Source organism: Chiloscyllium plagiosum, unplaced genomic scaffold (assembly GCF_037043375.1).
Source record: "Chiloscyllium plagiosum isolate Xiang-an unplaced genomic scaffold, Cpla_swu_hap1 HiC_scaffold_8, whole genome shotgun sequence".
Classification (NCBI taxonomy): Eukaryota; Metazoa; Chordata; class Chondrichthyes; order Orectolobiformes; family Hemiscylliidae; genus Chiloscyllium; species Chiloscyllium plagiosum.
In genome coordinates this window covers 9,649,082-9,721,170 of record NW_028270146.1, presented here as the reverse complement: position 1 = coordinate 9,721,170, position 72,089 = coordinate 9,649,082, and the positions used below count along the sequence as shown (strand labels likewise).

Below are 72,089 nucleotides of genomic sequence, written 5' to 3'. Positions count from 1 at the left end.
AGAACCTACAAAACGCCTCTTCAAGCCTTTGAGTCTGTGCTGCTCAGAAGCGACTCTGTTCCTGACCTAATCCCACTTCCAACCCTTGGCCCATCACCTTGCATACTTTGGAATCACAATTGCACACCTCAAACCTTCTTCTGCCCCTCCGTCCCTTACGTGAGATTCAGATTCCGACCAGCCTGTGGGTGAGAAAGCTTTTTCTCACATCCCATCGAAACGCCTGCCCCTTCCCTTAAATCTATGTCCCTGGTCATTGAGCTACCTTTGTGTTTATGATAGGTTTATGGTTTGCATTTGTCCAAGAGAGGGCAGCTTTTCAAATATTTCAGAAGATGTTTCCCGGTAAGCGATTAGATTTGAAAGTATACTTCCTGGCCTTCTTGCTGTCTTGTCCTTGCAAGGTAGCTGTTGTAAGGTTGGGGTAGATCTGCCTGTGAGCTTAACTTCATCTGTAACTCATGATCTTCCTTCCCCTGCGCCTGGACAAAGAAGAAAGAACAAAGAAAATTTACAGCTCAGGAACAGGCCCTTCGGCCCCCAGCCTGAGCCGATCCAAATCCACTGTCTAAACCTGTTGGTCAATCCCTCAGTATCTGTATCCCTCTGCTCCCCACCTACTCACGCATCTGTCCAGACGCATCTTAAATGAATCGACCGTGCCTGCCTCTACCACCTCTGCTGGCCACGCATTCCAAATGCCCACCCCCTCTGTGTGAAGTACTTGCCGCGTTTATCCTTTTTCACCTCTCACCTTGAAAGTGTGACCTCTCGTTATTGAATCCTTCACCCTGGGAAAAAGCTTGTCTCTATTCACCCTGTCTATACCCTTCATAATTTTGTAGACTTCAATCAGGTCCCCCCTCAATCTCCTTTTTTCTAATGAAAACAATCCTAACCTACTCAACCTCGCTTCATAGCTAGCACCTTCCATACCAGGCAACATCCTCTTAAACCTTCTCTGCACCCTCTCCACAGCGTCCACATCCTTTTGGTAATGTGGCAACCAGAACTGTACACAGTATTCTAAATGCACCTGAACCAACATCGTGTACAATTTTAACATGACCTGCCAGCTCTTATACTCAATACCCCGTCCGATGAAGGCAAGCATACCAAATGCCTTCTTGACTACTCTATCCACCCATAGAGTACAATGGACCTGCACTCCCAAATCTCTCTGCTCATCAACTTTTCCCAAGGCTCCCCTGTTTACAGTATAGTTGGCTCTAGAATTAGACTTCCCAAAATGCATCACCTCACATTTGTCTGGATTGAAAACCATCTGCCACTTTCCGCCCAACTCTCCAGTCTATTTATATCCTCCTGTATTCTCTGACAGTCCCCTTATACTTTCTGCTACTCCACCAATCTTTGTGTCATCTGCAAACTTGCTGATCATACCAACAGTGCCCTCTTCCAGATCATTTATGTATATTACAAACAACAGTGACCCCAACACTGACCCCTGTGGAATACCACTGGTCACCTTTCTCCATTTCGAGAAACTCCCTTCAACTACTACTCTCTGTCTCCTGTTGTTCAAGTAGTTCTTTATCCACCTGGCTAGAACACCCTGCACACCATGTGACTTTACTTTCTCCATTAGTCTACCATGGGGAACCTTATCAAACACCTTACTAAAGTCCATGTATATGACATCAACAGCCCTTCCTTCATCTAACAACTTGGTCACTTCCTCAAAGACTCTATTAAGTTGGTAAGGCATGATCTCCCCTGTACAAAACCATGTTGCCTATCACTGATGCACCTATTATTTTCCAAATACAAATAGATTTTATCCCTCAGTACCATCTCCAGGTACTGGACAACTTCTATTTCCACACATATCTAACCTTTGACATGCTTGCAAGATTTTGCATTTATTCTGACCTCATTCTCACTCTCTCTCTCTCTCTCTCTATTTTGTAAAGAGTTGGAATCTCACAGCACAGAAGACTATGCCTGTTCGGCTGCTATAACAGCTCAAAATGATTTAGCTCCACACCTTAGAATGATTCTAATAGCCCATCAAATCTGTTTTTGGCAACCACTTTTGTCAGTATTGCAGCAACCCGATTCCACCACATGTGTTTTGTTCCAGTAGCGATTGGGACGAGGTGGAACTTGTTAACTATGAGGTCATTGTTAATCTCCGCCAATCAGGAAAGCCCTGGTCGACCAATATAACCAGGTAGAAGGTGGGTAGGCCGTCCTGACTGCTGTCACCCTGGGCGGGTACCAGGGCGGGCTGTCCTAGAGGTGGTCGAAAGGTGTGTCAGGGCGGACCGAGAACTGGAAGGGGCATGGGGTGGACCGAGAACCGGAAGGTGGGTAGGGGCGGGCTGCCTTAGAGCGGTCGGAAGGTGGGAGGGGCGGGGGCTTGCTGGGTCTGTATTGTCTGCACTTTTGTATGTAACGGTATTGTCTAATGTATAAATGTCATTGTCATTGTCTTGTCACACGTGGAACTGGGATTTGAGGTTTGTCCTCCTCCCTGTAAAATGGTTGAACGGTAGGGTTCGGGGCCTAGCTTTGCTGCTCCCCTCCCTTGTAAAACTGCTGTCTTTCGTGTACAGCTGTCAATGTTTTTTGTACATTGTTTTGTAACTTGTTTAATAAAATAAAAAAGACAGGAAAAAAAAAAAAAATATATAACCAGGTAGAGTATTGTTTAATAACATTTTTAAAATGTTACCAGGAAAAAATACATACAACCAGGTGGGATGGCTGGTAGCATTGGTGAGTGGTGGAAGGTATTGGTTTCAGGTTCCAGTCTGAAAGAAGGAGTGGGTTCAAACCCTTCTGCGGCCACTTGTGTGGATTGTGCTGTGTCAAAGTTCACTGCAACAAACCGGATATATAACCTGGGGGGGATGGGGGGTCTAGGGCTTGGCTTTGCCACTCCTGTCCCGTATAAATTGTTGTTTCTCTGTATACAGCTGTTCATGCTAATTGTTTGTGAGCTGTACTGTTTAATAAAGAAAAACTTTTAAAAATATAACCAGGTGGGTACCCGCGCACACATGATATGGATGCTGGGGAAAAATAAGCACTATTGCTAGGCAGTCATGTGTTATAGAGTCACAGAGTCATGGAGATGTACAGCACGGAAACAGACCCTTCAGTCCAACCCATCCATGCCGACCAGATATCCCAACTCAATCTAGTCCCACCTGCCAGCACCCGGCCCATATCCCTCCAAACCCTTCCTATTCATATACCCATCCAAATGCCTCTTAAATGTTGCAATTGTACCAGCCTCCACCACATCCTCTGGCAGCTAATTCCATACACATACCACCCTCTGCGTGAAAAAGGTGCCCCTTAGGTCTCTTTTATATCTTTCCCCTCTCAACCTAAACCTATGCCCTCTAGTTCTGGACTCACCGACCCTGGGGAAAAGACTTTGCCTATTTACCCTATCCATGCCCCTCATAATTTTGTAAACCTCTATAGGGTCACCCGTCAGCCTCCGACGCTCCAGGGAAAACAGCCCCAGCCTGTTCAGCCTCTCCCTGTAGCTCAGATCCTCCAACCCTGGCAACATCCTTGTAAATCTTTTCTGAACCCTTTCAAATTTCACAACATCTTTCCAATAGGAAGGAGACCAGAATTGCATGCAATATTCCAACAGTGGCCTAACCAATGTCCTGTACAGCTGCAACATGACCTCTCAACTCCTGTACTCAATACTCTGACCAATAAAGGAAAACAGACCAAACGCCTTCTTCACTATCCTATCGACCTGCGACTCCACTTTCAAGGAGCTATGAACCTGCACTCCATGGTCTCTTTGTTCAGCAACACTCCCTAGGACCTTACCATTAAGTGTATAAATCCTGCTAAGATTTGCTTTCCCAAAATGCAGCACCTCACATTTATCTGAATTAAACTCCATCTGCCACTTCTCAGCCCATTGGTCCATCTGGTCAAGATCCTGTTGTAATCTGAGGTAACCCTCTTCGCTGTCCACTACACCTCCAATTTTGGTGTCATCTGCAAAATTACTAACTGTACCTCTTATGCTCGCATCCAAATCATTTATGTAAATGACAAAAGGTAGAGGACCCAGCACCGATCCTTGTGGCACTCCACTAGTCACAGGCCTCCAGTCTGAAAAACAACCCTCCACCACCGCCCTCTGTCTTCTACCTTTGAGCCAGTTCTGTATCTAAATGACTACTTCTCCCTGTATTCCATGAGATCTAACCTTGCTAACCAGTCTCCCATGGGGAACCTTGTCGAACGCCTTTCTGAAGCCCATATAGATCACATCTACCACTCTGCCCTCATCAATCCTCTCTGTTCCTTCCTCAAAAAAACTCAATCAAGTTTGTGAGACATGATTTCCCACGCACAAAGCCATGTTGACTATCCCGAATCAGTCCTTGCCTTTCCAAATACATGAGAGAAAGTGAGGGCTGCAGATGCTGGAGATCAGAGCTGAAAATGTGTTGCTGGAAAAGCGCAGCAGGTCAGGCAGCATCCAAGGAACAGGAGAATCGACGTTTCGGGCATAAGCCCTTTGAGGGGCCCTATTCTCTGCCCAGGTACCCTTTTGTCCTTAATATATTTGTAAAAACCCTTTGGATTCTCCTTAATTCTATTTGCCAAAGATATCTCAAGTCCCCTTTTTGCCCTCTTGATTTCTCTCTTAAGTATACTCCTCCTGCCTTTATTTCCAAATACATGTACATTCTGTCCCTCAGGATTCCCTCCAACAACTTGCCCACCACCGAGGTCAGGCTCACCGATCTATAATTCCCTGGCTTGCCTTTACCGCCCTTCTTAAACGTTGGTACCACATTTGCCAACCTCCAGTCTTCCAGCACCTCACCTGTGACTATCGATGATACAAATATCTCAGCAAGAGGCCCAGCAATCACTTCTCTAGCTTCCCTCAGAGTTCTCGGGTACACTTGATCAGGTCCTGGGGATTTATCCACTTTTATGTGTTTCAAGACATTTTACAAGATGTCACCATCTATTTCCCTACAGTCTATATCTTCCATATCCTTTTCCACAGTAAATACTGATGCAAAATACTTATTTAGTATCTCCCCCATTTTCTGCGGCTCCGCAGAAAGGCCGCCTTGCTGATCTTTGAGGGGCCCTATTCTCTGCCTAGGTACCCTTTTGACCTTAATATATTTGTAAAAACCCTTTGGATTCTCCTTAATTCTATTTGCCAAAGATATCTCAAGTCCCCTTTTTGCCCTCCTGATTTCTCTCTTAAGTATACTCCTCCTGCCTTTATACTCTTCCAAGGATTCACTCGATCTATCCTGTCTGTACCTTACATATGCTTCCTTCTTTTTCTTAACCAAACCATCAATTTCTTTAGTCATCCAGCATTCCCTATACCCACCAGCCTTCCCTTTCACCCTGACAGGAATATACTTTCTCTGGATTCTCGTTATCTCATTTCTGAAGGCTTCCCATTTTCCAGCCGTCCCTTTACCTGTGAACATCTGCCCCAATCAGCTTTCGAAAGTTCTTGCCTAATACCGTCAAAATTGGCCTTTCTCCAATTTAGAACTTCAACTTTAAGATCTGATCTACCCTTTTCCATCACTATCTTAAAACGAATAGAATTATGGTCACTGGCCCCAAAGTGCTCCCCCACTGACACCTCATTCACCTGCCCTGCCTTATTTCCCAAGCGTAGGTCAAGTTTTGCACCTTCTCTAGTAGGTACATCCACATACTGAATCAGAAAATTATCTTGTATGCACTTAACAAATTCCTCTCCATCTGAACCCTTAGCACTATGGCAGTCCCAGTCTATGTTTGGAAAGTTAAAATTCCCTTGGGGGGGGGGGGGGGGGAAATAAAGAAAAAAGAGAAAGAGAAAAAGGGAGGCAAAAAACAGGTAGGCTCCCTGTTACGTTTCGATCACACAGCATTGGCCATTGTTGAGAAGGGCACTGCTTGTCACTGGCCAATCGGGTGCTTCCTTCTTCACTGTGTCCAACAACAGCATACACACCACATGCGTGCTGGGGGTAGGGTGGGGAATACGCACTCCCACTGTTTGGTGATAGCATGAGGGTAAGAAACAAGAACAGTATAGCCAGGAGCAATCTCCTCAGTTGGCTGGGCCACAGACAGTGTGTTGCAGCTGGAAAAGTTTCCCTTGACTAAGGAGATATTTCCCTTCTATGTTTTTGTGTTTTTGGTTGGTTTTCTTTACTAAAAAGAAAGAAAATATAACCAGGTGGGAGCAGTGCAGCGGCAGATGTTTGGTTTGTAGCCAACGCCATTCGACATCTTAAATCGGGGGTGGTGCTCAGCAATGAGGTAGTGCACCAGTTGGAGGATGCTCAGGTGTGCGGTGGAATCCCATCTGCGCTCACCCCTGCCCGGACGGAATTTCACATTGTGGGATACGGGACACGGGAGCCTGTAACCCATAACCTGAGCTGTGTCTGGAGTTTTAGCTTTGCCCCTTTTAGGGACATAAAATGGCGGGCCCTTGTACAGACTGCTGCTGCACACCGTCCACCTCTTCTCCCTCATCCACAATCCGGACACACCTTGGCGTGCCCATTTGCCACCGGGCGGTGGGGATCCCCAGTGGAGGGCTCTCTGCGTGGGAGTCCTCCCCCTTTCTCTCGGGGATCTGGGGTGGAGGGTGCTGCACACAGCGGTCCCCTGCAATCGCAGGTTGCGGTGGTTCATGGACTCCCAGCCTAACTGCTTGTTCTGTGGCGCTGTGGAGTCCGTGGACCACGTATATATTGGGTGTGGGCGTTTGCACTCCCTTTTTAGTTTTCTAGAGGACCTTCTCCTCTGTTTTTGGCTGCACTTCAGTCCCACGCTCCTGATCTTTGGGCACCCGGTACGGAGGAAGGAGGGCAGGTCTGAAGACCTCCTCGTGGGTCTGCTCCTGGGCCTGGCCAAACTGGCCATAAACAAGTCCAGGCAGCGGGCCGTGGAGGGGGTCGTTATGGCTGATTGCCTGCTCCTCTTCCATCGCTATTTCAGAGCCCGGGTGTCTCTGGAGAAGGAGCATGCAGTGTCCACCAACATCCTCGAGATTTTCTGGGAAAGGTGGGCACTGTAGAACGCGGAGTGTTTTATTTTCCCCTCCAACTCTGTTTTGATTTAACCCCTGCCCCCTGTTATGGACCAGACCCGACCCCTCCAAACCTTTCCAGAGGGTAGCCCAGTTCCTAACTTTACTGTTTGATTTTCAGCAACTGTCCAGTGGATATTCCAGGAGAGAATCAGCTGGTCAAGCTACTTAGTTTTAAACCAAACAGAATTTATTTTCAACATTACTGAATGAAACACAAAGAACAGAAAATAGAATACTGAATAACTTAGCCTATCTGAAAACCTAACAAACTACCCCAACTTAATGATGCTGTTCCAAAATACTTGCAACAATCCCCATAAACAGCCTTTGGCACAGAAGGAATAATCAGACAAGGTCTGACGGCTTGAAGTCAGAGAGATAGAGGGTCCAACCTGAGTTTGCTTCCAGCAGCAACTGTTCCATTAAACCCATTAAACCCAAAACCAAAATGAACAGCTGCTAGAACTGGCCGCTCCCCTTTCATTTCAAAACTTGAAAGCCTTTTGCCTGAGACAATATCTGTTAGCTGTAAGCAATTGGCCCTAAAACCCATTCAAACTCAAACTGATCAGAACCTTGTGTCGTTTACAACCTCTCTGAAAAGCACCAAGGACAGCCTAACCTTAAAGGAACAGGCAGGTCACACCTCCGCCCCCTTCAAAACAAAAGAACCATCAATATCCAAAGATCGCTTCATTTTAAAACCCCTTTAAAAAAAAATCGGTGACTGCTCGAAAACACACAGATGCAAATACTGACTATAAACATGCAAAACACACACAACTATATTCCATTTCAGTCTGTGGTAATCCTTTTCTCATTCTAGTCTTGACAATATGTTGGCAATCATGTTTTCTCATCCTGCCACAGGCACAACTTTCAAACGGAATGGCTGTAACAACAAGCTCCATCTAAACAGGCTGGCATTTTTGTCCTTAAAATCTCTCCACAAACTTCAGTGGGTTACGATCGTCTCAGATGCATGACTGGCAACATAAACGTTGTAACACCAACACTAAGCTCAAGGTCTCCTTCTCAACTGTCGCATATTTCTGCTGATGAGTGTTCACCGCCCTGGTGAAATTCCCGATAGGTCTTTCCATCTTCTTGATGACTTCTTGCAAGAGCACAGCACCGACACCCACATCACTTGCATGAGCAGCCACCTTGAATGGCTTTGTGCAATCCGGTGTGGCCAATACTGGGGGAGTGGGTAACACAGCTTTAAGGCTGTCACCTGCCTTCTGACAGTTCGTTGTCCACTGAAACGTCTTGCTTTTTGTCAGCAATTCAGTGAGTGGGGCAACCACGCTGCTAAAATATGGTACATATTTTCAATAAAATCCACTCAATCCCAGGAACTGTAAAACTGCTCTTCTTGTCGATGGTATGGAAAACTCCCCAATTAACTTTGTTTTGCTTCCAGTGGGGCTATTTGTCCGTGTCCAATAACACAACCCAGGAAGGTAACAAGGGCTTTGACAAATTCACTTTTAGGCAGCTTTATCATGAATCTTGCCTTCCGAAGTCGATTGAACAAGTCTGATAAAGTTGTAAATGTTCCTTCCATGGGTGACTAATAGTCAGCAGGTCATCTATATAAACAAGACAGTTGGGTAATCCGGAAATGACCTTATTGGTTACTGTCTGAAATGTGGCTGGTGCATCTTTCATGCTAAATGGCATGTCTTTAAACCTATACAGTCCATTCAGCATTATGAAAGCTGAAGTTGCCTTTGCTTTTTCTGACAAAGGTACCTGCCAGTATCTCTGAGCAAAACCAACTCAGAAATATAAGTTGATTATCCACCTTCTCAGCACAGTCTTCCATATTTGTAACTGCATTGACTGCGAAAGTCCACACATCACTTTTGGGTACCATCTGGTTTTGGCACCATTACTATGGGAGAGCTCCAGTCACTGTACCTCACTTCAATGATGTCATCTTGGAGCATGCTTTCACTCTCCTTCTGAACCTCTGCCAACTTTAGAGGGTTATGCCTATAAGGATGTTGCTAAATCGGAACAGTATCTCCTATATCTACATCATGCACAATTAGGTTAGTACTTCCCAGCTTATTTCTACATATCTCCCCATGTGATAGTAATAACTCTTTCAGGTCAGTTTAATTTTCATCTGGAAGGTAGCTCAATAATTTACCTCAATTTTTGACAACTTCCTCATTGCCCAATTTGATGTGAGGAATGTCTAAATTAGAATGCTCTGAACAGTTCTTCCTTCTGTGCTGTAATCATTAACACCTTCTCCTCTTGCTTTCCTTCCCTATCAAAATACCTTTTGAGCATATTTATATGACACACTCTGTGGGATTTCTTCCTGTCTGGAGTCCTTAACAATTAGTTCACCTCACTCAATTTCCTCTCAATTTGATAAGGTCCACTAAACCTTGCTTTTAATGGTTTACCTATCACTGGAAGTAACCCGATAGCAAAATTACTAATTTTTGATTTCTTGTCTGCTTCCTGTTTCCTTTTAAATGCTGGCTAGCTAACTCCCCAGCTCTATTTAATCATTCCCTAAAATTTGATACATAGCCCAAATGGGTGGTCTCTTAATTCTGACTCACCAATTTCTCCTGAATCAGTTTTAATGGTCCTCTCAGCTCATGCCCAAAAACCAATTAAAATGGGCTGAAATTGGTCGGTTCATTTGGTGCATCTCTGATCACAAAAAACACAAATGGAACTCCCTTATCCCAATCATCTGGATAATCCTGACGGTGAGCTCTCAACATGATCTGATGCCACCTTTATATCGTTCCCTCTGATTCTGGATGGCACACAGTAGATTTGAATTGTTTTATTCCTAAACTGTCTATAACTTCCTTGAATCATTTTAATGTGAAGTTTGACCCTTGATCTGATTGTATCTCTGTCAGTAGTCCACATCTAGTGAAAAATTTGTGTAATTCCTCTACAATTCTTTTAGCTATGACATTGCGGACTGGAACAGCCTCTGGAAATCGAGTCGATACATCCATTATTGTGAACAAATCCTGATTCCCAATGTTTTTTTTGAGGTAGGGGACCTACGCAATCAATCAAGACTCTTGTGAAAGGATCCTCAAATGCAGGGATCGGTATTAAAGGTGCAGGCTTTATTGCTGCCTGTGGTTTTCCGACTACATGACATGTATGACACGTCTGGCAAAATCCAACTACAGCCTTGTGATGTCCAGGCCAGTAAAATTGTTTTTGCATTTTAGCTTGGGTTTTCCTCACTCCAAAATGAGCTGTAAGTGGTAGCTTATGCGCAGCTTGCAGCACCTCCTTCCTATACCCCACTGGCTATACGATTTGATACATTTCTGCCCCATTTCTCATCTGCCTGAATATGTGAAAGTCTCCAATTCCTCATTCAGACATTATGTTTAAGGTAATAACATTCAGGGATACATTTGGATTCCTTCTCTGTGTATGCCTTTTGGTAGAACTGTTTTAAATTTTCATGGTGGCGTGGTGGCTCAGTGGTTAGCACTGCTGCCTCCCTGTGCCTGGGACCTGGGTTCGATTCCAGCCTCAGGTGACTGTCTGTGTAAAATTTGCATGTTCTCTATTTGGGTTTCCTCCGGGTGCTCTGGTTTCTTCCCACAGTCCAAAGATGTGTAGGTTAGGTGAATTGGCCATGCTAAATTGCCCATAGTGTTAGGTGCATTAGTCAGGGAGACTGGGTCTGGATGGGTTACTTTTTGGAGGGTCAGTGTGGACTAGTTGGGCCAAAGGGCCTGTTTCCACACTGTAAGGAATCTAATCTTTCTGCCGTAACTCAGTTAATTTATCTGAGCTAAAGATTTTTTCATTGCTATCTATCTGCTCCTGGTTTGTCTCAACTATCTGACCAAACAGGATCTCTGCTAATTCCACTTCAACTTTCTTATCTGTAGTCTTTGATCTCTCCTGTTTCAACTGGTGACTTTGTGACCTCGTTACCACCCAGTCAAGAAAAAATTCCAGGATGTGTGTCCTGTGATTGTTCAGTTGCCTGAGTTTCCACTGGCTTTTCAACCACAGTAGGCAGCACTCCTGCTATATCATTAGCAAGGTCAAATTGTATTCCTGGAGCTGAGAGTTTGTCCTACCACAAATTCTCCACTCTTCCCTTGACACTCTAACCTCACTTTATGTAACTGAGCACTTTTTGTCTCACCGTGAATTCCTGTTACCAGTACCTTTCCTGGCAATAGTCCCTCAGGAGCACATATCTCCTCTTCCTTCAGCATCACAGACTGAGAGGATCCTGTATCCCTTAATACCTGCTACTCCTGGCCTATGTGAGTAAGTTTTACATTCGCAGGTATATTTTTTAACCAGATCTGGCACTTCCTCCTTAACCAAGCAGGTTGTACATTCCGGCGCAGCTTTTTATAATCCACTGTGCTTTCTATTACCATTCCAACAAAATTCCCTGGCTTATCCTGTTTTCCTAAATCTGGCTTCTCCTAACCCACACTGTGATTTCGTGTGGCCCACTTTATTACAATGAAGTGCTATAACTTCTTTGTCCCCCTCAAGGGTTTCTTTTTCACCCTGTGGTAAGTTCTCCTTATGATCTTCACTGAGATCTACCTTTCCCTTTCCACGTGAGGGTATCTCTTTGCCCCAGTTTCTATCCCTCATGGACTGAAATTGATTCTGGAAGCCAAACCGTGTTTTATGGACCAGCTCATAACCATCAGCCACTCCAGCTGCTAACCTCGCTGTTTTAACTCTCTGCTCTTCACGCGTTCTCATTACCTCAGGCAGTGAAATTTTGAACTCCTCCAACTAACTGACTCTCTAAGAGTGTCGTAGGTTTGTTCTATTTTTAACACTCTTATCTATCTGTCTAAATTACTTTGTTTGATCCTTTCAAACTCAGTGTAGGTTTGACCAGGTTCCTTTCTTGGATTCCTGAAACATTGTCTGTAGGCTTCTGGTACAAGCTCAAAGGCAGTTAAAATGGTTTTCATCATTTCGCCATACTATCCAGATACCTCCTCTGATAGGGATGCAAATACCACTCTAGCCCTACCTACAAGTTTCGTTTGGATCAACAAAACCCACATGGTCACGGCATTTGTGTAGCCACTTGTTCAAATGAGACGATAAAGGCTTCCACATCCTTGGCATCACATTTAGGCAATGCATGAATATATTCAAATAGATCCCCACCAGGGCTTTGGCTCCCATGGGTTTGCTCATCCTCACTCTCTTCCTCAATAAGCTTACTTTCATCTCCATCCTTTTAAGCTGACTTTCCTGACTAACTGCCAATTTCCGAAGTTCAAATGCGCTCTCTTTCCTGCTAAAGGCATTCGTTCTTTTTCTCTTTCCTCTGCTTTTAATCGTAATTCAAACAGTTTCATTACTTTTGCCCTCTCCTTATCTTTTGCCTCTCACTCACGCTGCTTCATTTTCAATTGAATTTTAGCCATCTCTAAAGATTCTGCTGAGCTGCTGCTGTAATAATCTCTCCTTTCCTCACAGAAGGAGGCAGTTCCAACTCCAGTTTGTCTGCTAATTACATTAGATTAGATTAGATTACAGTGTGGAAACAGGCCCTTCAGCCCAACAAGTCCACACCGACCCGCCGAAGCGAAACCCACCCATACCCCTACATTTACCCCTTACCTAACACTACGGGCAATTTAGTATGGCCAATTCACCTGACCTGCACATCTTTGGACTGTGGGAGGAAACCGGAGCACCCGGAGGAAACCCACGCAGACACAGGGAGAACGTGCAAACTCCACACAGTCAGTCGCCTGAGGCGGGAATTGAACCCGGGTCTCTGGCGCTGTGAGGCAGCAGTGCTAACCACTGTGCCACCGTGCCGCCACTAATTCTCGCAGTTTGGCATTAACCACCTTCTGTAAAACCCTCAAAGTCGCTTCTTCCACCCCCAGAAAACTCTTGGTGACTGCAAGAGCCATTACTGTCCCCAGCATTGTTTAAGCGAACCCGGAACAAAAGACACTAACACCTACCATTCGCTGCCTTCCAGTCCAGCAACTCTAACCCCACATTTGGAACTATAGAACAAATCCCACAAAGAGCCTCCAATCTGTTATGGACTAGGCCCGACCCCTCCAAACATTTCCAGAGGGTAGCCCAGATCCTACCTTTGCTGCTTGATTTAAGCAAGTGTCCAGTGGATATTCCAGGAGAGAATCAGCTGGTCAAATTATTTAGTTTTAAACAAAATGACATTCATTTACAAGATTCCTGAATGAAACACAAAGAGCAGAAAACAGAATACTGAATAACGTATCCTATCCAAAAACCTAACAGACTATCCCAACTTAATTGTACTGTTTCAAAATTCCTGCAACAATCCCCAGAAACTCCCCCTTGGCACAAAAGAAAAAATCAAACAAGGTCTGACAGGCTTGAAGTCAGACAGAGAGAGACGGGGTTCAGCCTGAGCTTGTGTCCAGCAGCCACTGCTACATTAAACCTAAAACCAAAATGAAAGGCCACTCCCCTTTCACTATGCAAGTTTCTTTCAAAACTTGAAAGCCTTCTGCCTGAGGCAGTATCTGTTTGCTGTAAGCAAATTGGCCGTAAAACCCATCCAAACTCAAACTGGTCAGAACCTTTGTGTCATTTACAACCTCTCTGAAAAACACCAAGGACACCCTAACCTTAAAGGAACAGGACGTCACACCTTCCCTCCACTTTTTTGATCATGCAGCATTGCCCTTTTTTGTGAAGGGCTCTGCTTGTCACTGGCCACTTGGGTGTTTCCTTTCTTCCTGGTGGTGAAATATGAATAAAGATTTCTACACGCGTTGTTCTTCACTGTGCCCTACACCTGCGCACTCACGACATGGGTGCTGGGGGAGAATAAGCACTACCACAGTTTGACAGTAGTGTGGGGAGGGGTTAGGAAAAAGAAATATCTAGCTGAGCACCAGGGGGGTGGAGTGTTTTATTTCCCTCTACGATTCTATTTTGATTTAGTCCCTACCCTCTCCTTCGCCTTTTCCACATAGGCATTGCTTGCTCTGGGCTTTGCTTGTCATTGGGCACATGGATGTCTTTCCTGGTGGTGGAATGTTAATAAAGTCATTTGCACTTGCACCTACATACACACAACCATGGGAATGGAGGAATAGAAGCAAAAAAATAGACGAACAAAATTACTAGGAGATGAGAATCTCCTCAGTTAAGGACTAATTTCTGAGCTGGCTGGCTACAGTCAGTGTGCACTATGGCATTCTGGTGAGCGGAAGGATGACTTGGTGAAGTGACCTGGCTGTGCTGCTGTTGGATCATGGACTGAGCCTTCATGGGTAAGACTGATCCTCAATATGTAGACTGTGCCTCCATGATTGCCGTCTGGCTCTGTGAGTAGACTTTATCCATGTGTGTGCACTTGATTTCGTGTGTGGCTTTACCTTCGAAAGCGGACTTTGCTCCACCAACCCCAACCCCCACCCCTACCCCCACCAACCCCACCGGGAGTGAATGCTGCCAGTGTGTGTGAACTCTGCCTTCAGGCATGCACTTTTGTTCCAGTGTGTGGGCTCTGACATTGCCTGTGTGCTCTGTCGCTGTGTGTACTCCTGTCTCTGTCGGTGGTTTGTTGTTTGTTTGCGTTTCTCTCTCTGTGTATGTGTGTGTCTGTGTTTGTGTGTATGTGGTGTATGTGGGTTAATGTGTGTGCGTGTGTGTCTGTGTGTGTGGTGTGTTAGTGTTAGTGTTAGTGTGTATGTGTGTGTCTGTGTGTGTTAGTGTGTATGTGTGTGGTGTGTGTGTGGTGTGTTAGTGTTAGTGTGTATGTGTGTGTCTGTGTGTGTGTGTGTTTGTGGTGTGTGTGTTAGTGTATGTGTGCGCCTGTACATGTGGAGGAGCTGGTGTTGGAATGAGGTGTACAATGTTAAAAATCGCACATCACCAGGGTATAGTCCAGCAGGTTTATTTGGAAGCACTAGCTTTCGGAGCGCTGCTCCTTCAGCAGGTGGCTGTGGAGTATAACATCATAAAACACAAAATCTACAACAAAGGTTGACTTTGCCCACCACAGTCCAACACGGGCTCCTCCAAATCAGGTAAATACAACATCATTTAGGAATGGGATACTGGTCTCTGTGCAGCTGCTTCAAATCGTTTTGGTGCCCATCTCACTTTCCTCTCACTCATTCAGTTCTCCAACTCCTCATATTCAAGCCGCCTGCTACTCCTCCCACTGCCAAAGGGAATCAAAAAGGTCAAAGACATAAAGGTCATGGTATAAATGACTAAGATGTAAAGGTCGGGGTTAAAATGACGGAGTGGTAAAAGTCGCGGTATGAATGTCAGAGATGCAAAGGTCGCGGTATGAATGACAGAGACGTATAGGTCACGGGATAAATGTCAGAGACGTATAGGTCACGGTATGAATGTCAGAGACGTATAGGTCACGGGATAAATGTCAGAGACGTATAGGTCACGGTATGAATGACAGAAACGTAAAGGTCACGGTATAAATGTCAGAGACGTATAGGTCACGGGATAACTGACAGAGACGTAAAGGTCACGGTATGAATGTCAGAGACGTAAAGGTCATGGTATGAATGACAGAGACGTAAAGGTCACGGTATAAATGTCAGAGACGTAAAGGTCACGGTATAAATGTCAGAGACATATAGGTCATGGGATAACTGACAGAGACGTAAAGGTCACGGTATGAATAACAGAGATGTAAAGGTCACGGTATAAATGTCAGAGACGTATAGGTCACGGGATAACTGACAGAGACGTAAAGGTCACGGTATGAATGACAGAGACATAAAGGTCACGGTATAAATGTCAGAGACGTATAGGTCACGGGATAACTGACAGAGACGTAAAGGTCATGGTATAAACAGCAGAGACGTAAAGGTCACGGTATAAATGACCTGGGTCTTTCAAATTCATTAGCTGCTGTAGGTTGTTAAAGATGAAGTGTGTGGTAAGGCACACCGAACACCACTAACTTCAACGGCAAGGACAGTATCATCAAGCAAGTGGACCTGTGCCTTATCACACACTTGACCCTTGGCACAAACCCACCAACACACTGAAACAGCAGCTAAGGAACTTGAAAGACCCTATACACACAAGAAGCAAAACTAATGTCATTTACAAAATACCGTGCAAGAACTGTAACAAACACTACATTGGACAACAGGGAGAAAACTAGCCACCAGGATACACGAACATCAATTAGCCACAAAACGACGTGACCCACTCTCACTAGTATCCTTACATACAGATGAGGAAGGACACCACTTCGACTGGGACAACACATCCATCCCAGGAGAAGCCAAACAGAGACACACATGAGAATTCCTAGAAGCAAGGCATTCCAACCAGAATTCTAGCGACAAACACATTGAGTTAGACCCCATCTACCACCCCCTAAGAAAAAGAACAGGAAGTGACATCACCACAGGAAATGACATCACCACAGGAAATTATATCACCAATCCAAAGAAACCCAAACATATAAATAGAAAGCAGGAATCATGAACAGTGCTTCGCCTGGAGGCCCACTGAAGATGTTAACTAGTATGGTGACGAAACATCTGGAAGTGAACCTTCCAATTCAGCGAGCAAACCTAAAAGTCACAGTATAACTGACAGAGCTTAAAGGCCATGGTATAAATGACAGAGACCTAAAGGTCACGGTTAAAATTTCAGAGACATAAAAGTGACAGTTTAAATAACAGAGATGGAAAGGTCGGGATATAAATGATGGAAACACAGAGTATAGAGGTCACGGTATGAATGACCGAGAGGTAAAGGTCACGGTACAAATGACAGAGACGTAAGGGTCATGGTATAAATGACAGAGACATAAAGGTCACGGGAATGAACAGAGATGTTAAGGTCAGGGCATAAAAGACAGAGACGTAAAGTTAATGGTAGTAACGATAGAAATGTGAAGGTCACGGTAGAAATGACAGAGACGTAAGGGTCACGGTATAAATGTCAGAGATGTAAAGGTCATGGTATCAATGACAGAGACGTAAGGGTCACGGTATAAATGTCAGAGATGTAAAGGTCATGGTATCAATGACAGAGACGTAAAGGTCGGGGTATAAATGATAGAGACATAGAGGTCACAGTATAAATATCAGAGATGTAAAGGTCACGGTATAATGACGGAGACATAAAGGTCACGGTATAAATGACAGAGACGTAGAGGTCACGGTATAAATGACAGAGATGTAAAGGTCGGGGTATAATTGATGGGGACTTGGTGACCAGACCCCATCTCTATGCAGATATTTCAGTGTCTTAACAAGTTCCTTTGCGAAAAGAAATTCTTAATTTATATTCTTCATTGTGAAGCTTAGTTAATTATCACTATCTGGAAATTAGCTCCCACCTGCTCGTTCACAATTTTAATAACCGTGATGTGGCCTCCCTCAGGCTGGACTACTGCAACTCCGATTTCTTCATACAGCATGCTTGGCCAAGGACTTGTTAGGGGACACACTGATGTCTTTAGGTATGTTAACTCATTCAGACCTGGCATTCCCACACAGTTCACATTCAAGGCAGCTTCTTCGTCCAGCGAAGTTCACCCTGAGAGATCTTCCTTTGAAGAACTGATCTTCCTCCAGTGGAGGTTTACAGAGAGAGAGGAACTAAATGAAGAAGAGGAGGTACTGTTGGAGCATGGGGTTTCAGTTCCGATGAAGATTTCCCAGTGTGGGACCTTACTGCACCTGTCCATTCAGCTTTCATACAAGGGTACAGTATATGTTGGCTGGGGAAGGGGATGATATGTGTGGCTAGAGTCCATGAGAGAGCAGCCGGTGTATGGATTCTGGTTGAGGGATTATGGGATATGGAGCAAAGGTAGATAGATGCAGTTAGGGCATGGAACAATACCATATTGAACGATGGAACTGACTTGAGGGGCTGAATGACCTCCTCCTGATTTAAAGATTCATTCGGTTGGGTTGCTTATTCATGTCTTGAAAGTTAATTGGATGATGATGATAAAAAGTGATCCACCATCTGGAAGGATTGCCAGCATTTTTCTGGAATCAATGAATTGAATTTGGATGTTGCCATTGGATTACATAACAAATGGACATCTTTGTAAGCACATGGCCAGCAGTGATGGAAGGAGGTATAGTTGGCCAGACATATCAGCCATGATCGAATCAGGGAGCAGATTCAATGGGCTGAATGGCCTAATTCTACTCCTATTTCTTAGAGTCTCACTTTGCAGTTTAAGCTGATGAAGGAGCAGTGCTCCGAAAGCTAGTGCTTCCAATTAAAACTGTTGGACTATAATCTGCTGTAGTTTCATTTTTAACTTTATAGTCTTACATGTGAGTTTTGCGAAGATTTGTAGCTCAGGTTGAGGTTTTGGATGTAGGTTTGCTCGCTGAGCTGCAAGGTTCATTTCCAGACGTTTCATTACCTTACTAGGTAACATCTTCAGTGGGTCTCATGTGAAGCATTGGTGAAAATTCCTGCTTTCTCTTTATATGTTTGGGCTCCTTTGGGTTGGTGATGTCATTTCCTGTGGTGATGTTATTTCCTGTGGTGAAGTCACTTCCTGTTCCTTTTCTCAGGTGGTGGTAGATGGGGTCTAACTCAATGTGTTTGTTGATAGAGTTCCGGGTTGGAATGCCATGCTACTTGGAATTCTCGATCATGTCTTTGTTTTGGCTTGTCCTAGGATGGATGTGTTGTCCCAGTCGAAGTGGTGTCCTTCCTCATCCGTATGTGAGGATACTAGTGAGAGAGGGTCATGTGTTTTTGTGGCTAGTTGGTGTTACTGTATCCTGGTGGCTCGTTTTCTGCTTGTTTGTCCAAGGTAGTGTTTGTTACAGTCCTTGCACGGTATTTTGTAAATGACCCCATCTACCACCCCCTGAGAAAAGGAACAGGAAGTGACTTCACCACAGGAAATAACATCACCACAGGAAATGACATCACCCAACCAAAAGAAACCCAAACATATGAATAGAAAGCAGGAATTTTCAGCATTGCTTCACATGAGACCCACTGAAAATGTTACCTAGTAGGGTAACGAAACGTCTGGAAATGAACCTTGCAGCTCAGCGAGCAAACCTACATCAAAAAGTCTTACATGTTTCTCAGCCCTATTCTCTCCATGTTCCCCAGAACCCTTGATCCCCTCACTAATCGAGAACATATCTGTCTCTGTCTTAAATACACTCAATGACTTGATCTCCAAAGCCCTCAATGGCAATGAGTTCCACAGGTTCACCACCCTCTGGCTGAAGAAATTCCTCCTCATCTCAGTTCCAAAGGGTTGTTGCCATTGGATTACATAACAATCCAATGTTATGTAATCCAATGGCAACATCCAAATTCAATTCATTGATTCCAGAAAAATGCTGGCAATCCTTCCAGATGGTGGATCACTTTTTATCATCATCATCCAATTAACTTTCAAGACATGAATAAGCAACCCAACCGAATGAATCTTTAAATCAGGAGGAGGTCATTCAGCCCCTCAAGTCAGTTCCATCGTTCAATATGGTAATGGCGGTTCCATGCCCTAACTGCATCTATCTACCTTTGCTCCATATCCCATCATCCCTCAACCAGAATCCACATGTCAGCCAAGGCAGCAAAGAGGTGCAGGCCAGTAAAGTGTTCTGGTGGTGAGACAAGCATCTTCAAATTTATCCTCTTTTGATACACAGTACCAGGGGATCTAAGGACCAGGAGTCATCATATGGACACACAAAGACATTGCTGAGTTTTCATCCCAACCGATAGGAGCTAAATGGTATGACGACATCTCCCTCCCATTCCCTGGGTGAAAGCAGATGCCTACAAACAGGCTTGGGATCTGGACACTTCATTACATTCCTTGACATTATACAGAGATTGGATTCATTTTCCCATCATGCCAGCTGCTAACTAGGCTAACACCACGTATCACAAGAAATATTGTCAGGTTGGAGGTGTTAGTGCCATCTATCTCATTCACAAGAGAATCTGCAAACGAATCAGCTCCTTGTGTGTGGGCAGTGTGTCGTGGGTCTTCAGGGAGTCACTGAGATTGTGTTTCAGCTCTCTTCCTGACCACAGCTCGGACCCACACCTCCCGTGCTTTCTTCCTGAACTGCTTTCCCACAAGGACATAGAGCACGGGGTTAATGCAGCTGTTGGTGCAGGCCAGGAAGCTCGCAATCTGATTGCTGTTACTAATCGCTCTTTCTAATGAGCAGCCCTGCAGGATGTTTGAAAACAGAAAGATCCTGAGGAACTGCAGCAGCTGAAAGGGCAGCCAGCAAATGACAAAGACCAAAAGGACAGCGAGCACCAAGATGGCTGCCTTGCTTTCCTTGTGCACTTGCTTGAAGCGCTGCATTTGGTTGTTCCTCAGGACCTTCAGGATCTGAAATGTGCAGAAACTGAGGATAAACGCAGGGATCAGGAAACCAATGGCAACCATCAGAATGTCCACGTTCAGAACCCAATACTTATTGGGGTAATCAAGTAAGCAGGCAGAGATGTTCAAATCTTCCACATAGATCACTCTCCGGAATATGATGATGGGACTACTCATCAGCAAGCTGAACATCCAGATGATGAAGCAGTTGATCTTGACACATGAGAGTGTCCGCATTCTGCCGTAATGAAGGACTTTCACCAGAGCCAGGTAGCGGTCAATGCTGACCATCACCAGGAAGTAGACACTGCTGTACAAGTTCATATAAATCACCGAGTTGACGTAACGGCACAGGAAATCTCCAAAGGGCCATTCGTAGTGTAGGGCAATGTTAACGGCCCAGAAGGGGAGGCCAGCCAACAGGAGCAGGTCAGCCCCAGCCAGATTCCCCAGGTAGAGCTCTGGCACCGTGCAACGTCCTTTCTGTAAACACAGGACCATCAGGACAAAGCTGTTCCCCACAACGCCAGTGACACACACCACCATGATGTAAATCGGCTGAAAGGTGTACAGCCACTCCCAGAAATTACCTTCGGGGCAAGCGAGTGAGCCATTGGAGCTGTTGACTGCGCTGAGATTAGGAGCCGGTACCAGGGACTGGTTGGGAGCTGTGTGGACATTCATTGGGGCACTGTCTGTGAGAAAAGAGACAGAGACCAGTTAGCTTTTCTGACAAGAAATCTCAGTAATTTACAAACAAAATGAAGTAACATTGTTCTTCCCCTCAATGTCCAGAAACTCTGGCCAATATTCTGGGAACACGGATTTTAATCTCACCATGGCAAACGGTGAAGTCATAATTTAATAACATCTGGAATGAAGAGCTCCGTACAATCCCTACAATGTGGAACCTGGCCATTCCACCCAACAAGCCCATGCTGACTCTCTGACGAGTGTCGCACCCAGACTCACCCCCCCCTACTGTAACCCTGCATTTCCCAAAGCTAACCCAACTGAGCTGCACATCCCTGGACACAGTGTGCAATTTAACATGGCCAATCCCCTTAACCTGAACATTATCAGACTGTGGGAGGAAACCAGAGCACCCAGAGGAAAATATCACAGACACAGGGAGAATGTGCAGCAGGGAGATAGTCACTCAGACCTGGAATTGATCCCAACCAACTCTGAAGATGACCCTGAATCCATCAATGATTTTTGGAAAAACCCACTGGAGTCGCCAATGGCTTTGAGGGAGGAAAATCTGCTATCCTGACCTGGTCTGGCCTGCATGTAACTCCAGACACACCGCAATGTGGTTGAATCTTAAATGGCCTCTGGATAATTAGGAATAAACAATAAATGCTGACCCAGCAAGTGACATCCACGTCCCCTGAATGAATTGAAAATAAACTTATTCTGCAACAGTCAAACATAGAGAAGATTTTGCCTGATAACCCCTACATTTGAAACCCATCACTCCCAGTTAAGCATGACTTCACAGGCAGATTCCAGTTGACAGTAAATTATAAGCTATACGTTAGCAGATCGAGTTAAGTCAGACCTTACAAATTGGTTTAAGAATTCACAAAGCATATAAATCACTCAAAAACAATGTTCAAAACATGTGCAAGGAAAACTCCTGCTGATTATAGAAAATCTCCTTCTCTGAAATAACCTGATTCCGAACTGAGAGCAACGGCCAACCAATGGGATTTCCCTCGGCCCTGCCTTCCCCAATAGTCTTCACATCTGCAGAACGTCCCCAGCTCATTGTGGACAATGTCAGTCCAGGCCCAGCGGCTGTTACTCAATCAGTACTTAGTCCCAACTTCTTCAGTTAGTCTCTGTCTTCCTCACCCTGTCTGGGCTGAACTACCACATTCACCAACTTACAGAGTCATAGAAATAAACAGCACGGAAACAGACCTTTCAGTCCATTTTCTGCATGCCGACCAAATATTCTCAATAACCTAGTCCCATATTCCAGTATTTAGCCCATAACCGTCTAAACCCTTCCTATTCATATACCCACCCAGATGCCTTTTAAATGTTGTAATTGTTCCAGTCTCCACCATTTCCTCTGGCAGCTCATTCCAGACACGCTCTCTGTGTGAAAACATTGCCCCTTCAGTCTCTTTTATAGCTTTCCCCTCTCATCCTAAAACTGTGCCCTTTAGTTCTGGACTCCCCCACCTCAAGGAAGAGACTTTGCCGATTTATCCTATCCATGCCCCTCATTATTTTGTAAACTTCTGTGAGGTCACCCCTCAGCCTCCAACACTCCAGTGAAAACAGTCTCAGCCTACTCAGCCTTTCCCTATAGTTCAAAGCCTCCAACCCTGGCAACATCCTTGATGCTCCCCGAATTTACGACATACAGGATCTTGTGCCATTGGATCCGGTGTTGGGAATCTGGCTGAGGGGTCCCATGGAAGTGGAAGCCAGGACAATGGACAGCAATCAGAGAGAGATGAGCGGACACTTACCAAGTGAGAGACCTCCAGAGGCTGTGAAAGAGCTGCTGAGGCCAGCCAGAGGTGAGGAGACTGAGAGGGAGTGCTGTCTTCCCCGGGGGGGAGAGAGGCTGCTGAAACAGGAATCTCTCCTGTAGCTCCACACACTTTCACTGCTGGCTCTTCACGAGCTGCTGTTTTGTGCGGAGTTTGTACAAAGCACTTCCCCTTCAGTGAAAAAAGGAAGTGACTGTCAGCGGCATCATCCAGCCCTCAGGCTAGAGACGGCGCAGATGTGAAATGGGACAATACCTCTCTAATAAACGCTGCCAAAGGGCACAGGAACAACATCATTTCCAACCATTACAGAATATTCTGACTTGGAATTATAGATTCCCTACAGGGTGGGAGCAGGCCATTCGGCTTATTAAGTCGACACTGACTCTCCAAACAACAACCCACCCAGACCCACACCATCCCTGTAACCCTGCATGTCCCATGGCTAACCTGCCTCACCTGCATATCCCTGGACACTAAGGGCAATTTAGCATGACCAGTCCTCTCTAACCTGCTTATCTTTGGGCTGTGGGAGGAACGTGGTGTAACCCAAGTCCTTGGTGCTATGAAGCAGCAGTGCTAACCACTGAGCCACTGTTTTGCCCTAATGTCTCATAGCCCCTTCATGATCACAGGAACTGACTGCAACAGCACAGGGGCAGCACTTTCACCATGTAGAATCATAGGGCCATAGAGTCATAGAGTTACACAGCTCAGAATATACCCTTTGTTCCAATTCGCCCATAATGATCAGATACCCTAAACTGATCTAGTCACATTTACCAGCATTTGACCCATATCCCTCTAAACCTTTCCTATTCATATACACAACCAGATGCCTTTTAAATGTTGTAATAGGACCAGCCTCCACCACTTCCTCTGGCAGCTCACTCCATACATGCACCAACCTGTGGGTGAATGGAATGCCCCTTAGGTCTCTTTTAAATCTTTTCACTCTCACCTTAAGCCTGTGCCCTCTAGTTTTCAATGCCCCTACTCTGTAAAACAATATCTTGGCTTTGACCCTATCTATGTCCCTCATGATTTTATAAAATGCCATAGTGTCACTCCTCAGCCTCTGATATTCCAGGGAAAATAGCCCCATTCTATCCAGTCTCTTCATATAACTCAAACCCTCCAGTCCCAGCAACATCCTTGTAAATCTTTTACAAATGCTTTCAAATTTGCAACATCTTCCCTATAGCAGAGAGACCAGAATTAAACAGAGTATTCTGAAAGTGGCCTAACTAATGTACAGCTGCAACATGACCTCTCAACTCCGATACTCAACGCACTGATCAATGAAGGCATGCGTACCAAAACCTTCTGCACCAACCTATCCACCTGTGACTCCACTTTCAAGGAACTATGAACCTGCACTCCAAGGTCTCTTTGTTCAGCAGCACTCCCCAGGAGCCTTACCATTAAGTTAATCAGTTCTGCCTTGGTTTCCCTTACCAAAACCCAACGTACCTTTATCTAAATTAAACTCCATCTGCCACTCCTGCCCATTGGCCCACCTGATCAAGGTCCTGTTGTAATCTGAGGTAACCTGCCTGCTGTCCACTGCACCTCCAATATTGGTGTCATCTGCAAACTTACTCACCATACCATATGATCACGTGCAAAACATTTATATAAGATGGAAAGTAATGGACCCAGATCCTTGCAGCACACTGCCGGTCACAGGACTCCAGTCTGAGAAACAACCCACCCTCACCACCCTCTGTCTTCTATCCTTAAACCAACTTTGTACCTAATTGGCTAGTTCTCCCTGTATTCCATGTGATCTAACCTTGCTAACTAGTCTGCCACATGAAACCTTGTCGAACTCCTTGCTAATGTCCATACAGACAACATCCACCACTCTGTAAAAAGACCAAAAGAACTGCAGATGCTTGAAATCAAAAACAAAAACAGAAATTGCTGGAAAAACTCAGCAGGTCTGGCAGAATCTATGGAGAGAAGTCAGAGAAAGTTGCTGATAAGGCTGGTGTTGCTGTTGGCAGAGGCCTCCTTTCTCCCCCTGGACCATGAGCACACCTTTGAACACCAGGCTATTGTGTCAGTTATGGTCACTAATCTCATTCCCCCTGGTGATCTCCCCCCTTCCCCACTACACAGCTGGTAGTCTCCCAACCCCACTTCAATCTCATCCTAAAACCCCCAAACAGGACTGACCAGGCAGTCCCATTGTACCTGCCTGCTCCTGCCCCACAGAGCTCAGCTCTCCCAGACTAGACTCGTGTTTTCTCCCCCTCGCCCAGTCTCTGCCCACTCACATCCGTGATTCCTCTGACGCTTTACTCCAGTTTTGGATCGTCCAGTTTATGGGCTCCAGCTACCTCCCCTTTCCCATGGAGGTACAACCCCCCCTTCCACACCCATCCCCCACCAGGATGGTCTCAGGGCTCTCCATTTCTTCCTGGAGTAAAGGCCTGAACAGTCCCCACCCCCCAGCACCCTCCACCACCCAGCCGACCCCACCCTCACCCTCAACAACTTCTCTTTTCATTCCTCTCACTCCCTTCAGCTCAGAGAGGAGGCGATGGGGACCCGCATGGCTCCAGTTATACCTGTCTCTTTGTGGTGGATGTGGAACATTCCTTGATCCAATCCTATTCCAGACCCCACCTGCAATGTTTTCTGGTATATTGACAACTGCCTCCCTCTCTCGTCTGGAATTAGAAAAGTTTATCAATTCCCCTTCCAAGTTCCAACCCGCTCTCACCTTAACTTGATCCATCTCTGACTCCTTCCTTCCCTTCCTCGACATCCCTGTTTCCATTTCTGGGGATAAAGTGCCCAACAACATGCATTATAAACCCACCACCACCCACAGGTACCATGACTACACATCTTCACACCCTGCTTCCTGGAAAGACTCTACTCCATTCTCCCATTTCCTCTGTTTCCGTGGCATCTGTTCTGATGTTGCCAACTCTGACCAGGGAGACTCCGAGATGTCCACCTTCTTCCTCGATCAAGGGGTCTCCAGTGCTATTGTTGATATGACCCTCAGCTGGGTCTGATCTATCTTTCACAATTCACCTTCACCCCCTTTATTCCCTCCTACAACAGTGATAGTGTTCCCCTTGTCCTTACCTACCATCCCGCCAACATCCACATCTAGAGGATCATTAGCCGCCATTTCTGTCACTTCCAGCAAGATGCAACCACCAGACACCTATCCCACTCCCCTCCTTTGTCTGCCTTCCACAGAGACCATTCCCTCTGGGATACTCTGTCCCACTGCTTCTTCATTCCCAACATCCAGCAGCACTACTCCCAACCGCCCCCCCCCCCATCTCCCCCCCCACAACTCCATGCCTTATCCTCTACAACTGCCAAAGGTGTAACATCTGCCATAGAGTCAGAGAATTGTAGAGTCATACAGCACAGAAACAAGCCCTTCGGTCCAACCAGTCCATGCAGAACATGATCCTAAACTGAACTAGTCCCACCTGCCTACGCCTGGCCCATATCCCTCCAAACGTTTCTGATTCATGCATCCATCAAATGTCCTCAGGTAGTTCATTCCACAGACAAAGCACCCTCCGTGTAAACATCTTCCTCTAATGCTGTTTTAAATCTCTCGCCTCTCACCTGAAAAATGTACTCCCTAGTCTTCAAAAACTCCATCCGAGGGAAAAGACAACTTAGCATTACCTCGATCTATATCTCTCATTATTTTATAAACTTTGATCAGATCGCCTCTGAAATTCCTACACTCCAATGAACATAGTCACGAGCTCTCCAGCTTTTCTTATAACTCAAACTGAGAGGGGATCTGATTGAGACATATAAGATTATTAAAGGATTGGACACTCTGGAGGCAGGAAACATGTTTCCGCTGATGGGTGAGTGCCGAACCAGAGGACACAGCTTAAAAATACGGGGTGGACCATTTAGGACAGAGGTGAGGAGAAATCTCTTCACCCAGAGAGTGGTGGCTGTGTGGAATGCTCTGCCCCAGAGGGCAGTGGAGGCCCAGTCTCTGGATTCATTTAAGAAAGAGTTGGATAGAGCTCTCAAGGATAGTGGGATCAAGGGTTATGGAGATAAGGCAGGAACAGGATACTGATTGAGGATGATCAACCATGATCATATTGAATGCTGGTGCAGGCTTGAAGGGCAGAATGGCCTACTCCTGCACCTCTTGTCTATTGTCTATAAACCTTCCATATCCAGCCACACCCTGGGAAATCTCTTCTGAACCCTCTCCAGCTTAATGCTATCCTTCCTATAACTGGGTGACCAGAACTGGACACAGTATTCCAGAAGAGGCCTCACCAACGTCCTGTACAACCTCAACATGATACCCCAACTTCAGCACTCAACGGACTGGGTAACTAAGGCAAGCATGCTAAATGCCCTTTTAATCAAACGTCTCATGAGACATTCCAACCTGAAACATCGACTCCCTTCCTCCTCTGATGCTGCTAGACCTGCTGTGCTTTTTCCAGCTCAACTCTGTATCCACCCTGTCTATATACAAGGAAACCTCAACGAATTATGTAGTTGCCCCGCTAAGTCCCTCTGTTGTACAACACCACCCAGGGTCCTACCATTAATTGTATCAGCCCTGCCTTTGTTGGTTTTACCAAAATGCCATGCCTCGCATTTATTCAGATTGAACTCCATCCGCCATGTTTCAGCCCATTGACCCATTTAATCATGACCCCTTTATAATCTTAGAAAACCTTCCTCACTGTCCACGCTGCCACCAATTTTGTTGACGACTGGAAAAGTGCTAACCATGCCTCCTACGTTCTCATCCAAAACATTTATATAAACGACAAACACAAGAGGACCCAGACCAATCCCTGTGGAACACCGCTGGTCACAGGCCTCCAGTCCGAAAAGCAACACTCCACCATTACTTTCTGTCTCCTGTTATTAAGCCAATTATATAGCCAATTGGCCAGCTCACTCTGAATCCCATGTCCATTTACCTCCCCCCTCCTTAGTATCCAAGGGCCCAAATACACCTTCCAGGTGAAGCAGTACTTTACCTGCCCTCCAAACCATCGAGGAGAAAGGGAGGCTTGCAGATGCTGGAGATCAGAGTCAAAAAAGGTGGTGCTGGAAAAGCACTTTTGGTCAGGCATCATCCAAGGAACAGATGTTACATTCCTGATGAAGAGCTTATGCTCTCAATGTCGACTCTCCTGCTCCTCAGATACTGCCTGACTGGCTGTGCTTTTCCAGCACCACACTTTTTGACTTCACACCATCTACTCTACTGCATTCACTGCTCACAATGTGGTTTCCTCGACATTGGGCAGGCAAAGTGTCGACTGGGTGACCGCCTCATGGAACATCCACGTTCTGTCTGAGCTTCCAGTTGCCTACCAACCCTTCCCCTGTTCCCTGGCCAACATCTCTGTCTCAGGCTTGCTGCAGTGCTCCAGTGAAGTTCAATGCAAGCTGGAAAACAAATCCCCAGCAGTCTTCTGGACTCAATATCGAGTTCAATAACTTTGGTGCCTGAGCTCTCCCATGTCTTTACTCTAAACCCACACAACAGGTCTTGTTATCCCATAGTCTGCTATTTTGTTTTGTGGAATCCCCACAAGGTGGAACCAGGCCGTTCGGCCTACTGAGTCCACACCGACGCTCATAAGAACGTCTCACCCAGACCCACCCTATCCCTGGATCCCTGCATTCCCCATGGCTAAATCCTCCCTCTAACCTGCACATCCCTGGATACTATGAACAATTTAACATGGTCAATCTACCCTAACCTGCACATCGCCAAACTGTGGGAGGAAACTGGATTCAGGTCTTGAAAGTTAATTGGAATTTACAATGATAAAAGATTCCAGCATTTTCTTGGAATCAATGAACTGAACCTGTGTTATGACTCAACGGTTAAACTTTCTGTTAAATAAACCAAACACCCAGAAAAACTCACTTCACCCCATAATCTGTTAAAATATGAATGACAGGGAACTCCCAAATTCCACTATTTAAAGAAAATGACATCAATTTATTCTTTAACTCTAAAAGTGAACATTAAACAACAGCTATTCACAACTCTAAGCACCCCCCTTTCTCTTTACTGCTTATTACCTGCCTCCAACTCTATAACAGTACACTGTTCCTGTAAAACACTTATTAAAATTACATCAACTTAATTTCAAAACCACACAGCCACTGATGTCTTCTGCATCTTTCTTCTTCTAGCTGCTGATCTCCCTGGGTCATCATCTTTCCTTTTACTGTGAATATGTTTCATATGACAAGGTACCATTTTTGAGAAAAAGTGTTTCCTAATTTCTTGGCTCTCTCTCTCTTGATGGCAGTTGCTCTATCTCCAATTTTCAAAATTCCTGTATTTTAATGTCCCCAACATCAGATCATCTCATCAGTTCAGTGTTGGCAAAACAATAGATTCAAACGCGATTGGGTTTTGGCATCCTGGGGCATAGTTTTAACTGATTGGTTAAATTCAAAATGTTGTCAAAACAGCAATTAACACAGGTATCCATTTCACAGCCAAATGTTACATATTTTCAATTTTTCGGTGCATTCTGGGACATGGTGATATAATCATATAGACAGGTGTTTGGAATCTCTCAGTTCACAACAACATTCACTCTCTCTTAAAGGTACAGTACATGCCTTCAACTTTATAACACCTCCCTCTTTAAGAAAAAAATGAACCATCAGAATGAAAAGATTTTTTTTCCAATTCTTAATCCCATTACAATGAAATACATAGGTCATTAATCTAAATTCATATTAATTTCTGCACACACATACATATTACATTGGAATCTGTCCAGTCTTATAGAACATTACAGCGCAGTATAGGCCCTTCAGCCCTGGATCTTGCGCCGACCTGTGGAACCAATATGTAGCCTATCTATCCTACACTATTCTATTTTTCTCCATATGTCTATCCAATGACCATTTAAAAGCCCTTAAAGTTGGCGAGTCTAGTGCTGTTGAAGACAAAGCATTCCATGGCCTTACTACTCTCTAAGTAAAGAAAATGCCTCTGATATCCGTTCTCTATCTGTCACCTCTCAATTTAAAGCTATGTCCCCTCATGCTCGCCATCTCCATCCGAGGAAAAGGCTCTCACTGTCCACCCTATCTAACCCTCTGATTATCTTATACCGGAACTCCCCAGGGTTCCATTTTTTCCTGCTGTTCATAAGCTAACTTTATGTGTAAGTTGGAACAGATATGGGTAAATTAGTCTGCCCATTCATTAGGATGAAACATTGTAGGTAAGTCAGATTTTTTAAACTAATTTTTATAAATGAGAAGCTGAGGTTGGTTCGTACGTACAGGACGTTTGTAACCCCGGGACTTTCTGTATGTCTCAATTAAGTCATTACTCAACCTTGCTCTCTCTAACAAGAACAGCCTCAAGTCCCTCAGCCTTTCCTCATAAGACCTTCCCTCCATACCAGGCACTATCTTATTAAATCTCCTCTAAACCCTTTCCAAAGCTTCCACATCCTTCCGAGAATACAGTGACCAGAACTCCCCACAATACACCAAGTGCAACCACATCAGAGTTTTGTACAGCTGCAATATGACCTCATGGTTCCAAAACTCAATCCCTCTACCAATAAAAGCTAACACACCATATGCCTTCTTAACAACCCTATCAACTTTCAGGGATTTATGTACATGGACACTGAGATCTCTCTGCTCATCCACACTACCAAGAATCTTACCACTAGCCCAGTATTCTTTATTCCTGTTGCTCCTTTCAAAGTGAATTACCTCACACTTTTCCACATTAAACTCCATTTGCCACCTCTCAGCCCAGCTCTGCAGCTTAAAAAGAAAAAGGAAACAAAGAAAATTTACAGCCCAGGAACAGGCCCTACAGCCCTCCAAGCCTGAGCCAGTCCAAATCGATTGTCTAAACCTGTCACCCAATTCCTAAGGATCTGTATCCCTCTGCTCCCCACCTACTCATGCATCTGTCCAGACACATTTGAAATGAAACTACTGCCTCTACTACCTCTGCTAGCAAAGCATTCCAGAAACTACCACCCTCTGTGTAAAGTACTTGCTGCGTGTATCCCCCTTATCTATGTCTCTCTGTAACCTGCAATATCCTTCAGCACTGTCCACAACCCCATCAACCTTAGTGTCATCCACAAACTTACTAACCTATCCTTCTAAGCCCTCTTTCAGGTCATTTATAAAAATGACGAATGGCAGTGGACCCAAAATGGATCCTTGCCGTGCACCACTAGTAACTGAACTCCAGGATGAACATTTCCCATCAACCACCACCCTCTGTCTTCTTTCAGCTAGCCAATTTCTGATCCAAACTGCTAAATCACCCTCAATCCCATGCCTCTGTATTTTCTGCAATAGCCTACCGTGGGGAACCTTATCAAACACCTTACTGAAATCCATATACACCACATCAACCACTTTACCCTCATCCACCTGTTTGGTCACCTTCTCAATAAGGTTTGTGAGGCATGACCTACCCTTCACAATTCCGTGTTGACTATCCCTAATCAACCTATTCCTTTCTAGAAGATTATAAATCCTATCTCTTTACCAAACTCTTTACCCACAACCGAAGTAAGGCTCACTAGTCTACCAGGGTTGTCTCTACTCCCCTTCTTGAACAAGGGAACAACATTTGCTATCCTCCAGTCTTCTGGCACTATTCCTGTAAACAATGACGACATAAAGATCCAAGCTAAGGCTCGACAATCTCTTTCCTAGCTTCCCAGAGAATCCTCGGATAAATCCCATCCAGCCCAGGGGCTTAACTATTTTCACACTTTTCAGAATTGCTAACACCTCCGTCTTGTGAACCTCAATCCCATCTTTCCAGCTCAGCACTGTCCCCATGACTTGTGTCCTACCTGCCTATCTTCTTTTCCACCTATCCACTCCACCCTCCCTCTGCCCCCGACCTATCACCTTCATCCCCTCCCCCACTCACCCATTGTACTCTATGCTACTTTCTCCCCACCCCCACCTTCCTCTAGCTTATCTCTCCACCCTTCAGGCTCTCTGCCTTTATTCCTGATGAAGGGCTTTTTGCCCGAAACGTCGATTTTACTGCTCCTCGGATGCTGCCTGAACTGCTGTGCTCTTCCAGCACCACTAATCCTCAATCCCATCTTGTCTAGTAACCTGCATCTCAGTATTCTCCTCGACAACATTGTCTTTTTTCAGTGTGAATACCAACGAAAAATATTCATTTAGTGCTTCTCCTATCTCCTCGGACTCCACGTACAACTTCCAACTACTGTCCTTGATTGGTCCTAATCTTACTCTAGTCATTCTTTTATTCCTGATATACCTATAGAAGGCCTTAGGGCTTTCCTTGATGCCCATCTGCCAACAACTTCTCATGTCTCCTCTTGGCTCTTCTGAGCTCTCTCTTTAGGTCTTTCCTTTCTACCTTGTAACCCTCAAGCGCCCTAACTGAGCCTTCATGTCTCATCCTAACATAAGCCTTCTTCTTCCTCTTTACTTTATCCCCGTGATATCACATTTTTACAACCTGCAACATGTACAACTTGCAAACTAAAGGTCAGACACCTAAGACTCCAATGAAATTGTCTCATATTTTTGTCTAAATCATTCCAACAACGTAAGAGGATTATGGTCAGTGTGCACAACTGTCTCTGACACATTGTTCGTCACATAAACAATAAAATGTTGTAAAACAAAAAAAATATAAAATTATACAACAATCAAATAACAATAAAATGTTGTAAGGCCAGGAACAAACTCAGTAACTCTTTTCCGATGGTAAAAGGATTTTCTCTAGTGGGTGTTGATCTTATTTGAAAAGTAGCCAATTCATCATCATCGTCCTGTACCAGTATAGCTCCAACTCCTTTATTGCTTGTATTGATTGCAATTTTGAAGGGTTTCAAAAATTGTGGTGTAGCTAAAACTGTTGTGATAGTTAATACTGCTTTTAAAATCTCAAAAGCCTCCAAAATTGTGTGTTCTTCTTTCGTAAATCAGTTAGCGGTGCCACTACCCTGCTGAAGTTTGGAACAAACTTCCGATAGAATCCACATAGTCCCAAAAATCGAGACACCTCTGTCTTCGAGGATGGAAATTCCTCGATGACATTCGGCTTGGCATTCCGTGGGGTCCATCTTCCATGACCGATGTCATGTCCCAAGAACATCACCTCTACCTTTGCAAGTTCTGTTTTCTTTACGTTTATTACCCATTTTGCTTCTCGTAATCCGTTCAATGAGCTCTGCCAAGTGGGCCATGTGATCTTTCCATGACTCGCTAAATATCGCTACATCATCTCGATAGACTGCACAGTTAGTGAACCCAGCCACAACTCTGTTCATGAGCCTTTAGAATGTGGATGTGGCATTCTTCATTCCAAAGGGCGTCACTTTAAACTGATATAGCTCATTTGGGATTACAAATGCAGAAAGGTCTTTCACTTTCACTGATAAAGGTACCTGTCAATAACCACACAGTAAGTCCAACTTTGTGGTTTAAGTGGCTTGTCCATCTTTCTCTATATATGCCTCCAATCTTGGGATTGGATAGGAGTCTGATTTTGTTGCGGTGTTGACCTTCTGATAGTCCATGCGCAATTGTTGAGTCCTGTCAGGTTTGGAAACTAATGCAATCGGTGAACTCCACTCACTCTGACCTGGTTCGATGATATCTTCGTTAAGCATCACATCCACTTTCTTCTGGACCTGTGTGGCTTTGAGAGGATTAAGTCTGTTGGAGATATTGTTTTATTGGAACAGCATTCCCAACTTCTACCTCATGCGCAATAGTATTAGTATTCCCCAACTCATCCTTGCACAGGTCCTCATACAGCTGCAACAAACATTTCAGCGCGTTTCTTTGCTCCTGAGACAGATAGCTCACTAATCTATCCCACTCCTCAAGGAATTCCTCATTATTTAACATATTTTGAGACACATCAAAACTCGTTGACATTTGAATTTAATTCCTCACTGTGCAGGGCAGTAACTAATACCTGTTTCTCCAGTTCCCTGTCTCTACCAAAGTAAGATTTTAACAGATTTACATGACATACCCAACACAATTTTTACCATCTGCCATCTTTATCAGACAGTTTACCTGACTCAACTCTTTTTCTCAATTTGATAAGTGTTATGACACTTATCTGCTTATTTAAAAACCAGCAACACAGAAAAGATTTATCCCTTGCAATAATCTATGAAAATTTGCGAGGTCAAGAACTATTTAAAATAAAAATTACCAACTTTATTTCTTAATGTACAACAGATAATAACTAACTAACAACTATTTAGAACTCCTTCCTCTAACCTATCTTTTACCTTCCCTTCTGTCATACTGGTTTGATGAAACTTAAAAATGTGTTGCTGGAAAAGCGCAGCAGGTCAGGCAGCATCCAAGGAGAAGGAGAAACGACGTTTCGGGCATAAGCCCTTGGTTTGATAAAACCCCCGATTAAGATTTACAAAACAAAACTTTTTATCTCACAAACAGGCAGCTTTCAGTTTTCTCCATATTCCTATCTTCTTTTCTTCTTCTTGGGGTTCTCTTTTACAGGTTACTGATCTCTAAGGGTACCTTTAAGAGAGGCATTTTTCATGCAGTCTTTACATTCTGGTAGCTTGGCAGTTCTCCTCTCAACTGTTCAATTGTCCCCAGTCTTATACCCCCAAAGCATCGGACTGTGTCATTCGATTTTAAGATTGTCAATATACTCAATTCAAACTGGATTGGGGTTTGGTAATTTTTAGGGTATAATTTAAACCGATTGGCCTAATTAAAATCTGTTTTGTCATTTCCAGGCAACTAGCTACCCCAGTAGCTGGAGCACGTTACATTGTGCTTATTGAGAACACTTGGTGCTGTCACTGCTAGCTTTTACTCTACACCCACATCTTCATAACACCCCCCCCCCGTAAGAAAAAAATGAACCATCATAATGAAAAGGTGGCTTCATTTTTTCTCTACTTTTTAAACACATTACCCTAACGTACTGATAACTTTAATATAAGTTCACCTTAATTTCTTCCCATATACCTGTAAATACATAACATTAAATAAAGACAAATTTCTATCTGTTAAATCCATGATAACACATTTGCAATTACATTCTTATGACCCGCAACATGTACAATTTTTAAATTAAAAGTTTGTAACATAAGACTCCAATGAAATAGTCTCATTCTTGACTTTAAAGCGTTCTAAGAAAGCAGATTGTGATCTGTGTACACAACCGTCTCTGACACGTTGTTGGTGACATGCCCATTAAAATGCTGTAAAGCCAGGACCGAACGCAGTTGTTCCTTTTCGATGGTGGAGTATTTTCTCTGGGGGATGTTGATCTTTGAAAAGTAACCAACTGACAGTCCCATCCTCATCTTCCTGCAGGAGGACAGCTCCAACTCCACTGTCACTGGCATTGATGGCGACTTTAAAAGGTTTTGAAAAGTTTGCTGTAGCTAAAACTGGTTTGGTGGTTACTAATTTCAAATAGTCGAATGCCTCCTGGCATTGTTCTGTCCACAGAAACGTTGTGTTCTTCTTCAGCAAATCGGTTAACGGTGCCACTACACTGCTGACATTTGGAACAAACTCCCGATAGAATCCGCTGAGTGCTAAGAATCGAAGCCCCTCTTTCTTTGAGGTTGGTCGTGGAAATTCCTCGATGACCTTCGTCTTTGTGTTCCATGAGGTCAACCTTCCATGATCAATGTTATGTCTCAAGAATGTTACCTTTGCTTTAGCAAATTCTGTTCTTAAATATGCCCTTATACAGCAGTGACAAATCTTTCAACAACGTTCTATGCTCCCGAGACAGACAGCTTACTAACCTATCCCACCCCTCAAGGACTTCTTCATTTTTTAATCTATTTTGAGGTACATCACAATCCACATCATCTGGATTTGATTCCTCACACTGCAAGGCAGTAACTAACACCTGTATCTCCCTCTAGTATAATATAGTTTCAACATGTTCACATGGCATACCCGATACCTTTTTTTCTCTATCTGGCATCTTTACTAGATAGTTCACCTGACTCAACTTTTTCTCAAGTTGATAGGGACCACTAAACCTGGCTTTGAAGGGATCTCCTATCACTGGTAACAGTACTAACACGTCACCCCTTGGGAAAACATCTGGGTCTCAGAGTTTTTATCTGCCACCTGCATCATTCTGCACTGTGCCCTCTTTAGGTGCTGTTTAGTTAACTCACCCACTCGATTTAGTCTCTCCCTCACCTCTGATACATAATGTAATTGTGAGATCTCCGACTTTGGGCCTGTCAATTTTTCTTTAATTAATTTCAAAGGGCCTCTCACTTCATGCCCAAATATTAATTCAAAGGGAGTGAACTGAGTAGATTCGTTTAGGGCATCTCTAATGGCAAAAAATACAATTTTTTCCTGCATCATTACATAATACAGGGTGTCCACTAACTGAATCTCAATTCCTTCATCTTTCTCTTTACTTTTTGCTTTGTGCTGTGGTTTATGACAGTGGGATCTGGTTACCCCAAAGTCTAGGAAAATACCAGGATATTTCTGTTTTAACTCCTCAGTTTCTTGGTCTTCCTTGGGCTTCTCCACAGTAAGGGGTACCACTCCCACCTTGGATCCTGCCAAATCATTCCCAAGAACAAACTGAATTCCTGGAACTGACACTCTGTCAGTCACTCCCACAGTAACTTCCCCAGTCTGGAGTTGGCACTCCAACCTGATCTTACATTGGGGAATGCAAAACATCTATTCCAGGAATTACCACACTCCCGAGTAACAGATCAGAAAGAGAGGATATTTGCTTATCCCTTGCTATCAGCAACTGGTTAGATCCTATATCTCTCAAAATTATAACTTCTTGTCCTTTTCCTCCTGTTCTTCCTGAGTAAACTTTACCCAGAGAGGCGAATTCTTTGTAGAGATCAGGTACTAACTCCGTATCCAGCCCCTGCCTGGGCTGTGCACTCACCTGCAGCTCCTCAGCTCTTCTTGGGGTCTCCTTTACTACCTTCACTAATGCCATCGGCTTAGCTTCTTTACCACATCTTTTCCCATAGTGCCTTTCTTTAATGACCAGCTCTGTGACTTTACATGTCCCACCTTCTCACAGTGGGAACACCTTTTCCCAGGGCCCTTCTGAAACCACGGGCACTGTAATTTTCTGTGTCCCACTCCATTACAGTGAAAATATCTGAGGCCTTTCACCTTTCACGCTCTTGGGCTTCTTTAACAAGTGGCAAATTATTAGCAACGTTCTCTACTCGTTCTTTCGGAATGTCGGCTTTCCCCTTCTCCCAACTTCTATCCCTCGCAGGACGATATTCTGGCTGAAAGCTTGTCTTCTGACTGCTAATTCTGCTGCCCTTCTCACTTCCTGAACTTTCTGTCCCTCTACGTGAATTCTTTCCGTCTCTGGAAGTGAGTTTTAAATAATCTCTCAGAGCCTCAAAGGTCCTATCTATTTTCAAAGCACGCACCCATTGATTAAAATGACAATGTTTAATTCTTTTGAACTCAACATAAGTCTGACCTGGTTCCTTCTTTGTGTTTCTGAACCGCTGTCTGCATGCTTCTGGTACTAATTCATAAACACTTAAAATAACCTGTTTAACCTCTTCATAATCTCTTGACCCCTCATCTGACAGTGCAGCAAATCCCTCACTAGCTCTGCCTACCAGTTTAGTCTCAACTACCATTATTCATGAATCCTCGGGCCACTCCATTTGCCTCAACAATGTTTCAAATGAAATAAAAAAGATTTTAACATCTTTCTCATCATCTTCTCAAATTCCAATTCTCTCTCGTTTTGCTCAGCTAAGAACTTGCTCTCTCTTTCTTTTTCCTCTCTTTCTCCCTTTCTTCTCTCTCTCTTTGCTCAGCTAAAAACCTCTCTCTCTCCCTCTTTTCCTTTCTCTCCCTTTCTCTCTCCCTTTGTTTATCTTCTGACTCCATTTTCCTCAATAGTGATTTAAAGTTTTATATCTCTCCTGCACTTGGCTGTTTCTCTGACACACCTAAGTGTTTGAGTAACTCCCTGTCAATTTTAGTTTTACCTTTATCTTTGGTTAATCCCAAATCTAACTTATTTGCTAATTCTAAAAGAATGGCCTTCATCTTTCCTTCTACACTTTCGTGGCAAGTCTGAGAAACATCTTCATGTCCCAGAACCTTTTTAGCAATTTTAAGAGCCATTTCTTTCACTTTTAATTTAATCAACCACAAGTTGCCAAAACTAAACAAATTGTCTCACCTACATTTTATTTAAAGACCTAGGACACTAACCTGCAAATGTTTAAACCTGCTGGGATTTTTTGTACCCCCAAATCTATTCAAATCAATCTAAACCAGTTCAATTCCCAATGACGAGCCCCAAACGATTACGAGAGGGTGGTATGTGTATGGAATGAGCTGCCAAAGGAAGTGGTGGAGGCTGGTACAATTGCAACATTTAAGAGGCATTTGGGTGGGTATATGAATAGGAAGGGTTTGGAGGGATATGGGCCGGGTGCTGGCAGGTGGGACTAGATTGGGTTGAGATATCTGGTCGGCATGGACGGGTTGGACTGAAGGGTCCTTTCCATGCTGTACATCTCTATGACTCTATGACATGGGATAATCCCTCCTGCTTATTTAAAACCAACAACACAGAAAAGAGTTATCCCGTGCAGTAATCTGTGAAAATTTGAGAGGTCAAAATCTATTTAAAGTAAAAATTAACAACTTTATTTCTTAAAGTATAACATAGAATAACTAACTAACAACTATTTACAACTCCTTCATCTAACCTATCTTTTACCTTTCCCTCTATAATACTAGTCCAATAAAACCCCCGATTAAGATTTACAAAACAAAACTTCATATCTCCAAACCAGGCAGCTTTCAGTTTTCTCTGTATTCCTGTTTTCTTTTCTTCTTCTTGGGGATTCTGTTTTACAGCTTACTGGCTGATAAAGGTACCTTTAAGAGAGCTACTTTTTGAGCAGTCTTTTTTCCAAACTGGTTCCTTGGTAGTTCTCCTCTCAACTGTTCAGTTTATCCCCGTCTTATACCCCCCAAAACATCGGATTGCATCATTAGCTTTTAAGATTGTCAATATACTCAATTCAATCTGGATTGTAGTGTGGTATGTTTTGAAGGTAAAAATCACACAACACCAGGTTACAGTCCAACAGGTTTATTTGGAAGCACTAGCTTTCGGAGTGAAGCTCCTTCATCAGCCGCTTGTGGAATATGAGATTGTAAGACACAGGATGTATAGCAAAAGTTTACAGTGTGATGTAACTGAAATTATATATTGAAAAAGACCTGGATTGTTGTTAAGTCTCTCATCTTTTAGAATGACCATGTTGGTTTCAGTTCTTTCATTTGTAAATCCCAGAACTTTTTTTAAGTTCACATTCTCAAGTGAACTTTAACAATTAGTGTCATGTCAGCCCAGATAATGCATTTAAGTTGTGAGCTGTTCTGTGTGAGACTGTCTGTGCCATAGTAGTCAGACTGATTCTAATCTAAAAAATGGATTTACAAAATCTCACATGGATTCATGCAATTTTTGAGCAAAGTTAAATGTAATTCTGCAAGTACAAATTCACCCCACAAATGCATATGTGTGTGTGTGTGTGTGTGTGAGGTGGGTGGGGGGTGGGGGTGGGAGGAGGGAGGCATAATGTGTGTCTATGAGAAAGTGTGTGTATGTGTATGAGTGTGAGTGTGAAGGGGTATAAGTCTGTGAGACGCTCCGTGTCTGAGTGTGGGAGTGTATGTGTGAGTGTATGAGAGAGGGTCTGTGTGAGTGTATGGGTCTATCAAAGTGTGTGTAGGAGTGTGTGTGTGTGCAGGAGTGTGTGTGCATGTGTTTGTGTAGGAGTGTCTGTTTGTCTGTGTCTGTACAAGTGTGTCTGTGTGTGTGCGCGTCTGTCTGTCTGTGTGTATAATGCAATGGGTTGCCTGAAGCGTGACATGAACCCAAGGTCCCGGTTGAGGCCCTCCCTATGGGTATGGAACTTAGCTATCAGCCTCTGCTTGACCACTTTGCACTGCTGCCTGTCCCGAAGTCCACCTTGGAGGATGGTCACCCGAAGGTCTGAGGTTGAATGTCCTGGACCACTGAAGTGTTCCCCAACCGGGAGGGAACACTCCTGTCTGTTGATTGTTGTGCGGTGCCCATTCATCTGTTGCCGTAGCCCATGTTCGGTCTCACCAATCTACCATGGCTCAGGGCATTCTTGGCTGCAGCGTATGAAATAGACTACACTGGCTGAGTCACATCAGTACCTGCCATGTACATGGTGGGAGGTGTCCCCACGCTACATGGTGGTATCCATGTCGACCCTCTGATATCTCTTGCAGTGCCTCCCGTGACAGGGTTGTATGGAGTTGTCCTGAAAGCCGGGCAGTTTGCTGCAAACAATAATCTGTTTGAGGTTTGGCGAGATGTGAAGGTCTTGGTGAGGTGCTCATCCTCATTGATAATGTGCTGCAGGCCGCAAAGAACATGGCGCAGTTTTTCGGCTCCTGGGAAGTACTGGACAATGAAGGGTACCCTGTCGGTGCAGCTCATGTCTGTCTCCTGAGGAGGACATTAAGGTTTCTAACTGTGGCATGTCAGAATTGGCGGCCGATGAGTTGAGCATTCTACCCCATTCTAATGGGGGCATCCTTGAGTACTTCCAAGTGTCCATCACATTCCTTCTCATCTGAACAGACCCTGTGTATGCGTAGGGCTTGTCCATAGGGTATGGCTGTTTTAATGTTATGGGTGGAAGCTGGAGAAGTGTAGCATCACGAGGTCATCCGTGGGTTCGTGGTAGAGTGTGGTGCTGAGGTGTCCATCCTTGATGGAGATGCATGTGTCCAAGAATGAGACAGAAAGTAGAGAGTAGTCCATGGTGAGTTTGATGGTGGGATGAAACTTGTTGATGTCACTGTGTAGTTTTATCAGTGACGCCTCGCCATGGGTCCAGAGGGAGAAAATGTTGTCAATGTACCTGGTGTATAATGTTGGTTGGAGATCCTGCATAGAGAAGAAGTCTTGTTCAAACCTGTGGGTGAACATGTTGGCATATTGGGGTGCAAATTTGGTCCCCATGGCTGTTCCATGTGTCTGGATGAAGAACTGGTTGTCAAAGATGAACATTTACAAAATTATGAGGGGCATGGATAGGATAAATCAGCAAAGTCTTTTCCCTGGGGTCGGGGAGTCCATAACTAGAGGGGCATAGGTTTAGGGTGAGAGGGGAAAGATATAAAAGAGACCTAAGGGGCATCTTTTTCACACAGAGGGTGGTACATGTATGGAATGAGCTGCCAGAGGATGTGGTGGAGGCTGGTACAATTGCAGCATTTAAGAGGCAGCTGGATGGGCATATGAATATGAAGGGTTTGGAGGGATATGGGCCAGGTGCTGGCAGGTGGGACTAGATTGGGTTGGGATATTTGGTCGGCATGGACAGGTTGGACTGAAGGTGTTTCCATGCTGTACAGCTCTATGACTCTATGACTCTATGTTGTGATCGAGGATAAAGCGGATGAGTTGTAGGATGGTGCTCGGAGATTGGCAGTTGTCGGGATTGATACTATAGCTGTTGCCATGATGCCATAATTGTGGGGGATATTGGTGTAGAGTGCTGAACTGTCCATTGTGACGAGGAATGTTCCCGGTTGGACTGGTCTATGGATGCTGAGTTTCTGTAAGAAATCTGTAGTGTGGCAACAGAAGCTGACGGTCCGCTGTACAATGGGTTTCAAGAGGCTCTCACACAGGGTCCCATTCCCTGGTATGATGGGACATCCTGGTGTGTTCACTTTGTGTATCTTCATAAGTTTACCTACCATTTGGCATGTCTGACAGTTATGGCAAAATGTAACCACATCCTTGTGCATTCGAGGCCAATGGAAATGCTTTTGTACCTTAGCCTGAGTCTTCCTCACACCTAGGTGATCTCCTACAGGTATTTCATGTGCTACCTGTAACACTTCCTGTCTGTATGCTATCAGCAACACAATCTGGTGCACTTCGGCCCATTTCTCCTCTGCACTAACTTGCCGTGGTCTCCATTTTTGTTTTAGGATTATATCTTTCAGACAATAACCCTCAAAAATGCATCCTGATTCCTTTTCTGAGTATGCATTAACATAAATATATCTTTTATTGTCTCGTCTTTCTGTTGTAAGTGTTTTTCAGGGATAAACACTTCTGCCTGACCCTTTAACTGTTCAGAATTTTTCTGCACCAGTTGTCAGCTAACTCTTTCATCTTCCTCTTTAGTTTTTGCTTCTTGCTGTGTCTTATGACAGTGGGATCTTGTTACTACATGTGCACTCTCCTGCAGCTGCTCAGCTCTTCTTGGGGTCTCCTTTACTACCTTCACTAATGCCACTGGCTTAGCTTCTTTTACCACATCTTTCCCCACAGTGCCGTTCTTTAATGACTAGCACTGTGTCTTTACGTGTCCCACCTTCTGGCAGTGAAAACAACTTTCCCAGTGCCCTTCTGAAACCACGGGCACTGTAATTTTCTGTGTCCCACTCCATTACAGTGAAAATACCTGAGGCCTTTCACTTCCTTTTTAGCCCTTGGGCTTCTTCTTTAACCTGTGGTAAATTATTCCTAGGGTGCTCTACTCTTTGTTTTGTAATGTAGGATCCCCCTTTCTCCGAATGTCTATCCCTCACAAGATGAAATTCTTGCCTGAAGCTAAACTTTGCCTTATGCACCAGTGCATATTCATCTGCCATCTCTGCTGCTCTTCTCAGTTCTTGAACTTTCTGTTCATCCACATGAATTCTTAGCATCTCTGGCAGTGAGCTTTTTAAACTCCACCAGCAGAATAATCTCTCTTAAAGCCTTGTGTGTCCTATTTATTTTTTAGGTCCACAACCATCTATCAAAATGACGATGTGTAATTCTTTCAAACTCAACCTAAGTCTGACCTGGTTCTTTCTTTATGTTTCTGAACTGTTGCCTGTTTGCTTCTGGTACCAATTCATAAGCACTCAAAATAGCCTGTTTGACATGTGCATAATCTCTCCACCCCTCATCTGGCAGCAGTACAAATAACTCGAGATCTGCCTACCAGCTCAGTCTGAACTATCATTACCCACATGTTCTCCAGCCCATCCAGCTGCCTCGCCAATTTTTAAAATGAAATAAAGAAAGCTTTGACGTCTTTCTCATCACAATGTGGCAATGCTTTAACATCTTTACATACGTCAGTATCTTCTCCCTTCATCTCTATCCTGTTAAGTTCAACTTCTGAAGTTCAAATTTTCCCTCCCCTTCTCTTTCACTTCCTTTTCTCTTTCTTTGCTCAGCTAAGAACCTTCCTTCCCTTTCATTGTCCTTTCTCTTTCTTCATTCTCTTTTTCTCCCTTCTCTCTTCCTCTCTCTTTTTCTCCCTTCTCTCTTTCTCTCTTTCCTTCTCTCTTTTTCTTTCTTCTCTCTCTCTCTCTCTCTCACACACACACACACATACATGTTTTCCTCTAACATGGCTCTTCTTTTCCTTTCTCAATTTTCTAACTCCATTTGCTGCAATTGCAATTTAAGTTTTTTTTAACCCTACTGCACTTGTCTGTTACAGTGCTTGACCAATTCCATGACAATTTCAGCTTTCCTTGAATCCGAGCTTAAACCCAATTCTAATCTATTTGCTAATTCTAAAAGTATGCCCTTCTTCTGTCTTTTTAAATTTCTTGGCAAATTTGGGAAGCACCTTCAAACCCCAGAAGCTCTTGGCAATGTTAAGAGCCATTTCCCTCACTTTGAATTAACCACTCACAAGTAACCAAAACTTTACAAATTGTCTCACCTATGTTTTATTTCGCGATCTAGGCCACAAATCAGCAAGTTTTTAAATCTGCTGGGGTCTTCTGTACCCCAAGTCAGTTCAAACTGTCCAAATCCCCGACTGGATTTGTCTAAAGCTGTCCAAATCTCGGACCCAAGACGCCAAACTGTTATGACACAGATGCGAATTCCTCTGTTAATTAAACCAAACTCCCAGGAAAGCTTGTAAGCTATTAAAACTAGGAGGGACAGAGAACGAGCTAATTTCATGTTTTTTCAGAAAATAACATCAATTTATTTTTTATCTCCAAAAGTGAACACTAAGCAACTATTCACAACTCAAACACACTCCCCTTAACTTTATTATACGCCTCCAACTCTATAACAATATGCTGTTCCAATAAGACATTTATTAAAGATACATCCACTTAATTTCAAAACCACACAGCTGCTGCCTTCTCCTGTACCTCAGTCTTCCACTGAAGATCTCCCTGGGTCATCTTCTTACCTTTTACTGCGAGTATGTTTCATGGGAAAACGTACCTTTGATACAGAGTGGTTCCTAATGTCTTGGCGAGCTCGATGTTAGCTCCCCTTATGTTTCTGTGTCAATGGCAGTTGTTCTCTAACCAATTTTAAAAAGTTCTGCATTTTATACCCCATAGCACCGGATCATCTCATCAGTTCAATGTTGGCAAAATAATACATTCAAACTCGATTGGGATTTAGTATCCTGGGGCATAATTTAAACTGATTGGTTAAATTCAAATTGCTGACAAAACGGCAACAGATATCCATTTCACAGCTAAACGTTACATATTTTCAATATTCCAGTACACTCTGGGACTGCCATCTCATGACATACACAGGGGCTTGTAATTTCTCAGTTCAAATCTTCCACATAGATCACTCTTCGGAAAATGATGATGGGACTACTCATCAGCAAGCTGAACATCCAGATGATGAAGCAGTTGATCTTGACACATGAGAGTGTCCGCATTCTGCCGCAATGAAGGACTTTCACCAGAGCCAGGTAACGGTCAATGCTGACCATCACCAGGAAGTAGACACTGCTATAAAAGTTCATATAAATCACCGAGTTGACGTAACGGCACAGGAAATCTCCAAAGGGCCAATCATAGTGTAGGGCAATGTTAACGGCCCAGAAGGGGAGGCCAGCCAACAGGAGCAGGTCAGCCCCAGCCAGATTCCCCAGGTAGAGCTCTGGCACCGTGCAACGTCCTTTCTGTAAACACAGGACCATCAGGACAAAACTGTTCCCCACAACGCCAGTGACACACACCACCATGATGTAAATCGGCTGAAAGGTGTACAGCCACTCCCAGAAATTACCTTCGGGGCAAGCGAGTGAGCCATTGGAGCTGTTGACTGCGCTGAGATTAGGAGCCGGTACCAGGGACTGGTTGGGAGCTGTGTGGACATTCATTGGGGCACTGCCTGTGAGAAAAGAGACAGAGACCAGTTAGCCTTTCTGACAAAGATAGAGAATTGTAACCAGACCATGGAGCATCGCTCCATTGCAACAACACACAGGGACACACAGCTATATTATCCATAGGGACCTTAGACAAAGGGGAAGAATAAATTATACGTTTATGGCAGATACAGCTAAGTCAGACCTTACAAATTGGCTTAAGAATTCACAAAGCATATAAATCACTCAAAAACAATGTTCAAAACATGTGCAAGGAAACCTCCTGCTGATTATAGAAAATCTCCTTCTCTGAAATAACCTGATTCCGAACTGAGAGCAACAGCCAACCAATGGGATTTCCCTCGGTCCGGCCTTCCCCAATAGTCTTCACATCTGCAGAACGTCCCCAGCTCATTGTGGACAATGTCAGTCCAGGCCCAGCGGCTGTTACTCAATCAGTACTTAGTCCCAACTTCTTCAGTTAGTCTCTGTCTTTCTCACCCTGTCTGGGCTGAACTACCACATTCACCAACTTACAGAGTCATAGAAATAAACAGCACGGAAACAGACCTTTCAGTCCATTTTCTGCATGCCGACCAAATATCCTCAATTAATCCAGTCCCATATTCCAGCATTTAGCCCATATCCCTCGAATAATTTAGCATGTCTGCTCAGCATGGACAAGTTGGACTGAAGGATATGCTTCCCTGCTCTGTGACTCTATGGCATGTTTTTGTGTCATTAAGCAACCTTTCCTGAAGTACTTTCTCAGACACATTCCTGACAACAACAAAGCATTGCAGATGTTGGAAATCCAAACTGCAGCAACTCAGCAATTCTGGCAAGAGCAGGAGAAACGGGGTCAACTCTTCTCCAGAAACCCTCATTCCATCAGAACCAGATCCTCACTCTCTTTTGGAAACCTGCCCTGACTGATCATTTCACTGCTTGCTATTCCTCTCTCCCTCTCTCTCTCTCTCTCTCTCAGGGGGTCTCATGCTCTCCCACCCAGGGAGGAGAAAAGGTAAGTCTTCCCCAAATTTCCGAAATGCAGGAGTCTCCACTGCAACTTGTGCCATTGCATCCGGTGTTGGGAATCTGGCTGAGGGGTCCCATGGAAGTGGAAGCCAGGACAATGGACAGCAATCAGGGAGAGATGAGCAGACACTTACCGAGTGAGAGACCTCCAGAGGCTGTGAAAGAGCTGCTGAGGCCAGCCAGAGGTGAGGAGACTGAGAGGGAGGGCTGTCTTCCCTGGGGGGAGGGGGGGGAGAGAGGCTGCTGAAACAGGAATCTCTCCTGTAGCTCCACACACTCTCACTGCTGGCTCTTCACGAGCTGCTGTTTTGTGCGGAGTTTGTACAAAGCACTTCCCCTTCAGTGAAAAAAGGAAGTGACTGTCAGCGGCATCATCCAGCCCTCAGGCTAGAGACGGCGCAGATGTGAAATGGGACAATACCTCTCTAATAAACATGGCCAGAGGGCACAGGAACAGCATCAATTCCAACCATTACAGAATATTCTGACTTGGAATTATAGATTCCCTACAGGGTGGGAGCAGGCCATTCGGCCTATTAAGTCGACACTGACTCTCCAAACAACAACCCACCCAGACCCACACCATCCCTGTAACCCTGCATGTCCCATGGCCAACCCACCTCACCTGCATATCACTGGACCCTAGGGGCAACTTAGCATGATCAATCTATCCTAACCTGCACATATTTGGGCTGGGGGAGGAACATGGTGTAACCCAAGTCCTTGGTGCTATGAAGCAGCAGTGCTAACCACTGAGCCACTGTGCTGCCCTAATGCCTCATAGCCCCTTCATGATCACAGGAACTGACTGCAACAGCACAGGGGCAGCACTTCCACCATGTAGAATCATAGGGCCATAGAGTCATAGAGTTACACAGCTCAGAATATACCCTTTGTTCCAACTCATCAGATATCCTAAACTGATCAGTATCCATACTGATCAGTTATCCTAAACTGATCTCGTCACATTTACCAGCATTTGACCCATATCTCTCTAAACCCTTCCTATTCATATACCCACCCAGATGCCTTTTAAATGTTGTAATTGTACCACCTCCATCACTTCCTCTGGCAGCTCATTCCATACACACACCACCCTCTGTGTGAAAATGTTGCCCCTCATCTTAACATCTATACCCTATCATTTTGGACTACCCTACTGTGGGAAGAAAAATACCTTGGATGTTCACCCTATCCATGCCCCTCATGCTTTTATAAGTTTTTAAGATCACCCCTCAGCCTTCGATGCTCCAGGGAAAAAGCCCCAGCCTATTCAGTCTCTCCCTCAAGCCTTTCAGTTCCACAACATCCTTGTAAATCTCTTGTGAACCCTTTCAAGTTTCACATCTTTCCTGCGGTAGGAAGATTAGAATTGCACACAGTATACCAAAAGTGGCCGAATCAATGTCCTATCCAGCTGCAATATGACCTCCCAACTCCTGTACTCAATGCTCTGACCAACAAATTAAAGCATACCAAACACCTTCTTCACTATCCTGTCCGACTGCGACTGCACTTTCAAGGAGGATGAACCTGCACTCCAAGATCTCTTTGTTCAGCAACACTCCCAGGACCTTACCATTAAGTGTATAAGTCCTGCTCTGATTTGCCTTTCCAAAATACAGCGCTTTACATTTGTCTAAATTAAACTCCATCTGCCACTCCTTGGCCCATTGATCCATCTGCTACTGATGAAGGAGCATCGTTCTAAAAGCTAGTGCTTCCAAATAAATTATAATCTGACGTTATGTGATTTTTAACTTTCTCCATCTGCCAAAGGTAGCATTGTACTCTGAGATAAACTTAGAACATAGAACATAGAACATAGAACAATACAGCACAGAACAGGCCCTTCGGCCCACGATGTTGTGCCGAACTTCTAACCTAGATTAAGTACCCATCCATGTACCTGTCCAAATGCCGCTTAAAGGTCGCCAATGATTCCGACTCCACCACTCCCACGGGCAGCGCATTCCATGCCCCCACCACTCTCTGGGTAAAGAACCCACCCCTGACATCTCCCCTATACCTTCCACCCTTCACCTTAAATTTATGTCCCCTTGTAACACTCTGTTGTACCTGGGGAAAAAGTTTCTGACTGTCTACTCTATCTATTCCTCTGATCATCTTATAAACCTCTATCAAGTCACCCCTCATCCTTCGCCGTTCCAACGAGAAAAGGCCGAGAACTCTCAACCTATCCTCGTACGACTTCCTCTCCATTCCAGGCAACATCCTGGTAAATCTTCTCTGCACCCTCTCCAAAGCTTCCACATCTTTCCTATAGTGAGGCGACCAGAACTGCACACAGTACTCCAACTGTGGCCTAACCAAAGTCCTGTACAGCTGCAACATCACTTCACGACTCTTGAATTCAATCCCTCTGCTAATGAACGATAATACTCCATAGGCCTTCTTACAAACTCTATCCACCTGAGTGGCAACCTTCAAAGATCTATGTACATAGACCCCAAGATCCCTCTGTTCCTCCACCTGACTAAGAACCCTACCATTAACCCTGTATTCCGCATTCTTATTTGTTCTTCCAAAATGGACAACCTCACACTTGGCAGGGTTGAACTCCATCTGCCACTCCTCAGCCCAGCTCTGCATCATATCTAAGTCCCTCTGCAGCCGACAACAGCCCTCCTCACTGTCCACAACTCCACCTATCTTCGTATCATCTGCAAATTTACTGACCCACCCTTCGACTCCCTCATCTAAGTCATTAATAAAAATTACAAACAGCAGAGGACCCAGAACTGATCCCTGCGGAACTCCACTTGTAACTGGGCTCCAGGCTGAGTATTTACCATCTACCACCACTCTCTGCCTTCGACCGGTTAGCCAGTTTTCTATCCAATTGGCCAAATTTCCCTCTATCCCATGCCTCCTGACTTTCCGCATAAGCCTACCATGGGGAACCTTATCAAATGCCTTACTGAAATCCATGTACACTACATCCACTGCTCTTCCCTCATCCACATGCTTGGTCACCTCCTCGAAGAATTCAATAAGACTTGTAAGGCAAGACCTACCCTTCACAAATCCGTGCTGGCTGTCCCTATCCAATAGATCTTCAATTTTGGTGTCATCCGCAAACTTACTAACCAAACCTCCTATATTCATGTATACATTATTTATATAAATGACAAAAAGCATTGGACCCAGCACAATCCTTGTGGCACATCACTGGTCACAGGCCTCCAGTCTGAAAAGCAACCCCCCTCCCACCCTCTGTCTCCTACTGTCAAGCCAATTTTGTATCTAAATGGCGAGCTCCCTCTGGATCCCATGTGATTTAACTTTGCTAACCAGTCTCGTTACAACACTGCGGTGAACACTTCTGCTAATTAAACCAAAGTCCCAGAAAAGCTCACTACGCCTCTTAATCTGTTAAAGTATGAGTGATAGAGAACTCCTAAATTCCATGATTTAAAGAAAAAAATATCAATTTATTCTTTAATTCTAAAAGTGAACGTTAAATATTTACAACTCTAAGCCTCCTTTTGCTTCAAGTTTTGTTATCTATCTCCAACTCTATAACAATATACTGTTCTAAATAGAGCCCATGCTAATATTACATCAAGTTAATTTCAAAACCACACAGCAGCTGTTGTCTCCAGTGTCCTCCTTTCTCTGGCTCTCGATCTCCCTGGATCATCTCCAGTCATTTGCTGCAAAGACGTCTCATATGAAAAGGTACCTTTGATAGAGAGTGTTTTGAATGAAAATCTCTCTCCAGATAGCAGTTTACTCACTCTGTCTCTTTTTAACTCTCAAAATGCCGGTTTCTTGACACCCTAAACATCGGATCACCTCATTGGTTCAATGTTGTCAAAACAGTAAATTCAAATTTGATTGGGTTTTAGTATCCTGGGGCATAACTTAAATTAATTAGTTAAATTTAAACTGTTGTGAAAACATAGCAACCAAAATTCAGGTATTTGTTTCACAGCCAAATGTTCTGTATTTTCAATTTTCTATTACACTCTGGGACTGCCATCTTGTCACCTCACAGATGCATATAAGCTCTCAGTTCAGAACAGTATTCAATCTCTCTTAAAGGTAAAGTACATGCCATTGACTTCTTAACAGTCTACCTTGCAGAACTCTGTTGAATGCTTAACTGACGTTCATATAGACACCTTGCCTTCATCAATCTTCTTTGTCACTTCTTCAAAAAGACTCAAGTTTGTGAGCCATGATTTCCCATGCACAAAGTCATGTTCACTTTTGCTAATCAGTCCTTGCCTTTCCAAATGTATGTAAATCCTGCCCCTGGATTCTCTCCAACAACCCCAGTCTGTCATTCCCTGGCTTTTCCTTACAACCGCTCCTAAATTGTGGCATCATGTTAGCCACATCCTCTCCTCCAGCATCTCACCTGTGACTATCGATGATACAAATATCCTACAAGAGGCCCAGCAATCACTTCCCTAGCTTCTCACAAACATCCGGGATACACCGAACCAGGTCCTGAGGATTTTTCCATCTTAGTGCATTTGAAGACATCCAACAGCTCCTCCTCTGTAATATGAGCAATCTGCAAGATGTCACCACCTATTTCCCCAAGTTTTCTCACTTCTATACTGTTCTCCGCAATAAACACTGACAGGAAATCCATGTTTCATATCTCAACCATCTCCTGTGGTTCCACACATAGACAGCTATGTTGATCTTTAAGAAGTCCTATTCTCCCCTAATTACTCTTTTTCCCTTGATGTATTTTTGGAATCTCTTTGGATTTTCCTTAACCTTATCTGCAAAGCCGATCTAATGTCCCCTTGTTGCCCTCCTGAATTCCCTATTAATTATGCTCGTAATGTCTTTCTAATCTTTTTGGGATTCAATTGATCCCAGTTGTCTATACCTGACATATACCTCCTTCATATATGGACTACACCAAGACATCACCAACGACTACACTGCAGGAGGAGGCTATTCGGGCCACAGTGTCTACATTGGTTCTATCCCCTAGCGGCAATCTCCTGCATTTGCCGCATGTCCCTACGCACTATTTTTATCCATATGGTTTTCAATGTTCATGCCTCCATTGAACATGCTCCCACCAGTTTTAATCAGTTAGAATGGGGATACAGGTTTCGATTTATTTATACTCCTTTCAAGTCACACTCCTGAGATAACTTAGGGTTTTATAAAACAAAGGTGACATCTCAGTTCAGACAATGCATTAAAGGTGTGAGGCTAGAGTTGGTCTGTATCCCAAGCTGGAGTCAGACTGGTCCTATTCCCAAAGTAGGAATTTATAAAATGTCACATGGACTGACTGCCGACAGATTGTGCACTTTATGAACAAAATAGTATTTGTGGATACATTCTATCTTGTTCAAAACGCACACAATCTGGAGCTGAGTCCACAAGAAAGATCAGCCATGATCTTATTGAATGGTGGAGTAGGCTCACTGGACCAGATGGACTTCTCCTGCTCCTACATCTTACATCTTGTTTCAATTTATTGTTGTCGCATGTACCTAAGTACAGTGAAAAATTTTGTTTGCTGAGTAGTACAGGCTGATCATAACATACAAGAACATACAGATCAAAGGGCAAACAGTGTGAGGCTCACAAATTTACAGTTGCACAGGAGGTGCACAAAACCAAGATCAACATTAGATTTAAAATTAGAGATGTCTATTCATCAGGAGAAAGTGAGGACTGCAGATGCAGGAGATCAGAGTCGAGAGTGGGATGCTGGAAAAACACAGCAGGTCAGGCAGCATCTGAGGAGCAGGAGAATCAACGTTTCGGACATAAGCTCTTCATCAGGAAATCTATCCATCAGTCTAATAACAGCGGGGAAGAAGCTGTTCTTGAACCGGTCAGAGCGTGTGTTCAATCTCCTGCACCTCTTGCCTGATGGAAGAGGTTGGAAGAGAGCATTACCGGGGCAGGAGGAGTCTCTGATGATATGGGCAGCATTTCCATGGCAACAGGAAATGCAGATGGAATCCATGGATGGGAGGTTGGCTTGCGGGATGGACTGGGCTGTGCACACAGCCTTCTATGGTTCCTTACGGCCCTGGGCAGAGCAGTTGCTGTACCAGGCCGTTATGCACCCAGACAGTATGCTCTCGATGGTGCATCTGTAAATGTTAGTGAGGGTCCGTATGGATATGCGGAATTTCCTGAGTTGCCTGAGGAACAGGAGGCAATGTTGTGCCTTTTTGATCATTGTTTCTACATGAGTGGCCCAGAACAGGTTGTTGGTGATGGTCACACCTAGGAACTTGATGCTGTTGCCCCTCTGCACCTCAGCCTATGGAAGTAGAGATGGTGAGGAAACACCCAGATCCTGTGCATGGATTGTAAAGTGTTCAGATCATCGTCACTTTAATTACAGCTGATGAACTACCTAGCATGCATTTTCTGCAATGCTTCCCAGACATGACCTTCTGAATGGAAGGAAGTCAGTCATAAATTCAAAAGTGACAGTGAACAATTCAATAAGTTTCCAGTTTCTGGAATGGCTGCATCCTGTGGTCAGTGCACTCATTCCTTTAGCAGGTCCTTGTTGCATCATGTTATCTATCGAGTGCTCAAGGAAAATAACAAGGCATCAAGCATCCTGATCTCAAGAACAGATGTTTCAGAATTAGGCAGCGAGTTCTCTGTCAGAGACTGGGACACTGCCAGATTTGAGCAAAAAATAAAAAACAGCTCAAAGAGTTTGAGCACCGGGCGGAAGAACAAGGAAGCTGAGCAGTTCCAACTTGCAAAGATTGAGTTTCAGCAGGAGACAACAATGATTTACTTTCTGCCTGAGCCCCTTTCTGTGTTAAACAATTGTACTAGCGCCTGTCACACCCTTAGTTTCTAATCCAGGCCATCGCACAATTGCTCTCTACTCATTAGAATTTCCAGAATACATCAACTACATCTAGCATTCCAGAGGATACATCTTTCATTAGTAACTTTGTTACAATCCCTGTGGAGTAAGTTTGAAAATGTAAGTTTGAAGTTGCTGCTCTTGACTTCCCTGAGTATGTATTCCTCAGACCGAGTGATGTTTTGTCCCTGGGTACCTTTTTACCTATACTGGTCCTGTGTGTGTTTGATATTATACACTTTTGACTATACTTCTGTACTTGAGAACACATGACAGTAAAACTTCAATCTAAACCTATATCTAAATTGAAATGTTGTGTATTTGGATTGTCAGAAAGAACTTTCAATAAAAATAATGAACAATAGAGCCCTGGAACAGGCCCTTCAGCCTAACAAGACTGTGCTGATGCATGACACTGGATGTCAGTGAACAAATTCAATAGGTTTGCGAGGGCAATATTCCAACATGGATTGAGGATTGGTTAACAGCTGACAGCCGGCTTATGTGGCTCATTCTCAGGTTGTTGCAGTTCTGTTCGCCGAGCTGGGAATTTGTGTTGCAGACGTTTCGTCCCCTGTCTAGGTGACATCCTCAGTGCTTGGGAGTCTCCTGTGAAGCGCTTCTGTGATCTTTCCTCCGGCATTTGTAGTGGTTTGAATCTGTCGCTTCCGGTTGTCAGTTCCAGCTGTCCGCTGCAGTGGTCGGTATATTGGGTCCAGGTCGATGTGCTTCAGTGAGCCTCCAGATGAAGCACTGGTGGTGTAGGCCACTTTCTATTTATATGCTTGAAAGCGGGTCACTAGCACCATGCTTTATCCGGAGGCTCATTGATACTGTTACCTAGTACAGTGACGAAACGCCTGAAAACAAACCTTCCAGCTCAGTGAGCTAACTTACATCCAAAACAAACTTGTAGAAATAGGAGTTGCGAGGATGATGCAAAGAGCTTTCAAGAGGATTTGCTCAGGCTGAGTGAGTGGGCAAGAGCATGGTAGATAGATTCTAATGCAGGTGTGGTGGCACAGTGGCTTAGTGTTTAGTACTGCTGCCTTACAGTGCCAGGGACCCGGGTTGGATTCCACCCTTGGGAACTATCAGCGTGGAGTTTGCACACTCTCCATGACTATGTAGGTTTCCTCGCACAGTTTGGTGATATGCAGGTTTGAGTGGATTGGCCATAATGGAGGGTTACAGGGATGGTGTGTGGGTGGGAACCTCTTCAGAGGGTTGGTGTGGACTTGATGGGCTGCTTTTACACTGTAAGGATTCTGTGATGAGTGTGAGTTTATCACTTTGATAACAGGAATTGTGGAGGAAGAGTATTTCAACAATGAGAAGTGACAATGTTCAAAGAAGGGTCCTAGGTTTCCTGGTTTATTTGTATCTGAAAGCTAGCAAACAGATATAGCAAGCAGTTAGCATTTAACTCAAAGGGATTTGAGTCCAGAAGCAAAGAGAATTTTCTTTAATTGCAGCACACAGTGATGAGCCTGCACTGGGAACAGGATGGGGAGCTCTGGTTGCTTGCCAAAGGGAGGGTGTATTTGCTGATGACGAAGTGCAGTGAGAGTTTGCCAGACTGACTTCCTGGCTGCTGCTGGGAAGCGATGAAGCCATTATTCTCTGGAGTCAAGAAGAATGAGAGGAAATCTCAGTAAACTTAACAGAGGCAGGTGAGGAGATACCCCCCCTAGCTGTACAGTCTGGAACTAAGGGATTCAGTATCAAATAAATAACCACTGGGGACAGAGCTGATGGGGAACTTCACTCAGTGAAGTTTTGAAGTTCTCTACCCCTAGAAATTGTGTTTGATCAAGACACAAGTGCATACATTTCCAGTTGCTAATGACATAAAGGAGATGAATTGATTTGAATGATTTATATTCATTTACATTTTACAGTCAATCATACAGTGAAAAGCTTTAATTGTCACAACATCCAATGCCATGTCGGACAGTTTAAGAACAAAAAGATATAAGTGAGAGTCTGCTTTCACTCTGTTGCCCCCACCATAACCCTGAGCTGGTTTACCAATGACACCTGCATCTCACCGCTTTCTGCCAATGTAGGACTCTCCACTGTTTGGGCACCATCTCTTTGCCATTGGGCCCACCACATCAATGCCAGCGCTGGGTCCCGTGCTGAACCCACACTCTTCCTTCAACCAGCAGTGCCCAACTCCGCTGCCACCTTGCTGATGACCAGGTGTCCCTGCTCTGGGCATACCACACTGTCACTGCCACCTTGCTGATGATCAGGTGTCCCTGCTCTGGGCATACCACACTGTCACTGCCACCTTGCTGATGATCAGGTGTCCCTGCTCTGGGCATAGCACACTGTCACTGCCTCCTTGCTGATGATCAGGTGTCCCTGCTCTGGGCATACCACACTGTCACTGCCACCTTGCGGAAGAGGACCCCCTTACTCCTGATCCCCGGGAGGATCCCCTTACCCCTGACCCTGGAAGGATCCCCTTTCCGCTGACCCCGGGAGGATCCCCTAACCCCTGACCCTGGGAGGATCCCCTGACCCCTGACCCCAGGAGGATCCCCTTACCCCTGATCCTGGGAAGATTGCTTTGAGTTGAATTTATTGTCCCGTGTACAGAGGCACAGTGAAAAGTTTTGTTTTGTGAGCAATACAGGCAGGACACAGAGTTAAGTAGCGTCGATAAGTAAATAACAGGTAAACAGCGGCAAAAACAAAAACACAGGGACAGGTGAACGTTAAGAGCTTGTGAATCCATTCAGTATCTAACAACAGTAACTGCTTTGAAACTGGCAAGGGTATTCGCCGTCATACCAAATTTCCTCAGCTTCCTGAGGAAGACGAGACGTTGTTGGGCCTTTGTAACCAGTGCATGCACTTGAAGAATCCAAGAAAGCTTGTTGTGGATGACCACTCCCAGGAGCTTGACATTCTCGACTCGTTCCACCTCTGTGCTGTTAATGTGTAGAGGAGCATGAGTAACATCCCGCCGAAAGTCAATAATGAGTTCCTTGGTTTTGCCGGCATTGAGAGCTAGGTTGTTCTCAGTGCACCATTTTTCCAGGTCTTCCACCTCCCGTCTGTAGTCTGTTTTGTTGCCATCTGAGATTCAACCGACTATGGTGGTGTCATCAGTGAACTTGTAAATGGCATTAGTCTGGTATTTGGCGTTGCAGTCATGGGTGTACAGTGAGTACAGTAAGGGCTGAGTACACACCCCTGGGGGACTCCAGTGTTGAGTGTTAGTGAGGATGAAATATTGTCCCCAATCTTCACTGATTGTGGCCTGTGGGTCAGGGAACTGAGGATCCAGTTGTAGAGAGTGGGGCTTAGTCCGAGATCACTGAGTTCAGTAATCAGTCTCCAGGGGATAATAGTGTTGAAGGCTGAACTTTAGTCAATGAGTAGGATTCTTACATAGCTGTTCTTGGTGTCAAGATGTTCTAGGGAGGAGTGAAGGGCAAGTGATATGGCATCTGACGTGGATCTGTTGGTCCAATAGGCAAATTAGAGTGGGTCAAGGTTAATGGAGACCTGGAGTTGATTAATGCCATGGCCAGCCTTTCAAAGCACTTCATGACCACCGAAGTTAGGCCCACTGGACGGTAGTCATTGAGACATGTTGCATGAGCCTTCTTAGGCACAGGGATGATGCTGGCCCTCTTGAAACAGGCCGGGACAGTGGCCTGCTGCAGGGAGAGGTTGAAGGTGTCCGAGAAGACCTCTGCCAGTTGATCTGCACATGCTCTGAGTGCACGGCTGGTACTCCGTCTGGTCCCATTGCTTTCCTTGGATTCACATGAAAGAAAACTGATCTGCCCTCTGATGCAGTGACTGTTGGGATAGGTTCGTCAGGACTTGTCGGAATAGGTGTTACCTCTCCGCCAAAATTCTGCTCAAAGTGAACATCGAAGGCGTTGAGACGATGTGGGAGGGATGTGTCATCGTCTGCTATCTTGCACTGTCTCTTTTTAGAACATGAGATGTCATTCAGTCCTTGCCATAGTCGCCGGGTGTCTGTCTGGGTCTCTAGTTTGGATCGGTATTGGTCCTTGGCTATCTTAATGGCTCTGTGAAGGCTCTTGGATTGCTGATATTTGAGTGGGTCTGCTGATCTGAAGGCCTCACGCCTGGCTTTTAGCAGGTTCTGTATGTCCTGATTCATCCAGGGTTTCCTGTTGGGGAACACCTGGATTGACTTCCTCAGTATGCAGTCCTCCACACACTTGCTGCCCCCAGGAAGATGCCCTTACCCCTGACCCCGGCAGTATCCCCTTACCCCTGACCCCCAGGAGGATCCCCTTACCCCTGACCCCGGGAGGATCCCCTTATCCCTGACCCCGGCAGTATCCCCTTACCCCTGAACCCCAGGAGGATTCCCTTACCCCTGACCCCAAGAGGATCCCCTTACCCCTGACCCCAGCAGTATCCCCTTACCCCTGACCCTGGCAGTATCCCCTTACCCCTGACCCCCAGGAGGATCCCCTTACCCCTGAACCCGAGAGGATCCCCTTACCCCTGACCTCCAGGAGGATCCCCTTACTCCTGACCCCGGGAGCATCCCCTGACCCCTGACCTTGGGAGGATCCCCTTACCCCTGACCTCCAGGAGGATCCCCTTACTCCTGACCCCTGTGGGAGGTCCCCTGACCCCTGACCCCTGGAAGATACTCTTACCCCTGACCCCGGGAGGATCCCCTTACCCCTGACCCTGTGAGGATCTCCTGACCCCTGACCTTGGGAGGATCCCCTTACCCCTGACCTCCAGGAGGATCCCCTTACCCCTGACCCCTGTGGGCAGATCCCCTTATCCCTGACCCCTGGAGGATACTCTTACCCCTGGCCCCCAGGCAGATCCCCTTACCCCTGACCCCAGCAGTATCCCCTTACCCCTGACCCTGGGAGTATCCCCTTACCCCTGACCCCAGGAGGATCCCCTTATCCCTGACCCCCAGGAGGATCCCCTTACCCCTGACCCCGGCAGTATCTCCTGACCCCTGACCTTGGGAGGATCCCCTTACCCCTGACCCTGGGCGGATCCCCTTACCCCTGACCCTGGACGGATCCCCTTACCCCTGACCTTGGGAGGATCCCCTTACCCCTGACCCTGGGCGGATCCCCTTACCCCTGACCCTGGACGGATCCCCTGACCCCTGACCTTGGGAGGATCCCCTTACCCCTGACCCTGGACGGATCCCCTTACCCCTGACCCTGGGAGGATCCCCTTCTCCCTGACCCCAGGAGGATCCCTTTCCCGCTGCCAATCACTGGGAAGCTGCCCACTGTTCCACACATGGCCTGCTGTTTCTGATCTGCTGGAGCCACTGATTAACCCGACTCATCAAAAGACTTTAAAGAAAAGAGAAAATGAACAAGGAACAGGAGAACAACAAAGAGCAGAAATAAATGGAAAAGAAAGCAGATGGGAGCAGGTGAGGCCCGGCCCAAAAGCCCGTACACAGTCCCGTGAGGATGGAAAGGCAAGCTGTGTGGATATCTCAGGAGTATGGCTTTGGGGCAGGAGTGGTGACTCAGCTAAAGGGGCTGAATAGCCTATTCTTTCTCCAATGTTCATACAGGTTAGCTGTATTCTCACATCTTCCTTTTGTGATATGCGACTAGGAACCTGTGGAAATCTCTTAAAGACATTCTTCTGCAACAGACAATGACCTGCTGCAGACTCCAATCTTGGAGAGGCGTTTTTTAAATGATTGACGATGTTTCCAATGTGCAGAGTTTTAAAATGGAAATGTCCTTTTAAATGTTCTTCAAAACCTGCATTATCATGAGATACATAGAAACTACAACAGAGAACATTGAAACACAGTACAGGCGCTTCAGCCCTCAATGTTGTGCCGACCTTTAATACTACTCTAAGATCAGACTAACCTAGATTTGGAGGTGCCAGTGGTGGACTGGGGTGTACGAAGTTAAAAATCACACAACACCGGTTATAGTCCAACAGGTTTATTTGGAAGCACTAGCTTTCGGAGCGCTGCTCCTTCATCAGGTTGTGAAATATGAGATCGTAAAATAAAACATTGATAGCAAACATTTACTATGTGATGTAACTGAAATTATAGAACATAGAACATAGAACATAGAAGAATACAGCGCAGTACAGGCCCTTGGGCCCTCGATGTTGCGCCGATCCAAGCCCACCTAAACTACACTAACCCACTATCCTCCATATACCTATCCAATGCCCTCTTAAATGCCCATAAAGATGGAGAGTCCACCACTGTTACTGGCAGGGCATTCCATGAACTAACGACTCGCTGAGTGAAGAACCTACCCCTAACATCAGTCCTATATCTACCCCCCCTTAATTTAAAGCTATGCCCCCTTGTAATACCCGACTCAATACGCGGGAAAAGGTTCATACTGTCGACCCTATCTAACCCCCTAATCATCTTGTACACCTCAATCAAGTCACCCCTAAACCTTCTTTTCTCTAGTGAAAACAGCCCCAAGTGCCTCAGTCTTTCCTCATACGATTTTCCTTCCATACCAGGCAACATCCTGGTAAACCTCCACTGCACCCGTTCCAATGCCTCCACATCCTTCCTATAGTATGGCGACCAAAACTGCACACAATATTCCAGATGCGGCCGTACCAGAGTCTTATACAACTGCATCATGACCTCAGGACTCCGGAACTCAATTCCTCTACCAATAAAAGCCAGTACGCCATATGCCTTCCTCACCGCACTATTTACCTGGGTGGCAACTTTCAGAGATCTGTGTACATGGACACCAAGATCCCTCTGCTCATCCACACTACCAAGTATCCGACCATTAGCCCAGTACCCCATCTTTTTGTTATTCTTCCCAAAGTGAATCACCTCGCACTTAGCTACATTGAATTCCATCTGCCACCTTTCTGCCCAGCTCTGCAGCTTCTCTATATCCTGCTGTAACCTGCCACATGCTTCCTCACTGTCAACAACTCCTCCGACTTTCGTATCATCCGCAAACTTGCTCACCCAACCTTCTAACCCCTCTTCCAGGTCATTTATAAAAATGACAAACAGCAATGGTCCCAAAACAGATCCTTGCGGAACACCGCTAGTGACGGCACTCCATGAAGAAACTTTGCCATCAACTACTACCCTCTGTCTTCTTCCATCCAGCCAATTCCTAATCCAAACCTCCAACTCACCCTCAATGCCATATCTCCGTATTTTCTGCAGTAGCCTACCATGGGGAACCTTATCAAACGCCTTACTAAAATCCATATATACCACATCTACCGCTTTCCCCTCATCAACCTCCTTCGTCACCTTTTCAAAGAATTCAATAAGGTTTGTGAGGCACGACCTGCCCTTCACAAAACCAGGCTGACTATCCTTGATCACATTATTCCTATCCAGATGTGCATAAATCCTATCCCTTACAATTCTCTCTAAGACTTTGCCCACAACAGAAGTGAGACTCACCGGCCTATAGTTACTAGGGCTATCCCTACTCCCCTTTTTGAACAAGGGAACCACATTTGCTATCCTCCAGTCTTCTGGGACTACTCCTGTAGACAAAGAGGACATAAAAATCAAGGCCAATGGCTCTGCAATCTCCTCCCTTGCTTCCCAGAGAATCCTAGGATAAATGCCATCAGGCCCAGGGGACTTATCTATTTTCACCTTTTCCAGGATTTCCAACACCTCTTCTCTACATACCTCAAAGCCATCCATTCTACTTATTTGTGCCTCAGTATTCTCATCGACAACAATGCCCTGTTCCTGAGTGAATACTGAAGAAAAGTATTCATTCAGTGTCTCCCCAATCTCTTCCGCCTCCACACGCAACTTCCCCCTACTATCCTTGACTGGACCTATTCCTACCCTAGTCATTTTTTTATTCCTAACATACCTATAGAAAGCCTTAGGGTTTTCCCTAATCCTATCTACTAAGGACCTTTCATGTCCCCTCCTTGCTGCTTTTAGCTCTCTCTTCAGGTCCTTCCTGGCTACCCTATAACTCTCAATCGCCCCAATTGAACCTTCACGTCTCATCTTGAGATAGGCCGCCCTCTTCCATTTAACAAGGGATTCCAATTCCTTATTAAACCACGGCTCCCTCGCACGACCCTTTCCTTCCTGCCTGACAGGTACATAATTATCAAGGACACTTAATAGTTGCCCCTTGAACAAGTTCCACATATCATTTACACTCTTGCCTTGGAGTCTACTTTTCCAAGCCACACATCCTAAGTCATGCCTCACCGCATCATAATTTCCCTTACCCCAGCTATAATTCTTGCCCTGTAGTACACACTTATCCCTCTCCATCACGAGTGTAAAACTCACCGAATTATGGTCACTATCCCCAAAGTGCTCACCTACCTCTAATTCTAACACCACTCTAATCTGGAAAGGATAGCTCCAGTCAAGGAGAAAGGAGGGGATTTATGTGTGGAGCCAGATGAAGTGAGTGAAGTCCTTAAAGAGTATTTCACATCAGTATTCACCAAGGCGAAGGACATGGATGATGGTAAGATCATAGTCCATCTTGGTACCAATATTACAGGTAAGAAAGAAAATAGGTCCTGCAACTAGAATTTAGAATTAAGTAGTAGATTAAAGAGGATTAATGTTGTAATCTCCAGGTTACTTCCAGTTCTGCACACTACTATGGAGTATAAGATTAGGAAAATGAATATGTGGCTGAAGGGATGGTGGAGGCGGGAAGGCTTTATACTTTTGGACTGTGTGCAGTCCTGATCCCCACACTAAAGGAAGGATGTAGAGACTTTGGAGAGATTGCAAAAGAGGTTGAGGAGGATGTTAGGAGAAAGTGAGGACTGCAGATGCTGGAGATCAGAGTCAAGAGTGTGTTGCTGGAAAAGCACAGCAGGTCAGGCAGCATCTGAGGAGCAGGAGAATCAATGTTTCGGGCATAAGCTCTTCTCTGAATCTAAGATGACTGTTAGTTCTTCAACTGGAACATGATGTGTTCCTTTCCCTGATTCAAACCCTTTTTTGATTCTCTTTCTGAGAGGACAAGTGAACAATGACTTGTCTCTCTATACTGCTTTGGTCAAAGCCCCCCTTTTGTTATTATGATGAAATGATGTGAATGCATTAGTGAAATTTGATATTCCTATCTGATCTGCTCTCTCTATTTACTTCAAGGAATCACTTGTTTTTACCATAATCACACTCAGATTGATCTAACTGTGTCTGGGATGGGTCTGTAGCTTATTCCTTTCAGACAGTCCCTCTCCCTCTAGCCTGCTGAACTGCACTGATCACCTTGTTACGGCCATGCCAGGTGCTGAGCTCAAAGCAGTCTGTGATCGTTATCCTTTCTGTGGGTGACCCACTTTGACGGAATTCTGTGAATCCCTTTCCTTTCTCTATCCACTCAAGTGTCATATCGACTGAGATGATGCTGCTCCTTTAACAAGGTTATGCTGTCCGTTTTTTCTTCTGAGGGGTCGTAAAAGACACAGACTCCAAAAAGTCTGGGCTTTGAAGGGTTTTATGGCCAATTCGATTATAGCTAACAGATACTGCCACAGAAAAAAGGCTTTCAAGTTTTAAAAAAGCACTTGTAGAACGAAAGAGGAGTGACCAGTTCTTCCAGCTCAGCTTTCTTCTGGTTTAGCAGACTGGCTCTTCACTGAAGGCTATCAGGCAGTGAAGAGGCTGCTGGAACCAAAGAGGCCAGTCCAGGCTAATCCTACCTCCTCTGACATCTCTCCTGGAAGACGCTGTGTTTGAGTTTACCTTCTGTGCCAAGGGGTGTTTAAGGGGATTGTTGCAAATATTTGGAACAACATCATTAAGTTGAGATGATCTGGTTGGTTTTCTGACAGATTACGTTATCCTGTATTCCGTTCTCTTTCGTTTGTGTTTCATTCGGTAATCTTGTAAATAAATGCCGTTTTATTTTTAAAAAGCATGGTTTGGCCAACTGCATCCCTCCTGGAATATCTGCTTTACACCTGCTTCAAACAACCAGCAAAGTTAGAGTCTGGGCTACTTTCTTGAAATGTTTTGAGGAGGTCTGACCTGGTCCATAACACTACCCCTTTGACTTCCCTCAGCCTGTTTGATGAGCTGAAATGGGATGCCTCCCTCTGGGTCTTAAGGTACATACTTTCCGCTCATCTTGTTCAGAGCTGTTATTATACATCACTGGAGCAGGTGGGACTTCTGACTCAGAGGTAGGGACACTACCACTGTGCCCCATGGTGCATGGGCTGTATAAAAATACAACTGATAGCTTTCCTTGTCAGCTGACAGGCCCATCGAGTCCACACCACCCCACTTTATCCCAATAACCCCGCACTTCCCACAGCCAATCCCACTCTAACCTGCACATCACTGGACTATAGGAGGGAACCGGAGCAAACCCATACCGACATGGGGAGAATATGCAAACTCCACGCAGACAGTCGCCCAAGACTGGAATCGAACCCAGGTCGCTGGCACTGTGAGGTAGCAGTGCTAACCACTGAGCCACTGTGCTGCTCCTTGTCCGCTAAATATCTGTCTAAGCCGTCACTCCATATCTCATGATACATTACCCAACAAAAGAACCTCAACCTCAGGCTTATAAATTTCAGGTGGTCTTTTGCACTATCAGATTTTCAGGAAAGGGATCCCAGGTTTTGACGATACCTTGTGTAAAATAACGAGCAGGGCCCAGGCAAGAAACATTGACAATGAGATAGCAGCTGAGTTTTCACCTCAACATCAAAGAGCAGCGTTAATTTAGATCCCCTGTTGAAGGTTTATTTGATGTCTTAAGTGTATTTAGTTACTCAGTGCGAAAAGTAGATTACCAAATCTCAAAAAAAGAAAAAGGGCAGTCTCGCTTGGAACACGAGAATAAAACAAAGGACTCCAGACCCTGAAGATCTGATAGATAAACAGAAAGTGGTGGAGAGACTCAGCAGGTCTGGCAGTATTTGTGGAGAGAGGGTAGAATTCACATTTCATGTCCATTGACTCTTCATCAGAACCTTATGATGAAGAATGATTCTAGATTCGAAAATAACATGGCTTTCTCTCTCCACTGCCTGAGTTTAGAACATAGAATCATAGAGATGTAAAGCATGGAAACAGACCTTACAGCACAGTACAGGCCCTATGGGACTGTTTCTCCAGCACTTTCTTGTCACAGTTGTATCAATACTCACTGAGTCAAGATTAGAGTGGTTCTGGAACACCACAGCAGGTTAGGCAGCATCCGAGGAGCAGGAGTATTGATGTTTCGGGCATAAGCCCTTCATCAGGAACGATGAAGGGCTTTTGCCCGAAATGTCGATTTTCCTGCTGTGCTTTTCCAGCACTACTCTAATCTTGACTCTAATCTCCAACATCTGCAGGACCTACTTCTGCCTATGATTCGGAGATGCTGGTGTTGGACTGGGGTGTAAAAAGTTACAAATCACACAACGCCAGGTTATAGTCCAACAGGTTTAATTGGAAGCACTAGCTTTCAGAGCGATGCTCCTTCATCAGGTGGTAGTGGAGGACTCAATCCTAACACACAGAATTTATAGCGAAAATTTGCAGTGTGATGTAACTGAAATTATACATTGAAAAATTGATTGTCTGTTAAGCCTTTCATCTGTTAGAATACAGTGATAGTTTCACTTCTTTCATGTGTAAATCACAAAACTTTTTTTTTAAAAAAGTTAAAAAACAGCATTCTCGGGTTAGCTGTTAACAATGGTGATAGCTAGACAATATGTTGAAGGTGATGGCCCCCTGTGTTCTCTGTCTATGACCTGATGTTTAGATTGATTCTAATCTAAAACGTGAGATAACGGAGTTTTACATAAATTCATGCAGTTTTTGAGCTCAGAGTTCTACATGAATGCATGCAGTTTTTGAGCAAAGTACAATGTAATCCTGAAAATAGAAATTCACCCCACAAAATATATGTGTGCATGTGGGTCTTCGTCTGTCTGTGTGTGTGTGTGTCTGTCTGGGTTGAGGGTTGTGAGTGTGAGAAAGTTTATGTGTGTGTGTGTGTAGTGAGTGCAGAGTGTCTTAAGTATGTGAGGGGGTGCATGTGTGAGTGTGGGAGTGTGTGTGTCTGTAACGGTGTGTGTGGGTGTCTGTGTGCGCGTATGTGTGTATGTGTGTCCATGTGTATGTGTGTATAGGAGTGCCTGTGTGTGTGTGAGTGTGTGTGTGTGTAGGAGTATCTGTGTGTGTGTGTGTATAGTGTGTGTGTATAGTGGTCACCTGTAATGTGACACTAACCCAAGGTCCCAGTTGAGGCCCTCCCTATGGGTACGGAACTTAGCTATCAGCCTCTGCTCGGCCACTTTTCTCTGCTGCCTGTCCCGAAGTCCACCTTGGAGGATGGAGAAACTCAGCAGGTCTGGCAGTATCTGTGGAGAGAGGGTATCTGAGGATGAGCACCTCACCAAGACCTTCCCCACACCTCCACTACTTGCCTTTAAACAACCGCCAAACCTCAAACAGTTCGTTGCTCGTAGCAAGCTGCCCGGCTCTCAAGACAACTCCATGCAACCCTGTCACAGTAAACACTGCAAGACATGTCAGAGTGTGGACATAGATACCACCATCACATGTGGGGACACCTCCCACCTTGTACGTGGCAGGTATTCATGTGACTCAACCAACGTTGTCTATCAGATATGTTGCAGGCACGGATGCCCGAAGGCATGGTACATTGGGGAAACCGAGCAAAGGCTACGACAACGGATGAATGGGCACCGCACAACAATCAACAGACAGGAGGGTTCTCTCCCAGTTGGGGAACACTTCAGTGGTCCAGGTCATTCAGCCTCGGACCTTCGGGTGACCATCCTCCAAGGTGGACTTCGGGACAGACAGCCGAGGAAAGTGACCGAGCAGAGGCTGATAGCTAAGTTCGGTACCCATAGGGAGGGCCTCAACCGGGACCTTGGGTTCATGTCACATTACAGGTGACCACCATTCACTATACACACATACAGACACTCCTTCACACACACGCACTCTCACACACACACAGGCACTTCTATACACACATACACATGGACGCACATACACACAGACACGCACATAGACACCCACATACACCCTTACAGACACACACACTCCCACACTCACACATGCACCCCCTCACAGACTTAAGACACTCTGCACTCACTACACACACACACTTTCTCACACTCACAACCCCCACCCCAGACAGACACACACACACAGACAGACAAAGACCCACATGCACACATATATTTTGTGGGGTGAATTTGTACTTACAGAGTTACATTGCACTTTGCTCAAAAACTGCATGCATTCATGTAGAACTCTGAGCTCAAAAACTGCATGAATTTATGTAAAACTCTGTTATCTCACGTTTTAGATTAGAATCAATCTAAACATCAGGTCATAGACAGAGAACACAGGGGGCTAACACCTTCAACATATTGTCTAGCTATCACCATTGTTAACAGCTAACCCGAGAATGCAACTTTTTTTAAAAAAAGTTTTGTGATTTACACATGAAAGAAGTGAAACTATCACTGTATTCTAACAGATGAAAGGCTTAACAGACAATCAATTTTTCAATGTATAATTTCAGTTACATCACACTGCAAATTTTTGCTATAAATTCTGTGTTCGGATTGAGCCCTCCACTACCACCTGATGAAGGAGTGTCGCTCTGAAAGCTAGTGCTTCCAATTAAACCTGTTGGACTATAACCTGGCGTTGTGTGATTTTTAACTCTGTACTTCTGCCTAGTTGATCAATACCCACTGATTTATCAAAGAACTCAGACACAGTCAGGAAACAGGTAGATATGAAGCATCATTCATTTATTGTCACATCTGTGATAACACACATCATATCATAGCGTCAAGGATTAATGTTACCCTAAATACTTTGGCATATTTTATTAGTTATGAGATCAAACAGAGCATTGTATCAACTCAACATCACTTGAACACAGGATTACTGTCATTATACCATGCCGAATTTATAATCCAAGGTACTGTATAAATTACAAATTATTTGTGTTGCTGAATCATTCTAACAGGTTTATCCAGCCATCTGGAATATTCTTGAGAAGACACCACATTGTTAAACTGCACTGAACCTTGTTGTAGTACCTGAGCTATAACTCTCCCATGTTACCTGTTTTCCCATTTATTAACCTTGCAGGTGGTTTGCTATGTTTCAAATCAGTCGTGATCTCTCTTTAAAACCATGTGCCCTGGCCTGCCTGAGCTAGCTTTTTGAAAGAGGTATACAATTAGATTTTTTTAAAACTATTTTCCTAATCAACATGTTCAGAGATGTAATCACATACCTGTGGAGTAGGTGGGACTTGAACCCTGACCTCCAGCAGTAGAGACACTGCCACTGTTCCACAACTGGGCTCTATGCTATCAATCAGTCTTTACGTTCATTATCCTGCAAACCTGGCTTTTTCCAGGACGTGTCCAATTGCCTTGTGACAATTCCATAGAGTCTGCTTTCTCTCCAACCCCATCCGTCCCTATGAGCTCGATCTAACTCCTTCTGGAAAACATTCAATGGTTTTTGCTTCAGCTGCTTTCAATGGCACATTCACCACTCTGAGTGAAGACATTTCTATTCAGCTCAGTCCTAAAGGGCTTGTCCCATATCCTTATAATTCTTTTCCTTGGATTTGCACAGCATTTTCTTTGAGAGAGAGAGAGAATATGCAAACTCCACACAATTGCCTGAGTCTCGAATGGAACCCGGGTCCCTGACGCAGTGAGCTAGCAGTGCTAACCACTGAGTCACCGTGCCACCCTAAAGCTTTGTGCTGGCACAGTACCTGATCTTGGTGTTGTCCTCAGCCAGAGCCTAGCAGATAATCATTGACCAGGAGCCACACAGCTCTTGCACAGTTTACTTCCCTCTCTCCCAAAGCCCCTGGACATCACCACATCTCTGCCTGGTGATGCCCTGGTTTGAAGCAACTATTGGAAAAGTGATCAGGGACAGACTGGTATGTAATACGTCCCATTCCTTCCTTTATATAATTGAGAATCTTGACATGCAATTTGCAACAGCCGGTCCTATCAGTTGCAGAAAGAGAAAAAGCATGACAACCACAGCTGATGTGTGAAGACAGGCTCACAGTTGGAGAGGCAGCTCTATCTCTGCTTCATATCCAGATGTTAACTCTTTACTGTTGTGGTGCGGCTTGTGACGGAGTCATTCAAAGTCTGTATTGACCTGCTCCTAGCTCGGACCCACACCTCCCGTGCTTTCTTCCTGAACTGCTTTCCCACAAGGACATAGAGCACGGGGTTAATGCAGCTGTTGGTGCAGGCCAGGAAGCTCGCAATCTGATTGCTGTTACTAATCGCTCTTTCTAATGAGCAGCCCTGCAGGATGTTTGAAAACAGAAAGATCCTGAGGAACCGCAGCAGCTGAAAGGGCAGCCAGCAAATGACAAAGACCAAAAGGACAGCGAGCACCAAGATGGCTGCCTTGCTTTCCTTGTGCACTTGTTTGAAGCGCTGCATTTGGTTGTTCCTCAGGACCTTCAGGATCTGAAATGTGCAGAAACTGAGGATAAACGCAGGGATCAGGAAACCAATGGCAACCATCAGAATGTCCACGTTCAGAACCCAATACTTATTGGGGTAATCAAGTAAGCAGGCAGAGATGTTCAAATCTTCCACATAGATCACTCTTCGGAATATGATGATGGGACTACTCATCAGCAAGCTGAACATCCAGATGATGAAGCAGTTGATCTTGACACATGAGAGTGTCCGCATTCTGCCGTAATGAAGGACTTTCACCAGAGCCAGGTAGCGGTCAATGCTGACCATCACCAGGAAGTAGACACTGCTGTACAAATTCATATAAATCACCGAGTTGACGTAACGGCACAGGAAATCTCCAAAGGGCCATTCGTAGTGTAGGGCAATGTTAACGGCCCAGAAGGGGAGGCCAGCCAACAGGAGCAGGTCAGCCCCAGCCAGATTCCCCAGGTAGAGCTCTGGCACCGTGCAACGTCCTTTCTGTAAACACAGGACCATCAGGACAAAGCTGTTCCCCACAACGCCAGTGACACACACCACCATGATGTAAATCGGCTGAAAGGTGTACAGCCACTCCCAGAAATTACCTTCGGGGCAAGCGAGTGAGCCATCGGAACTGTTGACTGCGCTGAGATTAGGAGCCGATACCAGGGACTGGTTGGGAGCTGTGTGGACATTCATTGGGGCACTGTCTGTGAGAAAAGAGACAGAGACCAGTTAGCTTTTCTGACATAGATAGAGAATTGTCACCAGACCATGGAGCATCGCTCCTTTGGAACAACACACAGGGATAGACAGCTATATTAGAATGTTGATACACAGGAGTAAAATGTAATCTTTTGGAATATATTGTCAACTCTGATTTGTTATTAGCAAGCTTATCTCTGAACAAGCCCAGACACATGCTGAAATTCCAAACTGGAAAGTTAAGCATTAGCTCTGAGCTGTCAAGTGTAGTCATGAAAGAATACTACTTCTCTCTGTAAATATACGTTCCTTCATAGGATGTGGTCATTGTTGGTGAAGCCAACTTTTATTGTCCATAAAAACCTAAAAAGAACTGCAGATGCTGCAAATCAGAAACAAAAACGGAAATTGCCGGAAAAGCTCAGCAAGTCTGGTGGCATCTGCAGAGAGAAAGCAGAGTTAAGATTTCGGGTCCAGTGACCCTTCCTCAGAACTGATGGCAGCAAGGGAAATGCTGTTTATACAGAAGATAAGGTAATTGTCCATTCCTGATTATTCTCCAGAAGGCTGGGGAAGGTATTGTTGGTACCTGGGAGAGAATTCCAAGATTTTGACCAGCAGTGATGTTATTAATGGTGATGTTATTCCAAAATCAGGATTGTGTTTAATTTGGAACTAGGGAACATGCTAGTTTCCAAGCACTGACTTCTCTTGAACTTTGAAGCCATAGAACTGATTTGGAAGTGTCTGCCATGTACTGTGTTTGTGGCTTGCAGCTATCTTGCCTCAGCGGCAGAGGGAATGGATAGTACACACTGCTTCTACTGAGTGTCAGTGCTGGAGGAAGTGGAGGCTTGTGGATGTGGTGCCAATCAAGCAGGCTGCTTTGTCCTGGATGGGGGTCAGGCTTCTTGAGCTGCACCCAAACAGGCAAGTGGGGAGTATTCCGTCACACGTGGACTGGGCAACATTAGAAAGAGTGCAGGAGAACGGTTCCAAGGATGAGGGACTACACTTACTGATATTGGCTCAATGGTTAGCACAGCTGCTTCATAGCACCAGGGACCCGGGTTCGATTCCAGCCTCAGGCGACTGTCTGTGTAGAATTTGCATATTCTCCCCTCATCTGTGTGGGTATCCTCCGGTTGCTCTGGTTTCCTCCCACAATTCAAAGCCGTGCAGATTAGGGTGGATTGGCCGTGCTAAATTGTCCATAGTGTGCAGGGATGTGTAATATTCGGTGGATGAGCCATGGGAAATGCAGGATTACAGAGACAGGGTGGGGGATGTTGAGTCTGGATGGAATGCTGTTCAAAGAGTTGGTGTGCACGTGTTGGGCCGAATGGCCTGTTTTCACAATGTAAAGGATTCTCCGAGCGTGAGAGAAGACCTGATTCACACACTGAGTGGTTCAGACCTAGAAGGCACTGTCTGGGAACGTGGCGGAGACAGGTTTTCAGAGGAGAAACGTAGATAGCCATTGGGTCACAGAGGGTTTGTCTGCAGGTACAACCAGTAATTAGGAAGGCAAGTGGAATTTTATCCTTCATTGTTAAAGGGATTGAGTTTAAAAGCAGGAAGGTTATGTTGCAGCTGTACAGGGTGCTGGTGAGGCCACACCTGGAGTACTGCATGCAGTTTTGGTCTCCTTCCTTGAGAAAGGATGTACTGACACTGGAGGGGGTGCAGAGGAGGTTCACTAGGTTGGTTCCGGAGTTGAGGGGGTTGTTTATGAGGAGAGACTGAGTAAACGGGGATTATATTCATTGGAATTTAGAAGAATGAGGAGGGATCTTACAGAAACATATAAAATTATGGAGGGAATAGATAAGATAGAAGTCGAGAGGATGTTTCCACTGGCAGCTGGACTAGGACAAGAGGGCACAACGTCAAGACTAGGGGGGAGCAGATTTAGGACTGAGTTGAGAAGGAACTTCTTCACCCAGAGGATTGTAAATCTATGGAATTCCCTGCCCAGGGAAGTAGTTGACGCTACTTCAGTAGCGTTTTTAAAGCTAAGATAGATTTTTTTGGAACAATAAAGGAACTAAGGGATATGATGAGAGGGCAAGTGAGTGGAGCTGAGTCCACGAAAAGATCAGCCCTGATTGTGTTGAGTGGTGGAGCAGACACGAGGGACGAGACGGCCTACTCCTGCTCCTAGGCCTTATGTTCTTATGGACATTTGGGAGTTGGAATGGTGGGGGGGGGGAGGGAGAGGGGCTGCAGGGGGTAAACTGCTCTTCCTGAAAACTGCCCTGAACCTGAGAGAGAAAGTGCCTCCCCCTGTACCGTAACCATCCTGCAAAGACAAACAACACCCTCTTGCACTGTGTCAGAGCCTGCGTTCTCCCCTTACAACACTAAAACAGAAACACTCACTCTGATCATTATCACATTGCTGTTTGTATGACTTCCTCCTCACTAACTGCATTTCCAACAATGCAAACGTGTTTCACTGGACCGAAAGCGACTGAGACTGTGGCCGAGGCTGGGGCAATGCAAGTCTTTTTGCTTCTGATTCATTAAGGCCATAAGAAATAGGAACCAGAGCAGGAAGCCAGTCTAATGGATACTTTGTCAAACACTGAACATCAATTAAGCAAAATAAACAAAAGAAAATTAAATTTTGAGCACGATAAGATGTCGTAATAAAAGCATATGTTCCAACTGGCAGGTCAAAAAGAAAATTAAATTGTTACGATCTCTCGATCCATATAGTGAGACAGGGATTTATACAGAGCATCAAAGGCCCTTCGGCCCATCAAGTCTGTACCAACACAGCTAGTACTAAAAGTGCACTAATCCCAATTTCCTGCACTTGTCCCATATCCTTGAATGTTATGATAATTGAAGGGCTCATCCAAATATG

The 72,089-nt window shown here is 44.9% G+C and overlaps 1 protein-coding gene, 1 long non-coding RNA gene and 1 pseudogene across 5 annotated transcripts in view; all 3 read right to left on the bottom strand.

Moving 5' to 3' along the window:
* Window positions 1-14,989: 14,989 nt before the first annotated feature.
* On the bottom strand, window positions 14,990-17,962 carry LOC148149337 (uncharacterized). Its single transcript, XR_015757824.1, has 2 exons — window positions 17,442-17,962; window positions 14,990-15,275 (listed from the first exon to the last, which is right to left on the bottom strand). It is a non-coding gene; the product is annotated as an uncharacterized LOC148149337 (long non-coding RNA).
* A 1,634-nt stretch (window positions 17,963-19,596) lies between these two features.
* Window positions 19,597-46,459, bottom strand: LOC122553916 (B2 bradykinin receptor-like). 3 transcript variants are annotated; one of them, XM_087989579.1, is made up of 3 exons: window positions 46,329-46,459; window positions 45,075-45,179; window positions 19,597-21,139 (listed from the first exon to the last, which is right to left on the bottom strand). In XM_087989579.1, exons 2-3 carry the CDS (start codon window positions 45,166-45,168, stop codon window positions 20,103-20,105), a joined length of 1,131 nt encoding a protein of 376 aa, XP_087845705.1. In that variant the 5' UTR covers window positions 45,169-45,179; window positions 46,329-46,459; the 3' UTR covers window positions 19,597-20,102. The 3 variants fall into 3 exon arrangements, with proteins under 3 accessions (XP_087845705.1, XP_087845707.1, XP_087845706.1); XM_087989581.1 differs by lacking the exon at window positions 45,075-45,179; XM_087989580.1 differs by lacking the exons at window positions 45,075-45,179; window positions 46,329-46,459 and adding an exon at window positions 22,934-23,074.
* Window positions 46,460-66,800: 20,341 nt separating this feature from the next.
* LOC122553946 (B2 bradykinin receptor pseudogene) overlaps window positions 66,801-72,089 on the bottom strand; it is a 12,687-nt pseudogene continuing 7,398 nt past the window's right edge. The window contains exon 2 of the transcript XR_015757823.1: window positions 66,801-69,222. The product of XR_015757823.1 is annotated as a B2 bradykinin receptor pseudogene (transcript). The remainder of the gene's footprint in view (window positions 69,223-72,089) is intronic.

Bases quoted from the DNA above. Each gene is read 5' to 3' on its own strand.
- LOC122553916 (XM_087989579.1), bottom strand. From the start codon at position 45,168: ATGAATGTCCACACAGCTCCCAACCAGTCCCTGGTACCGGCTCCTAAT. The intron at 21,140-45,074 runs GTAATTTCTGGG...CTTTTCTCACAG, and splicing joins CTCACTCGCTTGCCCCGAAG to ACAGTGCCCCAATGAATGTC.